This window comes from Glycine soja, chromosome 12 (assembly GCF_004193775.1).
Source record: "Glycine soja cultivar W05 chromosome 12, ASM419377v2, whole genome shotgun sequence".
Taxonomy (NCBI): Eukaryota; Viridiplantae; Streptophyta; class Magnoliopsida; order Fabales; family Fabaceae; genus Glycine; species Glycine soja.
In genome coordinates, this window is record NC_041013.1 from 9,327,908 (window position 1) to 9,399,996 (window position 72,089).

General features: G+C 32.5%; 4 protein-coding genes across 5 annotated transcripts; 3 read left to right on the forward strand and 1 right to left on the reverse strand.

Moving 5' to 3' along the window:
- Positions 1–23,216: 23,216 nt before the first annotated feature.
- Positions 23,217–27,418, forward strand: LOC114378228. Of its 2 annotated transcripts, none has more exons than XM_028336781.1 (5): positions 23,217–23,361; positions 24,245–24,701; positions 24,792–26,043; positions 26,169–26,315; positions 26,459–27,418. In XM_028336781.1, the coding sequence occupies exons 2-5, from the start codon at positions 24,651–24,653 to the stop codon at positions 27,076–27,078; spliced, it is 2,070 nt and encodes a 689-aa protein (XP_028192582.1). In that variant the 5' UTR covers positions 23,217–23,361; positions 24,245–24,650; the 3' UTR covers positions 27,079–27,418. The 2 variants fall into 2 exon arrangements, with proteins under 2 accessions (XP_028192582.1, XP_028192583.1); XM_028336782.1 differs by lacking the exon at positions 23,217–23,361 and adding an exon at positions 23,838–24,023.
- A 2,336-nt stretch (positions 27,419–29,754) lies between these two features.
- LOC114379164 (5' exonuclease Apollo) lies at positions 29,755–32,351 on the forward strand. Its single transcript, XM_028337765.1, has 4 exons — positions 29,755–30,094; positions 30,176–30,387; positions 30,498–30,605; positions 31,304–32,351. The coding sequence occupies exons 1-4, from the start codon at positions 29,821–29,823 to the stop codon at positions 32,021–32,023; spliced, it is 1,314 nt and encodes a 437-aa protein (XP_028193566.1). The 5' UTR covers positions 29,755–29,820; the 3' UTR covers positions 32,024–32,351.
- A 16,215-nt stretch (positions 32,352–48,566) lies between these two features.
- LOC114379822 (G-type lectin S-receptor-like serine/threonine-protein kinase At2g19130) lies at positions 48,567–51,578 on the forward strand. The gene has a single exon (XM_028338582.1). The coding sequence runs from the start codon at positions 48,767–48,769 to the stop codon at positions 51,254–51,256; it is 2,490 nt and encodes an 829-aa protein (XP_028194383.1). The 5' UTR covers positions 48,567–48,766; the 3' UTR covers positions 51,257–51,578.
- Positions 51,579–61,564: 9,986 nt separating this feature from the next.
- On the reverse strand, positions 61,565–63,256 carry LOC114379143. Its single transcript, XM_028337738.1, has 2 exons — positions 62,897–63,256; positions 61,565–62,759 (listed from the first exon to the last, which is right to left on the reverse strand). The coding sequence occupies exons 1-2, from the start codon at positions 63,125–63,127 to the stop codon at positions 62,226–62,228; spliced, it is 765 nt and encodes a 254-aa protein (XP_028193539.1). The 5' UTR covers positions 63,128–63,256; the 3' UTR covers positions 61,565–62,225.
- Positions 63,257–72,089: the final 8,833 nt, after the last annotated feature.

Consider the following 72,089-nt stretch of genomic DNA (forward strand, 5'->3'; position numbering starts at 1 on the left):
TTAGAATTTAGTATTTAGGGTTTAGGGGTTAGTTTTTATATTTTAGGGTTAAGGGCTTAAAAGGTAGGGTTAATTGATTAGGGTTTAGTTTTTATATTTTGGGGTAAGGGGTTTAAAAGGTAGGGTTAAGGGATTAGGGTTTAGGGTTTAAAAGGTAGGGTTAACGGATTAGTGGGTAGGGTTTAGAATTTAGTGTTTATGGTTTGGGTTTAGAATTTAGTATTTAGGGTTTAGGGTTTAGTTTTATATTTTAGGATCTAGGGTTTAGTTTTTATATTTTAGGTTGTATGGTTTAAAAGGTAGGGTTAATGGATTAGGGTTTAGGGTTTAGTTTTTATATTTTGGGGTTAAGGGTTTAAAAGGTTGGGTTTATGGTTTATGGTTAAGGGTTTAGGGGTTAGTGTTTAGAAGTTAGGGTTAACGGTTAAGGATTTATGGTTAAGGGTTTAGGGGTTAGTGTTTAGAACTTACGGTTAAGGGTTAAGGGTTTAGTGTTTAGGGTTTAGGGGTTAGTGTTTAGAACTTAGGGGTAAGGGTTAAGGGTTTTGAGGTTTAGGGTTTGGTGTCGAAGCCTTAGAGTTTAGGGTTTAGTTTTTAGAATTTTGAGTTAAGGGTTTAGGGTTTAGTGTCAAGTCTTAGGGTTTAGTGTGTACGGTCTAATCCTTAGGGTTGGATGTAGGGTGTAGTGGTTATGGTTTAGAATTTAGAGTTAAGGGTTTAGGGTCTAAGTCGTAGGGTTTACTGTCAAGTCTTAGCGTTTAGGGTTTAGGGTTGAAATAAAATTACTCCATACTCATATGCATCTAATGAAATAAAATTACTTTTCGAAGTTGAAATAAATGGAGTGGATCAAGCCAAGTTGAGTGACATTAGTTATTTTCTTTTGTCTACCTTAGTGCACATATGACATTGATGTTCATCGTTACTTAGAAACATTAGTTTTTTCCTTTTCTCTACCTTAGTTATTTTTTAACTTCATTGATTATTATAGTTTGATACGCGACATAAATTGTATCCATAAGTAAGTCTTAATAAACTGAATACCATACATTACGTGTGAAATTCAAATGAGAAATATACAACAACATATTTAAACGGAGACAAGCAAATCATTCATTTTGGTGTCTGTGATGTCGTGAGGATGTGCCATATGGTCGATCTCATCTTCGTGCTTAGCGATCATGATTTTTTCTGCCCCGATGCCTCTCCGCTTCTTCTTCGTCAGCCTCCGCAGAAAATGCGTGACGCAAATCAACACCGAATAAGTCGCCCGTATTAGGTATTTTTCCCGATACATTCCATTGTGTTCTTAATGCCGCATTAGGTGTTGGAATTGGGCCATGATATTGCTGTGAAGGGGTCATAGTGGGCCATGAAAAATGAGCTTGTGTTTCCGCAACACCACCGAACGAATGCTGGCTTGCAGAAGTATCAGTGTGATGACCCTAAAAAGGATACTGATACATCTGTGTCGGATACTGAGCAAATGTTTGTGACGTGTAATACATTTCATGGCCACGCTCCGCCATTTGTTGGGAATATTCTTCCGTTTCAACAGCCTCCCTTCGTCTGTCTATGCCCTGAGTTTCAACACTTGACTGAAGCATGTGAAACTGTTGTGCAGGAAATTGACGCTCTGATGCAGGACCATGTGACACTGGCTCAGTGACTCTCTCTTGCTCTTCGGATAAAATTATAATTTTTTCCACATAAGGCACAAGATCATCAACTGTCCATGTATTCCTCCCTTGAGGAGACACCATGTATTGTAATGTCTCCGCAACTTCAGCCTGCAATTATTAGGGTCAGAAAATTAATGGCCATCATTAATAAAATGTTCAAGTTAAATATTCAAAAAATTAAAAAAATACCAATGTAGCCGTGTTTGCATTTTGTGGGTCAACAGACATCTTTGTCTTTCGCCTATACCAGACCATGTAGTCCGAGTTAAAGCTCAATAGGCCTTCTTGTCGGGGATAAGCGTCGACCCTAAAAGCTTGGAGATTATTCCACTGATGAATCATTGGGGCGAACAATTGCCCCCAATTTTCGTCATGTTTCCCTTTTAATGTTATGCCATGAATTTTTAAGGGTTGCGAAGGAGACTCTGGAGTTGGTTGCTGCATCCCAAATTGTCTCAATACTCTGTCCGGTTGATGTCACTCAATAACTTGGAAACAAATTAGTGGCACCACCGCGTACCACGCGACACTTCCGAGTACACAAATGGGAGGCAACAATGATATAACGGTTGCTGTGTAAGGCCCCCACACAAACTGCATATAACAACATAGTTGTCAACATTTTAGTAAAATAACACATATCATTTTTTATTTTATTTTACAAATACAATACCATGTTCTTACCTCATGACGTTTCATAATATCCAACTTGCGACGAAAAACTCTCACATCATCATTGCCGATATGTTGGTTTCCACGTCGCAGCCACCTACAAAGATTAAAATTTAATATATCCTAAAACCATTTATTCTATTGAAATGAAAGACGCTTTTAAAAATGACTAATCTGTGCCCCAATGGTTTATTTTCTACTTGGGAAGGAGTCCTCTTTGGAGCCAAGGTTGGACATCGTTCCCATGCCCACATTTCTAGTAAGATGCACATACCTCCGATTGATTTAGTTTTATAATTGGTGGCACTGCACATCTCTCTGTATAGAAAACCAAGTATGGCAGCTCCCCATGCATATGTGCCACAGTCTTCAAAGTCACGTAAAAATTGAAGGTACCTTAGCGAAACTTTGTTACTGCTTTTGTCAACGAACAAGACACCTCCGATGAATCTCAGTATCCATGCACGGGCAAACCTTCGTACTTGTTCTTCGTCGTCGTCGTTATTTATTTGTGCAAAATAGTGAGCCAGCCAACTTAATTTAACCACACTACCTTTAATTTCCCCTTCTTGTGGTCTGACTCCCAATAATTCCTCACATAAATCAGCCCAATCAAGATTTGTTGGACCGATTAATGGTAAACCATCCACACGTATACCTAACAATACAGAGACGTCTTGGAGAGTAATAGTACACTCTCCGCATCTCATGTGAAACGTATGTGTTTCCGGCCTCCATCTTTCTATCAGATCACTAATTAATGAGGCATTTATTTTTAAGTATCCCATCTTCATAATCCAGTAAAAACCAGATTGTCGAAGAAAAGGAAAAATTTGCTCTGGAATTTCTTCTTCCCCTTGATACGTGGGGACAGCTCGTCTGATATGTAATTTCCGATCTTCTTCCCCATTCCAAACATGTTCTGGAACATGCTTAGGTTGCATCCATAATACATCACCATCAATGGGGCCAGACTTAATTTTAATATGTGATGGACATGACGATGAATATGTCATTACTACTACAAAATAAAATATAATACAATAAATTTACAAATCAATTTATACATTATTTGTAGATAATATAAATTAAACTACGCACATTTATAAAAACGTTATTAAATATATATTATAAAAATTTAAATAAATAACAAAATATTATTATTTCATAACAAAATATATTATACAAATAATAAAATTTAAATATATTCTACAAATAATAAAATTTAAAAATATTCTACAAATAAAAAAATTTAAATATATTCTACAAATAATTTCAAATACATGCGCACACTAATTTAAATAATTAACATAATGTATTCTACAATTAACAAATAAATAATTCAATAAAATATGGACTAACAAATAAATTAAAATACAAACAAATATTGAAATGCTAAAAATTATTTAAACAATATATATACAAAAATAATAATAATGTACAATGTATCATATATTTAATAACGTAAATTTCCTAACAAAGAATATTAACCTACAAACTAAAAATAAAACATACCATGTACTAACTTAAACTACCCTATCATATATATATATTTTAAAAAAAATTCAAACTAAAAATAACTAAATCAAATAATATAACTAATGAACTCATTTATTTAAAACTCAAAATTGTTTAGCCTAATATTATTACAAAACCTAAAAATTATTTAGCCTAATATTAACAAAGTTGAAAATTTAAGTGTGTCTAAATTGTAGGTATATATACCTAAAGCTAATATTAACTTGTTGGTTCATGTTATGTCAACTGAAATTATTTTGCTACTGCTGTTTCGTTATTTAGGCTTTGCATTTTCTTCTCATTTATTTATTTTATTTTAATTTAATTTTCTAACCGTCTTAGAGAGAAAAATCACTTTCTTCTTGCATAGTCTTTTCTACAGTAGCATTCTATTTTATCAAAATATCTGCCATGGATATGATTAAGTCGCTTTTTAGTAAGCCTTAAAAATTTATGGGTGAATTTTTTTTGTTGGCAACAACAAATGAAATTCTAGCTTACTGAATTAGATTTATACTCTGTGATTTCTAAAAGAAAAATAAAAACTTCAACTTCCTCTACTGATATAGTTAAAACTGATGCTACCAAATCTTCTACCATTAAGCATGATGTTTCGGATAAAGATATTTTATGTCATGGACGCATTTTAAGTGCTTTGGCTGATAACATATATAAAATTTTTTGCCATACTAAAACTTTTGTTGAGTTATGGGAAGCACTTGAATTGAAATATGGATCTGCTGAAAAAGGTTTAAGCCGATGCTCTTGTGAAAAAATGATTGAGTTTCAAATGATTAATGGAGAATATATTTTAGATCAAATCCATCAATTTGAAAACATTGTTTATGACATGAAATTGAAAGAAATTGTTTTGCCTGACATTATGCTTGTGGCTTTCATGATTTCAAAATTGCCTCCTTTGTGGATTGATTTTGCTCGAAGCCTGAAACATAAACATGAAGGTTTCACCTTTGATGATTTGCTTGTCTGTCTCCGCATTGAGGATAAAAATCGTTCATCTAAAAAATACTTGCAAAAATTTGATTCTCACTCTAAGGTCTATCTTGTTGAGAGCTCTAGTAAACCTTTCTCTAAGTCCTTCAAAAAGCATGGGTTTAACAAAAATAAATTTGGTAGAAAGCTTTCTTTTTCTAAATATAAGAGCAATGCTTTTAATAACAACAATAAGCCTAAGGATAAAAATTCAAGGAATGAAATTTTTTGTTTTATTTGTGGGCGAGCTAATCATTTGGCCAAGAATTGTTTTCAACGCCATCATCAACCTACATCTTTCCTTAAACCTTAGGCTAATGTTGTTACCATCAGTGCTGTCTTTGATTCCCCATCTGATAGGTACCATGTCACTAGCCTTGAGTTAAACTATATTTTTAACTCAAATGATTGGTTTATAGACTTTGGGGCTAATGTTCATGTGTGTGCTGATAAAAAATTATTTTCTTTATATCAGGAATCAAGCACACGTACTGTGAGTATGGGGAATGGGAGTATGACACATGTATTAAGAGAAGGTCAAGTGAAACTAGAGATATCTTTAGGGAATTTTCTTGTTTTAGATGGAGTCTATCATATTTCTGATATTAGGAAAAATTTAATAAGTACTTATTTATTAGTCCAACAAGGGTACAAGGTTGTTTTTGAGTCCAATAGAGTTGTTATTACGAGACATGGTATTTTTATTGATAAAGGCTACATTTGTGATGGTTTGTTTAAGTTAAGTCTTATGTCTCATTCTATTAATAAAATATCCAGCATTTCTTCTTTTGTTGCAAATGTTGAATGTTCTAATATGTGGCATGCTTGGCTTCGACATGTGAATTTGAATTCTATCAAAAGAAAGATGTCTCTTAATCTTATTCCTAAAGCTTCCATTGATTTAAAACAAAAATGTGAAACATGTATTCAAGCAAAGCAACCTAGAAAGAGTTTTACTACATGTATTGAAAGAGAAACTAACTTGTTTGAATTGGTTCATAGTGATGTATGTGATAGTAATTATGTGTTAACTCGTGGTGGTAAGAGATATTTTATTACTTTCATTGATGATTTTTCCAAATATTGTTATGTGTATTTAGTTAATCACAAAAGTGAGTTGTTTGATAAGTTCAAAGTGTATAAAACAAAAGTAGAAAATCAATTAGAAAGAAAAATTAAAATTCTACGTTTTGATAGAGGTGGAGAATACACATCTTTAGACACGAGTAATTTCTATAAAATGCATGGTATTATTCATGAAGTGACACCTCCGTATGCTCCTCAATCTAATGTTATTGCGGAAAGAAAGAATCGTACCTTGTTTGATATGGTGAATGCTATGCTTGTAATTTCTAGTTTGCCAAAAAATATGTGGGGTGAAGCTTTATATTCTGCATATCATATTCTTAATAAAGTACCATATAAAATTTTTGAAAAAACCCCTTATGAGCTATGGAGAAAAAGAGAATCAAATCAGAAATATCTTAAAGTGTGGGGATGTCTAGCAAAGATTAACATCCCTATTAATAAGAAAAGGAAAATTGGACCAAAAATTGTTGATTGTGTTTTTGTTGGATATTCTTTGCATAGTACTACTTATAGATTCTTGGTTGTTAATTCATAAGTGTCCAAAATTTCTAATGATACTATTATAAAATCTAGAGATGTCACTTTTTTTGAAAACATTTTTCCTTTGAAAAATAAATTGTCTAAATTTGTTTGTGATACTTCTTGTTCTAATTTATCTTCTTGTAGTAATGCTAATAAGGACATTGTTTTTGAACCCAAGAGGAGTAAAAGATCTAAAAAAGTTAAGGATTTTTTCGGTTCTGAATTTTGTTCTTTTCTACTTGAAGATTATCCTTAAACTTATGGTGAGGCCATGAGGTCTATTGATGCACCTTTTTGGAAAGAAGCTACTAATGATGAAATGAGTTCTCTTAAAACTAATAAAACTTGGTTTCTTACTGATCTTCCCCCTGGTTGTAAAAGTATAGGTTGTAAGTGAGTTTTCCAAAAGAAATTAAGAACTGGTGGATCTATAGAAAAATTTAAGGCAATACTTGTTGTGATTGGTTGTAAACAAATACAAGGTGTAGATTTATTTGATACGTATTCTCTTGTTTCTAAAGTTACTATTATCAGGGTTTTAATTGCACTTGCTTGTGTTTTTAATTTAGAAATTCATCAAATGGATGTAAAAAATACCCTTTAAATGGTGAATTAGAAGAAGAAATTTATATGAACCAACCTGAAGGCTTTGTAGAACCGGGTAAGGAAAAAAAGTTTGCAAACTTGTTAAATCTTTATATGGTTTGAAACAAGCTCCAAAGCAATGACACGAAAAGTTTGATCAAGTTATTTTTTCATATGGTTTTCAAATCAATAATAGTGATAAATGTGTGTATGTGAAACAATTTGATGATAGTGGATGTGTCATTTTACGTTTGTATGTGGATGACATATTGATATTTGGTAGTAATATGCATTTCATAAATTATGTGAAGTCTTTCTTGTCTAGCAATTTTGATATGAAGGACCTTAGTCTTGTAGATGTGATTTTGGGTATTAAACTTATAAAGAAAAATGATGGCATAGTTTTAACCCAATCATATTATGTTGAAAAGCTATTGAAGAAGTTTAATTATTTTGATGTGAAACCTATTTCTACTCCTTATGACTCATCCATTAAGTTATAGAAAAATTTGAGTAAAGGAATTTCTTTACGTAAATATTCTCAAATTATTGGTTCTTTGTTGCGTTTGACAAACTTCTCTAGGCCTGTCATTGCATATGCAATTGGTAGATTAGGAAGTAATCGAGGGGTTTAGTGATGTAAATGGGATTTCTGATTCTGATGAAACAAAATCGACAAGTGATTATGTCTTTACTTTAGTTGGTGGTGCAATATCATGGAAATCTTCTAAACAAACTATTATTTTCTACCATGAAAGCAGAAATTATTGCTTTAAATACTAGTACTAGTCAGAAAACAATATTGCAGATCCACTTACAAAAGGGTTGACGCGCCAACAAGTATTTGAGTTGTCGAGGGGCTTGAGACTAGAGCTCATTATTTAGTTACAACAATGGACACCCGTCTCCATGTGATTGGTGATCCCGTGAATTGAGTTCAATAGGTAACAACGAATTTGCTTGTTGACTAAAGTACACCAAAATAAAAATTTTGCGGAGTTGTTCTGTTTCTCATTCCTGCAACGAGGTGTATTATAAATTGTGTCAATATTAAGGCTGAGGTATTTATATATGTGTATTTTTGGTATAAAAAAATATCTCTTAATGAATCCGATAACAATTATTGTAGGGGTGGGGTCACAAACCACTCTTTGAGGATTCACTTAATGATTGTGGAGGTGGGGCTGCCACTGTGAGATATGGGTTAATCTCTAAGTGACACTCACAAAACAAGATACATACACAAGGCCATGTAATGTGCTACCATTGATTAGAACCTAAATGAACGCGTAGGGGTTGTATACTAAAGTTCGGTTAAAGAAGGTGTAGTTCAAGGCAATTAAGTCACTACATTTTTCTTGGGTGAAAGTTCATAAACACTAGGTATAAGGCTCAAACCTGGCTGGAAGGTTCCTTGTACCGAAATACAATATCACGTGTTCTTTCTTTTACGTTTCTATACAAATTATTTTTAAAAAATATTTTAAAATTTTAAATTACGTGGGAGAGTGTTAGTAAATATTTGTTTTATAATTTTAAGTTTATAAAAAATATGTTACTCATATTAATTCTTATTTTATAAAATAAACATTTTGTTTAAGAATCTCTAAAATTAAATTTCCTATCTTTTCTAAGATTTTGCTTTTAGTGTCTTGATCTGCGGTGCACGTTGTTGGATAGAAACAATTTGCTTTCTTTCTCTCTTAATTTTGTCTTTTTCTTATTTTTGAGAGCAATAACATTGATATTGAGAAGGTTTACAGATCCTTTTGCTGCACACGATTGGAATCAACGGGCTGTCATATTTTGGGAGAGGAACGCAATCAAATTTTATTATCACGTTTTCTCTCAAAGGATAACGTTTGTAAGCTTCAACCAGGCTAATTAAAACATGTTTTTTTCCTGTTCATCTTCTGCTTTTCAACACTATTTATCCGCGGAAGCCGATACATGTACAGTATGAATACATGGATCCTGATCTGATCCTCTCTGTCCATCCTATCTGTCCTTTGAAACGTTTCAGAATTTCCACTTACCAATCATCTCATTGTTCATGGGCTTGATAACTGATAACGACCTTTGCATGTTCTCAGATTTTTTGGAGGGTATTGTGTTGCATTCTAAAATTAATTTGTAATCAGTTAGTTACGATACTTTAGAATCTAGATACTTTGAATTGAGTTTGTTAACGTGTATATACTTATTTTTGTTTAGTATGGATGTATGGATTTGTTAGTAAGTTACTCTCAAATATAGAAACAATTTTTTTAAATATAAGAAAATTTAAATTAATTTTATTTTTATTTAATGTTATTATCTTTAAAATATTTTTTATTTAATTAAGATTATAGTTTTACTGATTTTTTTTTATTTTTAATACCAAGTTCTAATATGGATACGTTTTTGTTACTCTCTTTTATAGTTGAGATCGGAGAGAATATACACAATTGTGAATGTTTAGACGATTTTTAGTTATAATTTGTTAATGTACAAGTATTTACTAGTGTACATGTACTTACTTTTTAGTATGAGTCTATCTAGGGGTGGAACTAAAAAATCTTACGAGGACAAAAATTTAACATATAAAATGGAGGTGAAGGGGAAAGCTAGAGCATTAAACTTGGAATGCTAACGATAAAAGTTTTTTTTATATAAAATTAGAGGGATGCAATATAATAAATAGATGTTGAAAACAAAAAATTTAATGGTGAATGTAAATATATGATATTCTCATTCTTTTAATTGGGTTGTCTCATAAAAGTATATTTAATTGCCTAAGGGGAATATTTCAAGGGAGACAAACAAAATAAAAAATACATATAAATGAGGATTTTTTGTATTTTAGGGGATGCCCGCGGAGCTACTCCTAGTTTCATCCTTAGGTGTGCTAATAAATTATATTATTGACGTATTTTAAGATAAAATATAATTATAACTGTAAAAATATTCATACTAAAAAAATAAGTATATGTATATTAGTAAATTCTTTTTAAATTATACTTGATTGACTCACTAATATTAGAATTACATTCTTGCTTAGTTTGTAAATAGTTTGTTTCATTTGTGTTTTTTATGTTTGAAAAAAGTATACTAGGAAAATAAGTTTTTGTTATCCATCTCAACATGGCACAATAAAAATGTATTTTTGTTGTGTGGTTTTATTTTTGTTGTTGTTTGCTTGCTTATTAATGAATTTAACATAGAGATAACTTTTTGTTACATAGGCGTGTGTTGTTTAAATAGTTGATAAAGAAATAAAGTAACATAATAACCCTTGTATAGACATTAAAAAAAATAGATTTCATAAATTAAAAACATGACTATATATATTATCTTTTCATTACAACTTGTTACTGTCATTGTTTCACACATAATATCAATAATCTCTTTGGCAGATCTTGATTTATGTATCAAGACAAGAATTTCTTCTGCATGTCAACCAAATGTTGCATACAATTCAATTGGTTATTTTGAACAAAAGATAAAATCATCTTTCTCACATCATTGTTGTCTTTAAGCTCTATACATTCATACTGAACATAACCATCATTGATAAATCCAGATTTGACTGTATTTTGATGTGATTTTTCATATAATATTTATGTATTTTGATATATTTTATTTGACAAAACTCACGATTTAGTGTAAGTTTATGAAAGACAAGTGCTTAAGAGGTTTCATGTGAAAAAAGTTAAATATGATCAATTTTGGAGCTAATCAGAAGACCACAATCATGATACGAGGGCGATAATTTTGTACACCTATGGTAATTTTGTACACATGTGATAATTTTGTACTTCTCTGGTTTGCCTGTGTCACTTGTCACTTAAAGATTGCAAGAATCACCTACCACATTTAAATTGTGATTAACAATATTCTTTAATTAAGGAAAATATAAGAAGAAACTCCCCAAAATATTATAGATAAGGAATGATGCCTTTTTTCTTTTAGAAGGAAAATTATTCTTGAGTTTTATTCTTATCTTTTAACGAATTTGAGAAAACCTTGAGGGCTTTTGAGAATTGAAGAGCATGGACAACACCTCTAGAACGGATCATTGTTCCTACATGTTGGTATGTCTATGTTTACATTTTATAGAATTACTTGTTTTGCTCTAATCGTGAGTGGCTAATCCTCCTAACTTGGAGGTTATGATTTAACTTTCCAACTTTAGTCATTGTTTTGTTCTTAATAGAATTCCTCATTATTTTATGTTAATTAATTATGTTCCTTATTTTAATGTTTATTTGGAACAAATCATTCTAATACTCAATCAATTGTATAATAGTGATAATATGCATGTAATTGGTAGATCTATGTAGAGAATGTTTTGGACCAAATTGTTGTTGGAAATAAATTTGTATGCTCACGATCCAAGTCATCATGTAATCAATTCTAATTTTAATAATAAAGTATTATTTTATTTTCATTATCATATTTCATTATTTGATTAAATGGTCCATTTGATAATGTCCTTGATTAAAATTAAAGACTTGTTATTATAATAGAGATTATGATAATGAGAAACAAGTTTGTTCTAATTTTAATCTAAACCATTCTTGATCATAGGATTATTGTAAATAGGATATCAATAATTCGGATAGATTAATATATATGTGATAGTATTTATTGGATAAAAATTAATAGATCTCATTTATTAATTTGCATATATAGATGAGTCACATGTTGATGTGATCATTGGACTGACTCAATTGAAATTTTCTAATGGTTAAAATTTACCTTAAACTGTCAATAGAAAATTCTCAAGAAGAGGTATAATAACTTTCTTTGACTTGAGATTGTCATAGTAATTAACAAGTTATTTGCTGTATTTTGATTCCAGATGTTGGGTTACAAGTGTGAGGTGAAGTCCCACATCGGGTAGAAGTGGACAGGTTGAACACCATATAAGTGAGAAGAAGACCCATAAACCTGAGCCTTAAGGTTTTGGGTTAGAGTGTGGTGTCAGGTCTCCTTATGTGGTGGCTCGTGGTCCACAGGTGTACCCCTCGAATCTCCCCAGTAATACCATACTCTAGAGTTAACCCAGAGATGGAAGAAATTATTACACTACTCTTCTAATGGTTCTTGAAAGTAAAATGTTACTTCATGCTATCTGGATGTTAAGGAGTGTTGCTAGACGCCTACCTTGATTAGTATATTAATTTGATTAATATATTACCGGCTTAGTATTGAACCTACGGGGTCACACACAAACGAGTGTTCTAATCTCTGTTAAAGAAATTATTTTAATATTTGATGATTAATTAAATTAGAGGATTTAATATGATAAAATGATTAATTGATTTCAAAAAGTTGGAATATTATTATATTTTTGCTACCACTGAAAATATAAATAATATGAAAGATTTGGTAAAAGAAGAGAAACAAACATGTATAATTTTGTATTTGGAATTTGGGTTGAAAAGACGGCTAGATACAAGTTTGACTTGATCAATTATTATTTCAATTTTAATTGTTAAATGGTTAGCAATAAAAGGTAACAAGAAATAATATAGCTTAAAAAAGAATACTATCAATAATGATTTTGATTTGATCAGAAATTTGGTTTCCTTAACGTGCTATAAATAGAGCCTTGGACTGCACGTTAAAACTATCCCAATATCACTTCTCTTTTTTCTACTTGTCAAAGTTGTTGACGAATAGAGGTCAATCTCGATGTGGATACATGTAGAGTCTTCACACTATTGAAAAATTTTTATGCTTCAAGAGCTTATCAACATGTACACTTTTTAATATGTCATTTGTTTATAATATAATTTAAATACAAAATAGATCCTTTTATTCCACAATGTGTGTTTGTTGAACACCTTTTTTCTTACGATTGGTATAAGAGCCATGGGTCTTTTGTATTTAAATTATATTTAACAAAAATTTGAAAACGTTTCAATTTTTATTTACTTACACGTAATGCTGTCTGTTATGATTGCATGATTACATTGTCAAATCAAATTTTTTTTTTGTGCAATTTGTAATCTTGTTACGTGGATGTTGTTTTGAATCGGTGGAATGTTTGCAATTGGTTGTTAATGCGGTGCTTGATTTGCAGGAGGTGTTCCATATCATATACATTGGTATTTTTATATAAAAGAGAATAAAGATTTTTTATTTTATTTGGATTCCTTTTAAAAATTAAACTTTTCTTTCAATTTTGAGCAATTTGTTATTAATTCTTTTTATTTTTAAATTGCTGGATATTAATTTAATGGAAAGACGCTGCATTAGGATATGTGATATCAAAAAGGTATGTGCTTCAAGCACTGTATCTCGTTCAATTATTTGAGAGAAATTTTTTTTATATGCTATGTGCGTAATTATATAATTGTTATATATCTAAATGATAAATATGTTTGTCATCTGATTTATCTTACATATTAAATTGTTTAATCGTAAAGAACTACCTGATTATCGAAAGACTTATAGAAAAAAGATAAATTGAGACATATGATGTAATTTTTTTTAATGATTAATAATAAGGAACGACATGACGAACAAGAGACATATAATTAATAATTATTTTTTGTGCAATTTTTTTTCTCACATAAGATGCATGTTTTTTTAAATTAATTTTATACTGAGCGCCTAGACAACCTAGGGAAGTATTAAAATTAATTTATTGATATCAATAGGATTGGTCTAACAACCAGGAACTTATGTGATATGATATTTCTTATTTTGATTTGAAAATGTATATGATACATTGTCTTAGAATGTGTATAAGAAACGACTTGATAACTAAGTGGCTCACTCATAATTTTTTAAGAGGCTTTATGAGATCGTCGAACATCTTAAGAAAATATGCGGTGGTCAAAGTAGGACGGCTAGATTTCAGTTATCTAAGGCCCTGTTTAGATCCTCACTTACTGCAAATGAAAAGGTTGGACCCCATGTTCTTAAGATGATTGATCTCATAGAACAACTTGAGAAGTTGAGGTGCACTCTTGGGAAAGAGCTTTCTCAAGATTTGATTCTGCAATCACTTTCTGATTCATTTTCACAATTTATTGTGAATTTCAACATGAATAAGATGAGTTGTGACTAGCATGAGATGCTTAATATGCTAATTGATTATGAGAATCAAATTGCTTCTGAGAAGAAGAAAGGAACTATCATGGTAGTTGGCAAGAGCTCCAAGAAGAAAGGCAAAGTACCAAAAAGGAAGCATCTTGGACCTAAGGGTGGTATGACCAAACCCAAAAACAAAAGGAACAAGATTGACCAAACTAATGCTGAATGTTTCTTCTGTAAGGAGAAAAGTCACTGGAAGAGAAATTGCAAGAAGTATTTTGATTCTTTGAAAAATAAGAAACAAGGGTCTACAGATAACTAGATGGTTGAAGAAAGGAGAAATAAATCTACAAGTAGGGAATGGAGCAAATGTTGCCGCCTTAGCTTTAGGATCAATTTCTTTAATAATGCCTACTGGAAAAGTACTAGTATTGGAAGATTGTTATTATGTTCCAAAATTTGTTTCAAACATTATTTCAATTTCCATGTTGGACAAGCGAGGTTTTCACATTATCTTTAATAATAACATTTGCTCAATTTATTATGATGATGATTTATATGTGAATGGTTATCTCCAACGCGGCATTTATGTCTTACTCGATGTGAATCATAACTCGATTATGCATGTTTCTTCTAGTTTCAAAAGAAAAAGAGATAATCAAGTAAATAAAACATATCTTTGGCATTGTAGGCTAGGTCACATTGGCGAGAAAAGAATTAACAAGTTGCACAAGGAAGGTTACCTTGATAATTATGATTATGAATCATATGAAACTTGTGAATCTTGTCTCAAAGGAAAAATGATTAAATCTCCATTTATTGGAAGTGGAGAAAGAGCTTTTGAGTTATTGGGACTAATTCATACAGATGTTTGTGGGCCCATGAAGATTCAAGCCAAAGGAGGATATTCTTATTTTATCACCTTTACTGACGATATGTCTAGATATGGAAAGGAAAGAAACCAAGTCTTAAACACATCAAGGTCTGGGGTTGCCCTGCTTATATTAAAAGATTGCAAACAGATAAACTTGAGGCAAGGTCTGATAAGTGTAGATTCATTGGTTATCCTAAAGAAAGAATGGGATATTATTTCTACCAACCTTCTAACTATAAAGTGTTTGTGGCAAGAGGAGCAACCATTTTTGGAAAGAGAGTTTCTTGTAGAAGGAAACCATGGTAAAGAAATTGAACCTGATGAGACTTAAGTCACCAGTGATAACATAACTCAAGAACATGAGATGGAAACTGAGAGGCCTTTCTTTGATGTTTTGAAATTAGGACAAAGCTCTTTAACTCAAACGATTATGGCTCAAGAACCAGCTACTATTCAAGAATAAGTCGTTGTTCAAGAAGAAGTTAATGAACCAATCTTAGAACAATTGCAACAACCTTTGAACCCAACACAAGAACCTCTTAGAAGATCTACTTGAATGCATCGTGCACCTGATAAATTAAACTTAATGGTGCAAGATGACATGTCAAATGAGATTTATCATAATGATGATGACCCTAAGAGCTATGAAGAGGCCATGAGAAGCTCGGATTGCAACAAATGGCAAAAAGTCATGGAATCTGAAATAGAATCAATGAAGATCAACAAAGTATGGACTTTAGTTGAAGCTTCAAAGGATATAAAACCAATTGGTTGTAAATGGGTTTACAAGAAAAAGATTGGAGCAAATGGAAAGGTCAAGACCTATAAAGCTCGCCTTGTTGCTAAAGGATATCGTCAATAGGAAGGAATAAATTATGATGAAACATTTTTCTTGTGGCAATGCTCAAATCAATTCGGATTCTACTTGCCATAACAACATACTGTGATTATGAGATATGGCAAATGGATGTGAAAATATTTTTCCTTAATGATGAGTTGAAAGAGGAAGTGTACATGACACAACCTGAAGGATTCACATCATTGGCTGGTTGTAATGAAGTTTCAAGTTGCAACGATCTATATATGAATTGAAACAAGCTTCTAGAAGTTGGAACATTCATTTTAATAAGACAATCAAAAAGTTCGAGTTTGTTAAATGTGAGGAAGAGCCATGTGTTTACAAAAAGGTCATTGGGAGTGCAATTATTTTCTTAGTGTTATATGTAGATGACATATTACTAATTGGAAATGACATACCAACAATGCAAGGCACAAAGGTTTGGCTATCAGAACAATTCTCCATGAAGGATTTGGGAGAAGGAGTCTATATTCTAGGTATAAAGATTTATAGAGATAGATCTAAAAGGTTGTTTGGGCTCTCCCAATCTATGTACATTGATACTATCTTAAAGAGATATAACACGGATAATTCCAAACGAGGCTATTTGCATGTAGGTGTTGGAATTACTCTTAGTAGGGAGAATTGTCCAACAACTCATGAAGAAAGAGAATGCATGAGTAGAGTACCATATGCTAGTACAGTGGGAGCTATCATGTACACCATGACTTGTACACGTCCCGATGTCGCTTATGCACTAGGTGTAACTAGTTGATATCAAGCAAACCCTAGTGAGGAACATTGGAAAATGGTTAAGATCGTACTTAAGTACTTAAGAAGAACTAAAGAATTTAGGATCATAAGGACATTCAAATAATACCCCTCAAGAGTTGATATCATGTCACCATCATAATACACATCATCAAGGACCCCATCTTTTAAGCAGTATGATGAATATGAGAACATTGGAATGAGCTGCCTTAAACCACCACTAAAATTTATATTACATGTGCCGCAACCTAGCATCACGATGGGACGACGATAAAAAATAAAATAATTTTGTCTTCTATGAAGAAAATGAGTGGGAGTTGCCACCAACGTTTATTTAAGGAAAAAGTTAGAAAAAAACCAAAAAGAAAGGGTCTGCAAATTTTGAAAAAAAGGGGTTCGGGAGTTATTTACGCATAGGGAAGGTGCTAGGATCCCACGCGCCCGTCATGAAGAACGACAGCCTTTAATCGAGTGTGCAATAGAAATAACGTGACTTCAAAATTAATTATTTTCCCAAGAGTGGTGAATTGCTTTTCTTTAATTATATTATTTTATATTTTTTTTCAAATCGACAAGGGTGTTGCCCTTGCTCCTACGTATCCCTAGGTGCAATGAGGAAATCAGACCTACGTAGTTCTTTAAGTAAGAATGTTTGTGTGTTTAACTTATTTTATGTTTTTGAAATATTTATTTTAATTGCAAACAAAGAGTCATTAAGGCCTTGGACCTTGAAACGACTTTTGAAATTTTGAAAAGCGGAGGAAGTCGTTAAGGCGTTAGACCTTCAAACGATCTCAAGTGATTTTTGATGAAAAGAAGTTTGGTTGTGAATTGATTTTTTTGATTTGGTTTTGTTTATTGGTTGGATATCCTTCGTATCCACCTATTACGAATAGGAAGAATATCCTAAAGCGCACGAGGCAAGTCTAGGACCCAACGTCGTGCACTACGAAAACAAAATGTCCTAGGAGAATTACCAGGCAAGTCTGAGACTTAGCGTGACTATCCCTGACAATGATGCCAGAAACTTGAGAAGGAAATACGAAAATTGTGATAGTAAAGTAAAAGAAATAGTAAAAATATGGAGAATAGAGGAATCATGGCGGCAACGGAAAATACGTAAATTACGGAATCACGGAAAATATGAAAATAAAAAAATTTAGTGCGTTGGAAATACGTAAATTACGGAAACGACTTAAATTAATAAAAAAAGAACATAGGATTGGATTTTATTGTTCATACCCTTAGTATCCTAATAAGATTAACATATATAAATCGTTTTCTAACATTACTGATTCATAAATGAGTAAAAAAGATTAACACATATATAATATCAAGAAGGATACATAAGGGTACAAAGATTACACCCGGTCATTAAGAAAAACTAACTGATCATTGCACAAAGCACAAGACTAACAAGAGAAATGACAAAGGAAGTGAGTGATTCACGATCATAACTTTCCGACGCCTCGGCTCCACTTTTCCTTTTCTCCTTCTTCTTCTGTGTTTTCTCTGGTGTCTTCAAAGCTTTGGACCCCTTTTCCCCTTCCCCTGCCTGGCTATTTATAGAAAAAACCATTTAGTGCAGGGGAAACTCGCCCAGGCGACCTGCTTGCTTAGGGCTAAAGGTATCAGCTCGCCCAGGCGAGTGGCTTCCTTAGGGCTGAAGTTTTCTTTTAGCCCAAGCGAGCTAGATGCTAGCCTGGGTGAATTTAGTTTCAAATTTTTTCATGAAAAGACCATTTTACCCTTCCTTGTGGCTTTGTTTCTGGATTTAACAAGTAACCATCAAAACGCTGAGTGACCCCTTGGCCTTGCGTTGTAACCGGTGTCAAATGCCATAAATCGATTGGTAATGATAAAAACATTATACCCGAATGATAAAAGCATTATACCCGGATGAAATTAGGGTCTGACAATGTGATGTATTGTTCTCTCATAAGTTAATTATCACAACCCATGTACTATGTTTGACCAAAGCAAGGTTAAGGTTGCACCAATTAAATAAATGATTTAGGAGGCATCAAGCTTTAGAAGGTGTTGCTCACTTGGCAGTGATCATTACTATGGTTGTTCTATGTATCAAAAGAAGCAACGGACCAAATTTGCCTTAAATATCAATGACCCCCATAACATCAATCTACACACATAAACTATTCATATGTCAGTCAATGATTACAATATAAATTATAAAATGTTAATTTTATTTTATTTAATTAAAATCCTTTTTATAAATAAAAAACAACACAACGAAAACATGCTTTTGCTATGTTATGAAAAATGAAAACATGTTTCTGCTATGTTATGTACAATGTAAACATTCCATTGTACATAACACAATGAAAACATACTTTTGTATTTCATAAACACGACGCAAAAATATTTCCGTTGTATTGTTTGAGGGTGAAAAATAGTACAACAAGATTATGATTTCACTGTACTAATTGCACTATAAAATGATTTCAAGGAAAAGGACATTTTCAGAATAATATAAAATGTCACTTATGTGAGTAGTGAGAATAGTAAAATTGGTAGTGAAAATAACAACTGCCTTAACTCTCTCATAGAGGGAATACCAAGCCACCCAAAGATTTAGTCTTGCAAAAAGTATCCCAACTCAATGTATGCCACTTCTTAGGCTTGTGAATCCTGCACCTTCCAAGCAATTTGGTAAAGACCAAATTACCCTTAATGAGAGCACCTCCCTTCCCCAACCCCAACACCTCCTTGGCTCCTTCACCCATCTCATTTTGTCTAACCTAACACCTCTTGAACCTCAGAAGCGCAACGACAACCTTGCAAAGTCTTTCTTCACCCTCCTTTCTTTGTACCTTGTGAAGCCCCTACACCTTCCTCATTGAACCCTGAAAGTACCATCACTAAGCTTCTCACATTGGCTATTATGGAATAGGAAAAATATATGCCATAAGTGTATATGTATTTTGGAATAGAAAAAATTCCTTTTTAGAATAGTTATTCCAAAATAGAAAAAATCTTATTCCAGAATAACTATTTTGGAATACATATACACTTCTAGAATAGTTATTCCGAAATAAAAAAAAATCCTTTATGGAATAGGAAAAATCCAATTTCAAAATAGCTATTCTAGAATATCTATATAATTCTGGAACGACCATTCCATAATACAAAGAGATGGTAATGTGGCTTCTCTTGCACTTCGACGATGTTTTTGACAGAGTGGTAAAGAAATCAATGGCGGATACATCACTCGATGACAGAAGAAACAAATGCTTCTCCACTCGAGGTACTACCATTTTCAAATTTGTTTCCTCCCACTTGTATTTGATTCTCTCCATTGTAGTTGTGTGCATTTGTAATGTGAAAATTTCCTTTTTTGTTATTAGCTCTAAGGATCCCAGTCCTCACGACAATGACAGGTATTCAGATCGCATGCTACTTGAAGTTGAGGTGAAAGACTTTAGAAAGGTTAGTTTGGGGATGTTTTAAATTTGTGAGGTGTAGGATTCAAAATGAAAAGTGCAGGATTCAAATGTCCACTTCTTAGCATCCACTTGCTTACCTCAAAGGAAATATCACTACCTTTCCTAAAGTAATTCTCTCACCAAAGGATAAGCTTTTAGCTTTCCAAACTATCATTCTATTATCAAGGAATCTTTGTTAGTTTGTTGAGCATGATAAGTGAGTGTTATAAACTATTTGATAATAAGATTGTCTTCAATTCTTATAAATATAAAAAAATTTAATATTCTATTATAGGCCTAGTCAATAATGTGTTTGGTGGTGAGACACCACTCAAGATATTTTCCTATATAACTGGTTCTTCGAAATCATTTGTGAACTAATTTGCTATCTAATTCTCTACTTAACATTTTTTGAAAAAATAAATAGATTTGCCTAATTGAACCCAACTGAAAATGGGTTAAACAATCCAATCTTCAATGATCAATAAAATTTTGACATTTGTCTTATATTTTAACTTCTATCAAAGTGCTATGATTATCACATTTAATACATAATCTTTAATTTATCTTTCATATCATTTATGCATAAAATTAAAACTTCATAATTTTTAATTAAAAGTTAATAATTAAAATTATACTAAATTACATAAATATATGTAAACAAATTATAAAATATTAAAATCTTAATAATTAGTATTTTTAATTAATCATAAAAATCTATATTCTTGATTCACTTTAGTTAAATAGTTTTCATTTATTTTAACTTTAAAAATTCAATTTTTTTAACTAATTGAAATATATAAAAATTAACTTGAGGTAAATAATTCTCATTTTACATATAGATAATAACAACAATCGAATTGTAAAGTGAAATGGAAAATGAGAAATTAGGGGTGTGTAAAAACTAGTTTGGTAAAAAAATTGAATTGAATTGATTTCAAACTGTTTTAACCGGTTCATTTTTATATCCAAATAGTTAAACTGATTTAGAAACTGATTCAATCCTAAATTGATTTTAAAAAATTGTTAATTCTAAAATGAACCAGTTTTTAATTAGTTTCAAACTAGTTCTAAGAGTTGAACCAGAAATTTATTTTTAACTATTTTTTCAAATAAAAAATTATTTAAATATAAACCAGTTCGATTAACTGAACTGAGTTTGTAAAAATAATTTAGTTAATCGAATTGGTTTTATAAAAATACTAATTATTGAAATTTTTATAGATTTTTATAATTAATTTAAAATACTAATTATTGAAATGTTAATATTTTATAATTTTATTACATATAATGATGTATTTTAGTATAATTTTGATTATTAACTTTTAATTAAAATATTATAAATTTTTAATTTTATAAATAAATAAATGATACGAAGGAAAAATAAAAGATTGTGATGTATCCATATTTAATTGATATGAAGATGTACTGGTTAATGAAGATGAGATGAGATTATTTAACCCATATTTAATTGATGTCAATTATACAAACCCAAAAATAAATATATATTGGTTTTGTAACATAAACCTCGCACGATTTTATTATGCATAAACAATAATTTCGGATGTGATGACAATATAGCTTTCGCATAAGAAAACAAATGTGGATGATCCGATCATAAATGTATTACTAATAATCAACGTCATGATGCCCAGTTGCACACCCCCTCTTTCTTTTTTGCAACCACAAAAGATATCTCGCTCCATCAATTACCAGATTCTGCTTGTTTGTATTTGCATCTTCTTTCGTTTTCCAACCTCTGCTAAATGTCGTTGTTATATTGCCATATTCAAAGCAATTATCTCTCTATTTTATTTTTCATAAAAGTTAATTATCTACCAACTTTGAACCCAATAACATGAGTAATTTTGTTCTGTTCAGATGCGGAATTTGACATTGAGAAGTACGTCTGTTGAGTGAAAAGATAATACTATATAAAAAAGAAAGGGTAAATGATAATGTATTTTTAATTTAATGAAAGTGAAGATTATTATTGTTATTTTTTATTATATGAAATAATGTAATAATAAAGAACCAATAAATACGAAATTTTGTTGACGTATTGAAAATTGAAAAGTAAAATTAAGTTATAAGCCAAACTTCTATTTTAACTAGAGTATGGAAAAGGCTTAGAAGTTACGAAGATAACATCAAATACTTTTGTTTAAATAAAAAAATTTACAAGCTAATAAAATAAATAACCGAAAGGTTGATGAAATTGTCTAAGACCTTAATGTGTTTATTGTAAGAATGATTTATTTAGTGGAAAAAATATATTAAATTTCAGTGACTAAAAAATACTTGTGTTTTCTTAAGAAAAAAATAATAAAATAAATTATATATTAATTGAAATGTCTTGTGGTACACATTTAAATTTTAATTTTTTATACAATTAATTTTTTAACTAAATAAACTTTAGGAATAGCTTCACTATAGTCTATGTATTTAACTTAACCTTAATGTAAATTATGTGATATAGCCGACAAATTACATAGAATAATGATACTGCAAGTAACAAAGGTCTATACATTTTATTACAAATTATGTATTATAAATTTATTTGTTGCTTATATAAGATTCAATTAATTAATTTATCATGATTATGAAAATTTGTTAATTTAGTTGAGACTATAAAATTTATCTTAAATGAATGTTTTTTATATATAAAACTATCCTACGAATAAAATTAACAAATATTAGAGACTTATGCTTATCTAACTGTTATACCATTTTAGGGATGACTTTAATTAAAAATATTTTTATAAATTTTTTTAATGAATGTAAATATTTTAAATTGTACCTTCTTTTTTGCTATATTTTTATATTGGACATTATAAAAAAGGATCAAGTCATACTTTTAATTTAGATCTTATGATAATTTTTTTATAATAATTATCTTAAAAATTATAATATTAAAAACATGACTTTTTTTGTAGTTTTTTTATTAATAAGAGATGACTTCTTATTTATGGTGAATGTAAAGACTTTTATGCAATCAGTACATGCTTAATTGCATATTAAACTTATCTAGATAACCTATAAATATAATCATTGAGACATTAACTGAGCCGGGCTTTAAAAGTTAAAACACGTTGTTATTTTTTACCCCAATCCTGATTTGTTTAGCAGTCTAGGGTTAGCGATAGCTGTTGGTTAGTAGTACTACTGAACGCTGTTTATTCAGAAGCTATTATTATTATTATTATTATTATATATAGAAAAAAATGAATGGAAGGTGCTTCTTTGGTGCCTTGGTGGCGTAGCCTAGCAGGACAGGGAAACGGAAGAAGAAGAAGAAGCTCTTTCTCTATACAACAGTGCTCCTTCTTTCATTCCTTCAAAGAGGTCACTTTTCTCTTCTCTTTCTCCTTCTATCTTTCTCCTCAACCAATATATATCATATACCCATGTTATTTGCTTCTTGATGTAGCCGCTGCTATTGCAAAATCCCATGATTTATAAAAAAAATAATTCAATTTTCTTTTATTGCATTGGATTCAAAGATGCGATTTTGTTTGACCCCATTGGTGCGTTTTTCGGATTAAATTAATGGGCATGGTCAAAGTTCATGCATGATTCCTTCCTGTTTGATTTTTTTTTTATTTTATTTGGGGGGGTTTTATATTCATATATTTTATTTCTCAGAATTGATTTGTTAGGAATTTTGGAAAAAGTCCAAGATGGTGAAAGCAATCTTAGAAAATTAGGCTAATTTAGAGTTTAGAAAAGAAGGCAGAAACCGTTTTGAAGCATTATTGTGTAGATGGGGTCTATTGTGTGTGTGTATATATATATATATATATATATATATTTTGTTGAGAATAGTAATTCTCTACGGGAGGTAATTCTGCTTGCCACTATGGGCGACAAAGTTTTCCCTTCCAGGATTTAATACAGTTGCATATCTGGGATTCGAACACGAGACCACTAGTTAAGCTAAAACAACCCGTGCTGGTTGATCTATGTGCTCGGTGGTTGGGTCTACTTTATTTGTTCCTGTGGGCTAGGTAAAGAATAAAAAGGACATACTATATTGCGGAGTATATGTGAATGGTTTCTATTGTTCAAGTTAGAACTGCGGTTATGTGTGCATAATTTTCCATGTACCTATCGAGTGAATTTACTTTTTATTTATTTGGGTTTTTGAATTGTTGATATGGTTCTTGTAGTTTTACTATACTCTGGATGTTACATGTCAGATCAACTTTTATCCTCTTTTACTTACCAGGACTGCATCTCTTATGCGTATCTGTCTCTGGATTCTGCTGGTTGCAAAGGAATTTCTTTCACTCTGGCCGCTATAACAAAGTCAAACTATTCTCGCACCTCTAGGAGGGTGTGGGGTGACGAAGAGGGAGTGATTTGGCTTTGTGTTTTGCGTAGATCAAAGTCATCAGATATATGGAGATTGTGCCGTGTTTCAGTGGGCTTGTCGCTTGATTATGGCTAAGGGTGGCTTTTTCCTGTGTTGCCAGAAGCTCTTTCTAGTTTGCCACTGAATCTGAGCAAATTTGGTGTCTTTGGTTAGGCTTCTGGAAAATTGATGCACAGTATAGATTGTAATTGATATTTGTTTTTCTGTCTTAAAGAAAGTTGTGTTTAGATGTAGCTGTCTACGTCATTGCATTGCAGCAATGTTTAGGTTTTCTTGTTTCCATGCTAATGTCCAAGGCAACAAGGCAAAGGTAAGTAGAAGATGTTTTAATTGATTAGTATTACTTGTCAGTATGATATCACATGACCTATTTTGACTTTGTGCTTTCCTCTTCAATCAGAAAACAGTTCAACCCTCTTCTGAAGCAATGGTGAAGGGTTTGCAAGATGTTACGGAAAATCATGGCTGTAAAGATTCATCTAATCTTCCATGTGCATATTCATCCCCTTCGAAAGAACAAGCACACAAGCAAATAAATGTCATGGAGAATCATAGCAATTGGGATTCTGTTGGGCGCAGTTGTAGGTCAGAGGATCTGAATAGCAAGTTTTCCTTTGAAAACGACAACAATGTTCACCAAACTAGGCATATTAAGAAGAGCCAGTCTCTTCAAAGTGGGCTTGATCAAGGCATCAGGGAAGCTGATGAAGATCTTGGGTTGTCGTGTGATGGTGCCAAAAGCCAGAATGAGTCAACAATTTCTATTAGCAGAAGGTATCATGATGCAAACCCCATTGATCAGTATGGAAATAATCCAAACGTTGAGTTTCAAGTCAGTTCAGGTCTTGCGAATGATGGCTCACTTTTTTCAATAGGAGACCCAATGCCTTCAGATAAAGATGCCCATGAAATTTCTGATACTCCGTTATCTGTTGAATTTGCTGGTGACATTCCTGACCAGACTTTTGTTCCTGGTAGCCTATTTCTAAGGAAGTCACGTTCTTTACCCAATATCAGAGCTTCTATACTTTCTTCTGAAAGAGATGCTTTTAAACATGCATTGTCAAGATCTTCCGATGATCTTCACGCTTTACGCATGTGGCAGAAAGAGGAATTCATCAATGAGTTTGATGATCAAATAAGGGCAGATCAAGAAAGAGAGAATGACATGGGAAAACCTGAAGATGGTCGTATGGACAGTTTCTTTGATGATGGTTTTGATTCTTATCTGCTTTCTGGTTCAGCAAAAGACTGGGTAATGCCAATTACAGATGATACAAGTAATGTCAAAACCCTTCAAGGAGATTCTTTAGTTGACTGTGCGGGTGAATTTCCTAAGAAGGATTTTAAGATTAAGCGCATTGAGGATTGGGTAATTGGTTTGCAGCATTGTGGGCCACCTCTAGAGGAAACAAATGAAGATTTGCCTGAAGTTATTGAACCTTTAATTGATGTTAACACAGTAAATGGCGTGACTGCTGCCAGTGTGAATCATAAGGTCACTCCAGGAATGGAAGCAGCTAAAAGATATATATCTTCTCTGAGTGCTAATGCCACTGCTGCTCAGCTGGGAAATCATGGGTTGGTTGTGATCCCCTTTTTGAGTGCATTTGTGAGTTTAAAAGTGCTCAATTTGGCTGGAAATGCTATCGGTTAGTATTATAATTTATTTATTTATTTTTATTTTTTATCTGTGATGGTCTTCCCTTCTTGCCGTTAAACTGACTGACTGGACTTAATTCAGTTATCTTATTTTGTTCTGAATTCTCTTTTTCAGTGAGGATAACTGCTGGTGCTCTTCCTCGCGGACTTCACGCATTGAATTTGTCGAGAAACAAGATCTCCACTATAGAAGGATTACGTGAACTTACTCGGCTTCGTGTCCTAGACCTCAGTTACAACCGTATATTAAGAATTGGACATGGTAAAACAAATCTGGATTGCATCTCGAGTTTCTTATTTGTAATATTTTTTGTGGAAATAATTTTTTGATGCCATTATCTGTTGACATCCAAATGTTTATTGCTGATATTATCTCCACTTTTTTTCTTTTCCTCATTTGCACAGGTCTTGCATCCTGCTCATCTTTGAAGGAGCTGTACCTGGCTGGAAACAAGATCAGTGAAGTAGAGGGTCTGCACCGCCTCTTGAAACTAAGTATTCTGGATCTCCGTTTTAACAAAATTTCAACAGCCAAATGTCTAGGCCAACTTGCAGCCAACTATAATACTTTGCAAGCTATCAACTTGGATGGGAACCCGGCCCAGAAAAATGTTGGAGATGAACAGATGAAGAAATATCTGCAAGGCCTTCTTCCCCATCTTGTCTACTACAATCGGCAGCCTATGAAAGTGAACTCTTTGAAGGATGGAGCAGAACGTTCGGTTCGGTTAGGAATGAATTCCCATCAGTTTGATCGCAGCCTTAGAGCGGATCGCAAGACCACAAGGAAGGGCAGCCAAGGTGTTGCAGCCACAAGGAGGCCATCAACTGCTTCTACTCATGCTCGCAGAAGTGTGGACTCACCAAAACTGTCCAAGGGCAAGCAGACTCTCCTGCCACCAACTAGAACCAAAGTATCAACCCAAAGTCGGTATCATTTTGATTCTCCCAGCAAAGTATTGAACTTGGTGTCAGAGCGCTCCATGCGCAAGAGTCGCAGTGAGGGAAATTTTGGAGTTCTGTGAGAGGCTGTTCCATACCAAATTGATTTGTTCACCACCTGGTTTTTGGAGTGTGCATCTATTTACTTTGTCGTTTCGTATTTGTGTTTTGTTTTCTGTTATCACAGTTTATCCCCTCTCTTTTCATTAAGTTTGGTGCACTAGATATTGATACATTGATTTGTGGGTTGTAATGCCCAATAAGCTGCTTTCTGCCACAGTATTTCTATTCCATTATAGGTTGTTGTTCAGTACTTTCAGAACATCATTTTCAATTTGTCTGAAGAGCAAGTATGGTGCAATTACAATAACTTTATTATGTGGGATTGTCGTGCTGACCCCTAATGAAATTTGGATTAAACAACTCTATCCTATGTGGACAAGTGTAATTAAGACAAGTAACTTGGACCCACTTATTTACTCCATCTTGATAATACATACACATGACTACATGAGGTCAACATTAAAAATTTAGTGCAGATTATCAAGGTGATGTTGTCACTGATGTTAGTTCAATTTTGAATATACATTTTTGGCATTTCCACTAGGAGTATGTTAGACTATCCATTATTTATTATGTTCAATCATAAAATTTGGGTCAAATATTTAGTTACCTTCCACTAATCCGTTTGCAGGTGACTTTCCTTTTTTGTGTTAGTTACATATATGTATGCATACATGCTTTTGACTTTTGAGCCATAGTAATATTAACTAGTTGTGATGATTTTTTTTCTGATACAACAAATCCATCAAAACCTGTGTTTGATAAGATTACCCTTTAGCAAAATCCATCAGTTTGATTCATGTACACCCTAGTCGGAACTATATGCTACTGTTTTCTCCCTGTGATAGCCCAATGGTGGAAGTGGAACCTATTAAAAGGATTATAATCCGCAATGTGTAACCTAATGGCGGTGAGAGGGTTGTCGCTTGTATATTGATAAATTTGTGAACAGCCATTGTCCATGGAGGGAATCATCAACAACTGAAGAAATTCTGAAAACTTGTCCTTGGGAATTTTCATATTCCAGTGAAGTATGTCTCTTGGAACATAATCTAGAGAGAAAACCAAGAGTAACACTTCCAACGATTTCCCTTTGTAGGAAAAAGACTGCAGCATGCGGTAGAGTTATCTATAATGATGCTGTGTGTCAACAAATGCGGTAGAGTTATCTTCAATAGCAGCTGGTGGTAGTTATTCATGCATTACCTGAAGCCTGAATGATTCTGGTTGTTGCCCTGTTCACCCATTAAGAATCCGTTCACACTCCCAAGATAAATTAGGTTAAACAAGAAATTGATCGAACTGTCATCATAATGTGCAATAACATTAACATAGGCTGCATACTCCTCAGTATCATGAAATCATAGAATGCTGTGGTTATATCATAATTTGATTACCTCTGAGTACACAAGTAACTTCAGCTTTTAACTTCAAAAAATTGTGGTTGAACCTATAAAAAAATGTGTCATTAATAAGGATTAGATAGATCTAACAGGAGTTAGTATTTAATTATAGTTCATATTTGAAAGGGAGAGAGATGCACATACTTAGTGTCTGATAGTGTCTCAAATAAAATTATCTTTGAAGAAAGATATTAATAAGAAACTACATAATAGGATAGTGCATGTTTAGACTTCTAAGTATAATTTATGTACAACAAAAAAAGACTTCTAAATATAATTTATGATAAATGCTTAGCACATAACAAGGGATAACGTTATTAATTGTAAACAAAAGTCGAATAGTAACAAAATATTTTATAAATTTCTCTAGCAAGTTCTTAACAATTCTACTTCCAATAAAGTGATTTTTTTAGTTGAAAATAAAAATTTCTTGTACCAAACACCAATATAATATTAAAATTTATGAACTTAATCAGAATAAACTTATAATGTGAAAGTTTTTTATATTTTTATCTAATGATGAATTGCCATATAGTTGACTTTTGTAAAAAAATTTAAAGTTCATAATTTATATGATTTTTAACTGATTCACGGTGCATCAAAATTAAATTTAAAGTTAATATTACGTTAAGAAATCAAGTTAAGCCAATTTTGTTCCATAAATTTACGAGTCTCGATTTATTCAAATTTAAGTCCAAATTAATAACCATATTAAACTTTGAGTTGGCTACAAATCAATCTAAACCGGGCTCAACACATTCTATATGAACATTAGACTTGAATCCTCTCTCGCAGACCTCTCCAATTTCTCTATGATTTATTTCGATGAACATTCCTACTTTCAAGAGTTATATTAATTTCACACACTTTTTACAAATAAAAAAATATGTACAAATGAAACATCTTTATATGTAAATTGTAATGAAAAATTGATAATCATTATTTATTTACGTCTTACTTCTCCAAGTATTATTTAAACAAAATGGGATATGTTACTCAATGAATATAACTTGATCGGTAACATCTACTAAATTTATGAATGAAGAAACAAGTTTGATCATCACAAAATATATTCTTGAGAACAAATAATAAATTTTAAGCGTAATTTAATTTTGATTGAAGATTAGTTTATAATAGGTTCAAAACCCTAAAACTTGTTGAAATAACATGAAGTATTATTAGGAAGGCTAAGATCCTAATTAATGTGGTAGAAAAAAAACAAACATGTTCTCGAATTTCAAATTCACCGCCAAAACCAAAAAAAAATAAAATTCCCGCGGTAGAAGCAACACAGCAAACCAAGTCACCACTAAACCAAAATCCAAACCCTCTCTCTCACTCTCACTAGTTTCAACCAAAATGGAGAAGCGATTAATCTCCGTAGACCGTTGGGCAGAGGGAAGCGAAGCGTACTTCCTCACCCACCTCCACTCCGACCACACCCACGGCCTCACCCCCTCCTGGCACCACGCCCCCCTCTTCTGCTCCGCCGTCACCGCCAAACTCCTCCCCTTCAAGTTCCCCGGTTTCGACCTCTCCCTCCTCCGCATCCTCCACCCCGGCACCACCCACACCGTCACCCTCCCCTCCCTCACCCTCCACGTCACCGTCATGGACGCCTGTCACTGCCCCGGTCGGTAACCCTATCACCCTCCCCCTTCCTCCCCCAATTCTTCTTCACACACTTTCTAATTCTCCCTTTTTCTTCCAACAGGTTCCATCATGCTCCTTTTCCGCGGCGACTTCGGCTGCATCCTCTACACCGGCGACTTCAGGTGGGAAGCCACGTGCGAGCGAGCAACCAAGTCCCGGCACGTGCTTCGCGACGCGCTCCGGCACGTTCCCGCTGTTGACGTTGTTCACCTTGACAATACCTACTCCAATCCTATCTACGATTTTCCGCCTCGCCATGTCGCGGCTCAGCAGGTTAACCTATCCTAAATGCTCGTTTTCATCAACGTGAAATTCCTGCTTCTTATGTATCCATTTTTTGTTTTTTCTTTTTTTTTCTTGATTCGGTTGGTGTCTGATTTCAGATTATCGATATCATCGCGTCGCATCCCGATCACGAGGTCATTATCGGGATTAACACATTGGGGAAGGAAGATCTGCTGGTTGAGATTTCACGCGCGCTTCAAATCATGGTCTCTTCCTAACCCTTCATCTTGTGTGCTTGTTGTTCTTCTTTTAGGTATAGCGTGTTTGAGTGTATGTAAAATTGATTTTCAAGTAATGCGAACAAGGTTTTAAATAGTAGTTGCGGTCGTTTTGCGGTTATGATTGTGCTTTTGTCCTAATCTTTTATTGTGTGGAAAATTGTTCTCATACTGCTGATGAGGCTGCAATTGCATTGCAATGCGGATGTTGCAACCCCAAAAATCTTGATGTTGTGGCTGTATTGCAGTTGTTAATATTTTTTAAAAACCTTGATATATATAATTTGGTAAAAATAATATTTATGTGGTTAACTCCAGTTGATGTGCTTATTTGTATTAGCATCATATGATTTATACCTTAATCGATCTACTTATCAATATCTTGCTAGAATTGAAGTATGGTTTTAAATTGTGGTTGCGGTAACTGAAAAAACCTGTACATTGTGGGAAAATGTGGCTGATGTGGCCACAATTGCAATGATTCAAAATACCTTTACGTTGCGGATTGTAATTTAAAACCATGAATTAAAGCATATGATCATAACATGTTTGTTTGCTTTAATTGCCCTGTTTATCCGTGTTACTATGTTAATCTCATAGGAAATCATGCATTCCGTTTTGGTTGTTATAGTTTGCTGTTTTGCTTTTTCACTCTTTTCACCTTTTTATATTTTTTGCAATTGAAGATTTGGGTGTGGCCACAGCGGTTGCGGACTATGCATCTTCTTGGTTACGATGATATTTTTACAACGAACACGTCTCTTACTAGAGTTAGAGCAGTTCCTGTATATAGCTTCAGCATCAATACTGTAGAGGAACTAAATTATGTGTGCCCAACTATAGGAATTATGCCATCGGGTCTTCCATGGATAAAGAAATCCCATCAAAAGAATGAGCTTCAAACCGGTTCCTTTTTGACATCTCGTTACAAGAGAGGCAAATTGAGTGCAAATACTGAGACCCAGATTGATAAGCAAATTGTAAAAACAGGATCACCTGAGAAAATTCACAAGTACATTTACACAGTTCCTTACTCTGATCACTCCAATTATGAGGAGATTGAGGATTTTGTAAAGCTTGTCAAACCAACCACCCTCAAGGGTATTGTGTCTTCCTCCTCATGCTATATTGAACCCATGTACTATTTTGGTCGACTTTGTCCTGGTAATCAGCAAACAGATCAGGTGCATGAGGGTTGCAAAGGGAAAGAAAATGGTAAAAGAGAAAGAGAAGAAGCAGTCAGATCCAAAACTTTGTTTGAAGGTGATAATTTTGAGACAGGTAGAGACAGAGGGAAGGCTTTGAAGGGTAGGTTTTCTGGTGTTCATGTGAGTAGGTTGAGTATATTGAGAAAAAAGCGCCGTGGTGCAAAAATTCAGGAACATGATGACAGTTCTGAATCTTGATCAAGGATGATGCGTGCTCATGAAGTTATTATGCACTACTTTTGAAGTCTATGGTGCAAGGTATGGTCTACTTAATTGCACTTTAAGTCTGTTTTTAGATAGGTTAGATGAACATCAAATTACACATTGATGAGCCTTTCTGCTCCACTTGGAATCAATGCGCATTTCGAAACGCTAAGTTGTTTTGTGGCAGATAAATTGTAACTTGAATTTGCAGTACATTTGTTGGTAACTTCGTATGGTCTGATTCGGACGAGCTTGGAGGCTTTCCAGAGTATGTAAAATGAAAATATAATATGCTGCATATTGACGAATCTGTTTAGTTAAACTAATTTTCCCTAACACTTTGTTGCTCAACCTACAAATTTGTAATTTTAATAAAAAAAATTATAATTAAACATTGATTATATATATTTATATAGAAAGAGAGAGAGAGAGAGAGAGGACTAATCGCACTAATTTGATAAGATATGACTATTACATTCGATGTTCATTTGGAAGTCTTTTTTGCTTTGTAATGATAATAAGTATACGATCTTAAAGTAAGTCTTCAATCTTAACAGTAAGTTTCTTGTTTCTTTGGAAAACTTTTACCTTTATTTAGTCAAGTGTCTCGATATCCATTTCAACTAAATTTCATCATTCAAGTGTCTTGGCCAACTTGCACCAAATAATAGTTTTTGAATAGTTATTTTATTTTAAAATATGTAATTTGTTGATAAATATGTCTTTAAAAGATGAAAATACAAAATTTAGTCATCGAAAGTATTAATAGATTAGTCTGTGTGCTACAGAGGAATGAATTTATTATTGAAATGATTGTTAACAAGACTGTGTTGATTAGATCGGATAAAAATGTTAATAAGATATTTTTTGAATGTAAATATCGGTAATTTTTTATTAGAGAAAAATGTCAGTAATTTTTTTTGGATTTAAACATTGGTACGTTTCTATTGGACTATGGACTAATATGCTAGATTTGAAATTTTGTTTCATTTAAGGGTAAAATATAATTTTAGGATAAATCTTTATTATTTTTTATTGTTACGAACATAATATTACAATAATTACTTAAAAAAATATATTGGCAAACATAATTTAAAACAAATATAATAATAATACGATAATATTGATTATTAATCATAATTTGTCTATCATATTAGAAATTATTTAAAATAAACATTGCACTAATTTACCAAAATAAACATTGTAACAATGTATTAATCGTTATAAATTTTTTCAAATTATAATAATTAGTCACAATCTAATATTTCACTTCTTCGAATCTTGATTATTTTATTAATTGTGCGATGAATGTTAACGATTAGATGTATTTGTCGTATTTTTTACATTTTTGAGGGTTAAATTTTGTATTCTCATCTTTTAGGGATGTATTTGTTAACAAATTATACATTTAGAGACAAAAGTAATTATTTACCCAATTCTAGAAAAATGAGAAGTCAATAAAATATATGACAAATATGTCTCATCCTCTTTGTTTTTCTCCTTTCCTTCTCTTCTCTTCACCTATAGCACACATGTGAGTTTGAGGGCCAAGTGTGAGAGAGTCAGAGAGAAGTGAGGTTTGAGAGTTTGTGAGTTGGAGGAAGATGGTGGTGGTGGCTGGCAATGATATGAGTAGTAGCTGGTGGCGGTGCGACTGATGACGTTAGTGATGGGTGGTGGTTGGATTGGTGGTGATCCTTGAGAAAAGAGAATAAGAGGAGACAATCATGGAAACAAGGGTTTGCGGAAAGAGCTCCTGACAAATATGTTCCTATGTTGACAATTAGAGATGACAACGTTAATAATAATTTCAGTGACAAATTCCTTCCTCTGAGTCACGTAGACTATTCTATTAACAGTGACGGACGAAAGTTAATAGCAGGATATATTTGTCGCACTTTTTATACTTTCGAAGAATAAATTTTATATTTTCATCTTTGAAAGATATATATATATATATCAGCAAATTAGATATTTAAGAACGAAAATAATTATTTATCCATTGCCATCTATCAGCTTGGATGGGAATCCAATCCAGAACCGTGTTGGAGATGAACAATTGAAGAAATATCTGTAATCCATTCTTTCCCATCTTGTTGTCTACTATAATTTGCAGTTTATAAAAACATCAACAGTGTTTGATCATTATGCCTGTAACTCAATATTTTGACTAAGTCCATAATTAGTCCGGTTTTTAAAATACTGATTGGTACCAATAACTTCATGTCTTTAACCTATGTTATTTGAGTTAGACTATTCATGTCATGTTTTGTTATCACTTGACACCATTCTATCTTGTGTTGATTCCAAATTAGAAGCATCATCATCAAGTGAACTAGTGTCCAAATCAGCATTAGCCATTTGGTCGATTGTTTTACGAATCTTGCAACCCACACACAATAACTTGATTGTGTTCAAACCCATCACCCAATAGTTTTCAAACCCACTTCGAAAATTTTAACTGGACAAATTACCACAGGTGAGGCATAAGAAGAAGAGTTATATTATTCATACAACAATTTATGTAACATTTTATAGAACTTTATTTTCTCTGTGTTGTTATCTCTTTATTGCATTGTTAATTACATATCATGTTTATTTCCCTCTTTTGTGTTTAGTAAAATTAGGGTATAAGCTAGTGGAAGATTTTAAATTATAAGTTACAAGTTAAAAAGTTGAAAGCAAGGTAACTAATTGAATTAAAAGTGTTTGATAAATTATGAGTTTAATGATTGTGCGTTAAATTGTAGTTTGTAATTGATGATAATTTAAAATTACATTAAATTGTTAGTGCATGTACTATTTTATCTTTGGTTATTTAATTTCCAAATTGAAAAAAGTATAAAGATTTTAAATAAATTAGTGAGAATAAAATGAAAAAAATAATAGTTTGTAAGTTAACTTATTTTCTTAAGCTAGTTGATGTAATATATGAAAATAAATTAAAAATTATTAAAATAAGCCTGTGTACTAAACAAATTCTAGTTAAACTAGCATATAATTAAGCTAATGATTTAACTTATGAAATATTAGAGCAACTTACCAAACATACTTTTGGAGTAGTATTGTATGAACTAGAAAGGGCACGGCTGCTTTGCATGCTCCAAAAACCATACAATCAGTGGCGAAGCTTGAGTAAATATCTTGAGGAGGCCAAACTGGTCAAACAATATACTTAAAATCAATTTGAAGTCATATAACATTTGTGATTCAAATACATGTTATACAAATTGGTTTTATAGTATTGTCATTACAAAAGTAAGTACAAAATGAAACACAAATATTACATCTATTTAAACTATTGCTTTTCATTCTTGAAGTAAGTCACCAAAATAATCAATTCAGAGCTAAAAAATTTAACTATTTCTTTTTTAATATAAAATCTAACTAATCATTTTGCCAAAATAAAGAGGGAAAACCCAACCAAAGTCATAGGTATGTATGAACAACAAGACTTTCAATAAATATTTTCTTTTAATTTGAGAAATCTTAGAAACTTAATTTGAAACTTGTAAAAAAGAATATATTTTTCCCACACCTCAACAATACATGCAATTCCTCGAATATCTCTAAGTGTCTAGCAAAGAAGAAGCTTTAATCAAATAGTAATCATGCATATTTTTTACTCATGGAAGCTGGACATAACATTAGAAACTCAAAGATTTTAATTTAAAATAGAAAATAAGAAGAAAAAAAAAGAATTAGAGAGAAAGAGATGAACAAAACATAATACAGGGGCAAAAGGAGAACTGGAGAAGTCATGTGATATGAGTATATGCCATATGCAGTCCGCATCCAGTCATATACGAATGAATGTAAAAGGTTTGTGGTGAGAAAACAAAAAACAGTGAAAGAGATGGAAAAATGAAAATAAAAACTTGCTTGGATATTTATTCTAGAAATATTAAGTTAAGTGGGCTTATGGACTTACGGTTAGCTTGGGCTTACAATGTCATCAATCATTAGTATATTACATAAAAAGGTGGGTTTTCTTAATATACATCACTTTTCTAATTTAATTCTTAATCTATATTATTTTAGACTTTATACTTTGATTGAATATGGATAAAATGAACGTGAATACACGTTCTTTCTCTTTTTTGTTTTTTTTTTAATTTTAAATATTATAAAATATAAATATTATATTATATAATTTTTTTAATTAGTTTTAAAATTACTTATTTGTTAAATTAAATTTTATAATTGTTTTTCTTAAAGAAAAATATACAGATAAAGAAAAATAAAAAAATTGAATAAAATTAGAGTATAATTTTTTAGTTACGTTGTATGTAATTTTGTAGTTAAAATTATGTGTTATTGATATTTTTTTTGTTATCGAAATAGAAGAAGACATGTATCCTACATAACAAATTACAAATTTCAGATTATCATTAATTTTGTCATATTTGCGTTTTAATTATATTTTTTAATATGTTTTATTATTTTCGACTATCATTTCAATTACTATACTTTTTCGTCTATTGTATAAAATAGATGTATCAATTATTTTTTCACTATGTTTTTTAATTTGTTTTAATACTATTAACTAATTTTTTTATTTTTTAATTAACGAACATAAAAAAATATCAACAACACATAAATTTAACTATAAAATTATATACAAGCTAACTAAAAGATTGTACTCTAATTTTATCCAATTATTCAAGGAAAAAAAACTTAAAAAGGTGGCCACGTCTCCCCCGCTCCAATAAAGATCCGCTGCTGCATGCAGTGAAGTGAAAAAAAGGGCTTGAAGTACTATCCAGCTAACACGTGGCAGATAATTTTTATAATATTATAGATGATATTTCTCTAACAAGAATACTAGGCACATTACACCGATACACATGATTAAACGAATATTGAACTTGAAGACTGGTAGCTGGTCATCACCAAATTGGCTTGTATGTTAGAATCTTATAGTGCACCCTGAATTATACTTACAAAATCACCTAGTATAAGAAGATACATTATGCAGAATGAAATAAAAAATACCATATATCAAGACTAAGTGCAAACACAATTAATTAATACCTGGGAATGGAAAAAAATCTCAAAGGGGAAAATATAACTAAATGTGCACATACATAATTATTATGCTTCTTTTATTTATATATATATATATATATATATATATATATATATATATATATATATATATATATATATTTATTTATTTATTTCGTATATATACTCCCACATTTCTTGCAGGACAACAAAAAGAAATTTGAAAAAAAAGAATAATAAGAATGAAAAGAAAAAAAAGTCAATAATCTAAACAGTCTGTGAGAAAATTAGACAAAAAATAATAGTTGATATTAAGTGCAACAATGCATATAAGAAGAAATTATGAATGTTTTAGAATATTATTTTTTCCATCAATCGTTAAAATTTGTTACTTTAACCATATGGTCAATTCAACAAACTTATACATATCGATCACTTATTGAAAGAACGAGAAAACAATTGAAAGCGCCATTTGAATCATTAATTCTGAAAAGTTTATAGTGATTTTGATTTGGAATAAGAACTTTTAGCATGATTGTGCAATCAATTTAGGGTGTTGCTTGGTGCACCCAATATTTTTGCTGGGGCACCTAACAACTGTGGTGAAAAGACATAAATGCCCTTTACCTAATAATATAAAGGCGCTCCGTTTCGGCTGTACAGGCCATTTGCTTCTTCCTCTCTTTATTTCCTGCGCCGTTTGCTTCTTCCTCTCTTCATTTCCCACTCCGTTTCCTTCTTCCTCTCTTCATTTCCTGTGCCGTTTCTTTCTTCTTCCTACATTTGCTTTTGCTTCTTCGTGTCACCCGTCGTTGGTTCTTCTTCTTCCTGTGCTCCTCTTCCGGTGAGCGTTCGTGTTCCTCTGTGGTAGTGAGCGTTGGTGTTGGTGGTTTTTCTTCCGGTGAGCGTCTCCTCTTTCTGTCGCTTCGAGGTTAGTGATCCTCCCGCTTCTTCCTTAAATTTATTTGTTCTATGTTTTTGTTTTTTGGTGTTTGCTGCTGTTTTTGGTGTATTTCGAATGTTTGCCGGAAAAAATGGTATTTTGCTGGAAAAATGAGCATTGGTGTTGGTTTTTCCTCGTGTCTCCATTTGGTTGTTCCTCTTTCTGCCGCTCCGAGGTTAGTCATCCTCCCACTTCTTGCTGTCATTTATTTGGTGTATGTTTTTGTTTTTTGGTGTTTGGTGTTGTTTTTGGTGTGTTTGGAATGAATGTTTGCCGGAAAAAGTGGCATTTTGCTGGAAAAATGACAATTGGTGTTTGCTGGTGTTGTTTTTTGCTGAAGTTTTGTTAAATGTAATTTTTTGTAAAAAGTTTGCCATACGGATAACTTTTTTTTATTTGTTTTTGTAACCCATACGGATCAATGGGTCAATTTTTTTAAAGACCTTTTGAAAATCATACGGATGAGTGATCTGTATGTTATTTGTTGTGTAAATGTTTTTTTAAGTCATTGATCTGTATGGTTGTTTTCGAAAAAAAATTTAAGCCAATGATCTGTATGGGTGTTTGAAAATTTTTGAATTTTTACACCCATATGGATCAGTGATCTGTATGGGTGTTTTTGAATTTTTTTTTAACCATACGTGATCCGTATGGGTTGTTTATGAAATTTTTTTTAACCATACGGATCATTGATCGGTATGCGTTTTTTTAAAAAATTTAACTTTAACCCATACGGATCACTGTTCCGTGTGGGTATTTTTTAAAAAAATTGTTTAAGCCATACGGATAAGTGATCCGTATGGTATTTTTTGAAATTGTTTTTTTTTTGCCATAGGGATCACTGATCCGTATCGTTGTTTGAAAAAAAATTTTATCCATATGAAATGGTGATCCGTATGGGTGGTTTGAAAATTTGTTTTTGTAGCCATATGGATCGATGATCCGTATCGATATTTTGTAAATTTTTTTAGCCTCACGGATTTGTGATCCTTATGGTTGGTTTTGAAAATTTTGTTATAATTATTGTATTAAAAATTGTTAGTGTTGTTGATTATTTGGCTTTTTATTTTATTTAAGTATGTTTGTTATTTCAACATTACATTAGAAACTAGGCCATTGAATATAAAAAATAGGAAAATTATTATGCAGATAATGATTAGAACTAGAGGTCTTGGTCTCACTTTAGGCCGCACAATAGGAAAAGTGTTGGGGAGGAGAGACAAGAGTGACGATGATGCCTCGCAGTGGCGAAGGCCTACTGCATCAGCCCGTAGACAGTGACAACAACTGGTTGTTTTGGAGGACCCTCCTACGGCCGAGGAGGAATTGGTCGACGTCCAGGCAGAAGCACCTATTCATGAAGGTGCTACTGATGTTGAAGGTTTTCCAGGCGGATCCCATGACACATTTGTTCTGAGTGATTTTGAAAATCACATTGCTTTGAGAGTGTAGAATGGAGAGGTATGTAATATTTAAAAAACATAAAGAACGTAGTTAAGTAGTCAGTTATTTGTTTACGTGATTCCTGATGTTCTTTGCAGGAACGTCCTGAGTTGAAGTTATCTTCCCATGGAAGGAAGGTGACTAAGATTGGGAGGCCTGCCCCAGAGATTGAAGGCCTTGTGATGGCCAGTTGACTGAGCTCTTTGATTGATTGTTCTCTAGATACATTAGATCGAGGACTAATGTCTACTTTTGTGGAACGCTGACATAAGGAAACCAGCAGTTTCCATTTTCCTGTCGGAGAGGTGAGTATCACCTTGGATGACGTTGCGGCATTGTTACATTTACCTATTGTCGGAGCTTTCCACAGCTTCGAGCAACTTAATGTCGACGTCGTTGTGGACTTGTTGGTGGAGTTACTCGAGGTCAGTGCTGGAGATGCCAGAGCTGAGACCATTCAGTGTCGTGGGTTTTACGTGCGTCTTTCTTGGATGCGCGACGTGTATGAGTTGAAGATTGAGGCATGTGAGTGGATTGTAGCAGCGCAAGCGTATTTGTTGCATCTCCTTGGTTGCACACTTTTTGCTAACAAGAGTGCCACACATGTTAACGTTGTATTCTTGGATGCATTGCGTGACCTGACGCAGAGTGCAGGTTACGCTTAGGGTGTTGTTGCACTTGTGCACATGTACGATCATTTAAATGACGCGTCCAAGAGCACGGCGAAGCAGCTTGCAGGATATATCACTCTGTTACAGGTTAGTTAAGATGCCAGACAAATTTTTGTCATTGAATTTTAGTATTATATGTTTTTGTGTATTTTAATAAAGATGTTTGCAAAATATATGTAGTGTTGGATCTACGAGCATTTTCTGTCCGTTGCTGCCAGTGTTCCTGCCGAGGATTACGACCAGAGGAGACCACGTGCATGTTGTTGGACCTCTGGCAAGGCACTTCAAATTTTGAGGTATTGGAGGCGCCTAGATAGACTGACCCTTGACGCAGTGTGTTGGATTGCGTACGGTGACCATAGAGCATTTAGAGAATTTGAGGTCACTTCATTATTTTCCGGCCATATCAGATGGGGTCCATACATGGTCATTCATCGGTCGGAGAAGGTTATTTGGCAGTTCGGCTACATCCAGATTATTCTGCCACACCCTGCCGTTCCTTCGCTATCATATGATGAAATTTGATGATAGATGGATGCGGTTTGGTGAGTACGTTGCACATGTAGGTCAATTATGTACAGTGCCTAGCCACTATTCGGCAGATTACCTGGATTGGTTTTACAGGATCTCCCACCCATTCATGACTCCTGCACAGTCAGGGGATCCTTCGAGAGTATTGCTAGTTCAGGAAGAAGAACAATTTGTTGAACCACATATGTATGATCAACCGATGGCGGCAACAGCACCTAATGAGGCAGACATTGATCAGCATGATCTTCGACATGCAATGGTAATATTTTGTGTATTTGTTTGTTTTTTTTGGTATTTTTACTATTTGGTTAGTAACTATTGTCATTTTTGTTTCATTTCACTTGCTAGGATGACTTTGCAGTAATTGCTGATAGGTTGGACATGCTACTGAACCTGAGAATTTTGACCGAAGGAATAGGAGCCTACGTTGTTGTTGACGAATGTGTTGGCATCGCAAGACGCTACACTGGCGATCCACCTGTAGCCTACAGGTCCAGGCGAAGGCGGCATACGAACGAACATTGATGTTTTAATTTTGGTTTCTAAATTTTTGCTACGTTGTTGTGACAAATGCTTTGTAATTATGCTTTATGTTGGATATTTTGTTTGTTTTGGATATTTAATTTATTACATACTTTCTTTTGTGGACAAAGGCCACTATTTATTGAAATATAATCGTTATGTGTTAACAAATAAACTAAATGCACCAATGAAAATAAATTATGCATGTATGATACATCGCCAAAAAATGTGAACTCTTTCCAGTGGTATGGAGCTACCGAAATATTTAAACAACTCACATGCACATGGAAGTCCATGGGTGCTCCTCATCACACATCCACATCATGCAGGGTTTTTGCCTGCATATGATGCACATTCATACTCAGTAGCAATTTCATTTAGAGAGTACCTTGATACCATGCCAAGTAGTTTTTTGTACACGATTACTTTAAACACATGCCCAATGACGTGCGTGCTTGTCTCAAAAGATGCTTTAATCTGCGTGTGTTGAAGTGTCATCATATTATTCATTGTCTCCCAAACACTGTATATGTCACCAACAGAGTTTTGTAGGAGTCTCTTTAGTGACCAATGACCACTCTCAACCCTACAGATGAGATATACAAAAACATGTAAACAATAGCATCATTGTCATTTAAATCAACAATTCAACAAATGAAAACAAACAAAAATCAATATTCGTACCCATTAGTCGTTGTGTTTCCTAGATGCATCACTTTGTTTGTCCATGCTTTGACAAATCTTTCTTTGTGTGGAACCATCCATGTTTGACAGACATAGTCCACAAACATAGGTCACGGAGAGCAAGCCATTTCAAAGTTTCTAAGGTACTCATCAAAAGAAATTTCATTGGGACAGTCAGCCAAAGTCCCCTAAGCCTCCATCACATAATCCCATGCATTCTTTTGAGCAACCAGGGTTTTGCACTTTCCCTTCACATTTTTGTCAATGTGGAACTGACAGAGCAAGTTCGTAGAATTTGGGAATACAGTTTTCACAACATTCATCAAAGACAAATCCCTGCCAGTGACAATAACCCCGAGGAGTGCATTAGCTCTCATGAAAAGACCCTAAAACCGCTCTAGAGCCCAAACAACATTATTAAGCCGTTCACCTTCCAAGTGAGCAAAGCCAGCGGAGAATGTCATTCCTGTTGGTGTAACACCAACAATATCAAGCAATGACAGTTTGTACCTATTTGTTTTGTAGGTACTGTCGATCAAGAAAACCAAATTACAAGAATTGGTTAATTTTACTGCATCAGGATGACTCCAAAACAAGTTACGTACAACATTATCATCCTTCACCCTATGCCAGTGAACATACTGATCTCGATCAAGCAGTATCATCAATTGTTGCATTTTGGTGTTACTGCCTCTTATGGAGAACGGTAAACATGTCTCGCATTATAAATTTGTTTTTATTGTTGTATAATTATTGTCGTTGTGGTCCTTCAACGTCAACAAAATATTTCTTGGCTTTACCATCGACTTCGTCATATCAGTGACAATATTTTTCTCATCCTTTGTAAGTCGACCTTCATATGGATGCCCAACAAATGACTTTGTCATTTCATGATTGTGAATGTCACAAATTAACTTCACCATCCAGCCCTATCCTCCCGAAACTGGCTTCGCACGTAACTTAAATGGGCATCCACATTTTCTACTACCAGTGCATGTTCTTACCAAATTATGTTTCTTTGGCCTGTACTCCCCACTCCTTTCCCAAGCTATCAACAAAAATGAGGTTCTTCCTCGAACACCGGTATTGGTGTTTGACCTCATTATAACGGCAACAAATCCAATGTCATGAGCCAACGATCGGACCCATTGTAAAACTTCATCACGACTACCAAACAACTACATCACAATTTGAATTTGCCATGACTAAACACATATGAAATTTAATTACTGTACCAACAACAACAAATGGAACAAATACCTCAAAAGTATTAAACGCATAAGAGCAATCAACTTTAACGCCAACATATTAATCATTTTCGACATTCATTTCAACTTCTTCAGACATCATACCCTCATACATTCATCCATCTTAATAAAACATTTACCAAATTCAATAACAAAAGATTCAAATTCAATTCAAACAAATATAGCCATTTACGCAATAAATATTTTACAAATTCAATTAACAAATATAAATCTAATCAATACATAATCATTCTAATATAAATTTATTTAATTATTACTCATTACTATATCAATTTTTAAGCAATGCATTGCAACAATTAGTAAAAGCTTAAATAAACTTAATTATTAAAAACTAACTTCACAATTACAAAAATAAAATTTGTATGCCCATACAGATTGGCAATCCGTATGGGCATACAAATTGATGATCCGTATGCCCCATATAGATTGCCAATCCATATGCTTTTGCACATACTTCTTCTTCTACGACAACGAAAATGGACCAAAATCCACCGTATAATCCTAACGATCAAACGTACACCACCGGAGAAGAAAAATGCTTCCAATCTACCGTTAACGAAAGCCACAGACACTCACTTACGAAAATTTTTCAAAACAAAAAAAGGCGGTGCAAAAATAAAAAAAAAACATGATAGGTATTTTTCACCGAAAATACCATAAGAATATTTTTGGAATTTATCAAATTTGCTGGGTGCCTCTAGCAAATCCCATCAATTTATTTTCCACTCTGACAAAGCAATCAATGTTAGCTTTGTGTTATGAATATAAATATACTTCTGTTGGGTCATTCTCCTAAAAAAGAGAAAACCTCGGAACTATTACCAATTCAATGGACAACAACAACGGTCATGAGAGAATGACAACCATTTTCTTGTTGATGACTTTGAAAAATTGAAACTACCTAGACCTAGGAAGAAAACCAACATCAGGACAAGGCCGAAATCCAAACATTTTAGAAAAATAATTCAATTTAACGTCCATTTGAAATGTATATTCTTGTGGAGTAAGACAGAAATAGAAATAAAAGAGAACCAAAAAATGTGACACGGAAAAAAATATTAAGAGCATACAAAGGTAAAAAATATAAAATAAAAGGTTTGAAAATGTTAAAAGATATGTTCACTGTTAATCTTATTTAAGCTTTGGAAGTTTCGTGATGTGCGTGTCATGCTTACGTTTCGCATGGCATAGATATGATTCCTTTGTAAAAAAAAAAACAGGCAAATTTGTCAACTTAGACCAGGAAAAAGACAAAACGAGAACATATGCATTTGGAAGGAAGAAAGACTTTAAATAAAATCGTACAATTATTGATCATTATGTGAAGTGGGATAATGCTAAGTGCTAACTCACAAATAAAATCAATAAATGAATAAATAAAAATATACCATTTGACTTTTTAACAGATTGGGCGGCTGTATTTGTGTTGTGGCACCTTCAACAAATAAATAGCCAAAAAAACACTTGCAAATTAGTTATTTTTTCCGTACGTTTTATTTCATTTTTAACAAATGAAATACATCACTTATACTCATTTGCCAAGTTCAGTCACGTCTACGTTGTCATAGTGCAAAAAATTCATACAAATATAATAAAAATAAGAAAGAAAAGAACAAATTCAACGACTGTCAAATCTAATTATCGTGTATTGATAATTGTGAAATTTAAATTAATTTAATAGTTAATCTTGATTAAAAATGATTGTAATTTCTTTATTTTATTATTGTTTTTAATAAAATAATAAAGAAATTAATATCTTTGTAGTTTTTTATTAGCAGGAGTTAAAAGAAGAAGATTTTAAGTGCTTTGAAGAAAAATTGATACAAAAACTTAAAGAAAAAACATTGAAGAAAAAGTTGAAGATTAGAACAGCTCGTTTAGTGCGCAAGACAGGTCCAACACGTCTCCTTGCTTAACAACCAACTCACACGCGAAAAGCTTGTGCGAAAGAGCACTTAGAGTGAAAGCCCATGCTAAGGGCGAGACCGTGTGGAAATTAAGTTATCTTAGACTTATAAAAGGAGGAGAAAACAAAGGAAAAAAATATGCATCGGGATACCAATCTCTACACACCTAAAGACCGAGACATCAACACTCAGACCTCTCTCAAATGAATACATCCTAAGCTTGGATATCTCAAATAGGGGAAACCCTCTATCTATGTCTATTATCCCTTTATCTTCCTCTATCTATCTCTCTACTTTTATCCACATCAACCCTTAAAGTGTAAAACCTCTCATAACAATAAGAGACTAAACCCTATTATTGAGAGCTTGACAGACCAACACCCTTGTAATATATTTGTTCTTATTATCTATTGAATGCAAATTCTATTTCTATTGCTTCTTTTGTGCTCTTCATCTTTATTGTATAGTCTGATCATCCATGCATTAGTTTTAGGGATTATACATTGGAAAATGATAATTTCTAAAGAATTGAAAAACGACATCTAAACAATTGATTACATCTTCATGCTTAATGCGATTTACTATTCAATCTTTGCAAAGTGATTTGGGACAAAGAATAGATAAATTAGACACTTCATCATGAGGGATCAATGTTGAGTGTATTAGTAAATGTGAGTGAAAATTGGGAAAACTTTAAATAGAGAAAAAATATTAATATTGCGTCAAAGTTAGTTATACATGCTAGGCTCTAACATATTTTAAATTTTGAATTCATCATCTTATCGTTATCTTTATCTTCTACTTTTCTTATCTTATCTTCTACATTTCTCATCTTTTACTTTAATCTCTTATCTCTTTAATTTTTATCTTCTCTTAATCTTCTATTTTAAATTTCTTATCCCTCCTCGCTATTACTTTCTTTAAATTTCATTTGGGGACCACAACCCCTTCTTATAGCATGTTAACCTAACAAAGTTCCTATTATCCCCTAATGAGTGAACACTGACATATGCTCATTTAAGTCCATATCATCTGATTTAATTGTTTAACATGCTCACTTAATTTGATCACATAAAACAAAATTCACTAATGATAAATGGGTAATATAATTATCTTGTAGTATTAGTCCACAGTAATTATTGAAATAGAAAATTTCAATACTTTTTTCATTTTTCATGACATCATCTATCACCTTTAACCCTTTTTTCTCACTCCCTTTAATTATTTTTCATGTCGAGATATTCACCTTATTTTTAAGATATAGTTTTAGTATTTATACATATTTTTTTTTATCATGACATTGGAATATTCATCTATGAAATTAATAACTAATCTTCGTGAGTGAAAAAAATGAATATTCTTTCCCTAATATGATATATTCTATATCCAATGTCAGGATTCAAATCATGAACAATTGGATTAAGGGATACAAAGTCGCTACCAATTATGCTAATCAATGTTGGTATATTATATTGTGGAAGCAATGCCTTCAAAGGTTATTTTGATGATGCCAAAGAATTCAAGAATCAAGAGAAAGATTCAAGAGAAGTTTCAAGTTTTCAAGAATCAAGAATAATCAAGAACAAGATTCAAGATTCAAGAATCAAGAATCAAGAGAAGACTTAATCAAGATAAGTATGAAAAGGTTTTTTCAAAAACTGAGTAGCACATGGATTTTTCTCAAAACATGTTTATCAAAGAGTTTTTACTCTCTGGTAATCGATTACCAGACTGTTGTAATCGATTACCAGTAGCAAAATGGATTTGAAAAAGTTTTCAAATGAATTTACAACGTTCCAATTGATTTCAAAAAAGCTGTAATCGATTATAATGTTTTGGTAATCGATTACCAGTACCTTTGAACGTTGAAATTCAAATTCAAATGTAAAGAGTCACATCCTTTCACTAAAAGCTTTGTGTAATCGATTACACTGATTTGGTAATCGATTACCAGTGATTGTTTCTGAAAAAATCAAAAGATGTAACTCTTCGAATGGTTTTTGACTTTTTCAAATTGGTTTTTAAGTTTTTCTAAAAGTCGTAACTCTTCTAATGGTTGTCTTGACCAGACATGAAGAGTCTATAAAAGTAAGGTTTTGTTTTGCATTTCAAGCATCTTGAACATTCATTCAATCAATCTTAAACACTTTTCAATCAATCTTTTACAAGCCTTGAATCTCTTTGAACTTCTTCTTCTTCTTTGTACCAAAAGCTTTCCAAAGTTTTCTGGTTTTCTAAACCTTGAAAACTTGTGCTATTTATCTTTTCATTCTCTTCTCCCTTTGCCAAAAAGAATTCGCCAAGGACTAACCGCCTGAATTCTTTTTGTGTCTCTCTTCTCCCTTTTCCAAAAGAACAAAGGACTAACCGCCTGAATTCTTTTGTGTCTCCATTCTCCCTTGTCAAAGAATTCAAAACGACACAGTCTGAGAAATTCTTTTGATTCTTCCCTTTCCCTTATACAAAAGTATTCAAAGGACTAACCGCCTGAGAATTCTTTTGTATCCCCATTTACAAAGTATCAAAGGTTTAACCGCTTGAGATCTTTGTCTTAACACATTGGAGGGTACATCTTTTGTGGTACAAGTAGAGGGTACATCTACTTGGGTTTGACTGAGAACAAGAGAGGGTACATTTCTTGTGGATCAGTTCTAGTGGAGGGTACATTCACTAGGGTTTCAAAGAGAACAAGGGAGGGTACATCCCTTGTGGATCTTTGCTTGTAAAAGGATTTTTACAAGGTTGAAAGAAATCTCAAGGACTGCAGGTCGCTTGGGGACTGGATATAGACACGGGTTGGTGCCGAACCAGTATAAAAACTCTTGTGTGTTTGTCTCCTTCTTCCCTACTCTTTTACTTTCCGTTGTGCATTTAATTTCTGCTTTTATTTTCTGTTAAGTTTCTCTTCTACTCCATATTCTCTTAACAAAATAAGTAAAAGCCTTAGAAGAGTAATTTTTGACTAGTAAATGTTTAGGAATAATTAATTCAACCCCCCTTTCTTAATTATTCTGAGGCCACTCGATCCAACATATACATATTATTTAGGTTTAAATATATTTTTATAATATAACTCATTTTAATTTTACTACATGTAATATTTTTATGTTTGATTTTGATACTCATCGTTATGCGAGATCTGTTAAGTGATGACATAACATTCCGTTAACATGTTACAGTATCATTTAATTTGATGATATGATCTATTAGGCTGACATGTCATCATTAAACGAATATTAACTGATGATAAATATTAAAATCAAATATAAAAAAATTCATATAATAAAGTTTTAAAAAATAAAGCTTACATAGAAAAATCAAAATAAATTATATTAAAAATATAAAAAAGTATTTAAGACTATTTCCCTATTATTTAAGCCATATCAATACCGTGAATGTAAGATCTTCATTAATATATGCATGACAGATGACACTCGATGTACTAATAATAGTCAAGACGAAACTTCAAAGGACTCCCAATATTGGTCTACAAAAAACAAAATTCACGGCATAACCTGTGCTACAAATGCTACAAGAAGTATTTGTTGACTTTTCTGCAAACAAGACAAAACAGAAGCTATTAACTTCTCAGTTCAGACACGACCAAGACCAGGTCATTCCTTGGACCCGTTCCTCATCTTATTCCTTCCCTTCACACCCTACCCGACCAACACCAAGCACACAATAATAATATCTACCTTAATGAGCTTCTCTGCAATTTGCACTGTGGTACCAACCAACACCATTCACAACATCACACCATGAGGAACAACAAGCCACAGTTATGGCTTTCTCTTTCTCTCATCATCACATGCTTCTCGTTCCACACTTCCCTTGCTGCTTTGACCACCATCTCAGCAAACCAATCTCTCTCTGGGGATGAAACTCTTGTCTCCCAACATGGAAACTTCGAATTGGGTTTCTTCAACACAGGTAACAACTCCAATAAATTCTTCATAGGCATGTGGTACAAAAAGATATCTCAAAGAACCTATGTTTGGGTAGCAAATAGAGACCAACCAGTTTCTGATAAGAATTCTGCCAAGTTAACAATATTGGAGGGTAATTTAGTGCTTTTAGACCAATCCCAAAATCTAGTTTGGTCAACCAATTTGAGTTCTCCTAGCTCAGGTTCTGCTGTAGCTGTGCTTCTAGATACTGGGAATCTTATATTAAGCAATAGGGCTAATGCATCAGTATCTGATGCTATGTGGCAGAGTTTTGATCACCCCACAGATACATGGCTTCCTGGTGGTAAGATAAAATTAGATAAAAAAACAAAGAAGCCACAATATCTAACGTCATGGAAGAATAGGGAAGATCCTGCACCGGGTTTGTTCTCTCTTGAACTAGACCCTGCAGGAAGCAATGCATATTTGATTCTTTGGAACAAATCTGAACAGTATTGGACAAGTGGTGCTTGGAATGGACAAATTTTCAGCTTGGTTCCTGAGATGAGGCTGAACTACATCTACAATTTCACCTTTCAGTCCAATGAGAACGAGAGCTACTTCACCTACTCCATGTATAACTCCTCTATTATCTCGCGTTTCGTGATGGATGGCTCGGGGCAGATCAAGCAACTTTCGTGGCTGGAGAATGCTCAGCAATGGAATTTGTTTTGGTCTCAGCCTAGGCAACAATGTGAGGTCTATGCCTTCTGTGGTGGATTTGGGAGCTGCACTGAGAATGCCATGCCATATTGTAATTGTTTGAATGGTTATGAGCCAAAGTCACAATCTGATTGGAATCTTACGGATTACTCAGGAGGGTGTGTGAAGAAGACCAAGTTTCAATGTGAGAATCCAAATTCCTCTGACAAGGAAAAGGACAGGTTCCTTCCAATTCTCAACATGAAGTTGCCCAATCATTCGCAATCCATAGGAGCCGGGACTGTTGGGGAATGTGAAGCAAAGTGCTTAAGTAACTGTTCTTGTACTGCATATGCTCATGACAATAGTGGTTGTTCAATTTGGCATGGTGATCTCTTGAATCTGCAGCAGCTTACTCAAGATGATAATAGTGGCCAGACTTTGTTCCTCAGGCTTGCAGCCTCTGAGTTTGATGATTCTAATAGCAATAAGGGGACAGTCATTGGTGCTGTTGCTGGAGCTGTTGGTGGTGTAGTGGTTCTTCTAATACTTTTTGTGTTTGTGATGCTGCGGCGCAGAAAGAGGCATGTTGGGACCAGAACATCGGTGGAGGGCTCATTGATGGCATTTGGCTACAGGGATTTGCAAAATGCCACAAAGAATTTCTCGGAGAAACTTGGAGGAGGGGGCTTTGGTTCTGTCTTCAAAGGAACATTGCCTGATTCGAGTGTCGTGGCAGTGAAGAAGCTTGAAAGCATTAGCCAAGGTGAGAAGCAGTTCAGGACAGAAGTGAGTACAATTGGGACAGTCCAGCATGTCAACCTTGTAAGGCTTCGCGGATTCTGTTCTGAAGGTACTAAGAAACTGCTGGTTTATGATTACATGCCAAATGGTTCATTGGAGTCCAAAATGTTTCATGAAGATAGCTCCAAGGTGTTGTTGGATTGGAAAGTGAGATACCAAATTGCTCTTGGAACAGCAAGGGGATTGACTTATCTCCATGAGAAGTGTAGAGATTGCATCATACACTGTGATGTGAAGCCAGAAAACATTCTGCTAGATGCTGATTTTATTCCAAAGGTGGCAGATTTTGGTCTTGCAAAGCTTGTTGGAAGGGACTTCAGCAGGGTCCTCACTACCATGAGAGGGACAAGAGGCTATCTTGCTCCTGAGTGGATTTCAGGTGTGGCTATCACTGCCAAAGCTGATGTCTACAGCTATGGAATGATGCTTTTTGAGTTTGTGTCGGGTAGGAGGAACTCCGAGGCATCGGAAGATGGCCAAGTGAGATTCTTTCCTACCATTGCTGCAAACATGATGCACCAAGGAGGGAATGTGCTAAGCCTTTTGGACCCTAGGTTGGAGGAAAATGCTGACATTGAAGAGGTCACTAGAGTCATCAAAGTAGCTTCATGGTGTGTCCAAGATGATGAATCTCATAGGCCTTCCATGGGTCAGGTGGTTCAAATCCTTGAAGGGTTCTTGGATGTGACTTTGCCTCCAATTCCAAGGACCCTCCAAGCCTTTGTTGACAACCATGAGAACGTTGTTTTCTTCACCGACTCCAGCTCCACACAGACTTCACAGGTAAAGAGTAATGCCTCAGCTGCTTCCTCTCAAGCCAAAAGCAACATCTCATCATCCAATAGTAGCACCTAGTCCTCAAGACAGAATCAAGAAGGCATGTTTGGTGCTTTCTCTCAGTCTCTTAAGATACAATAAGTAGTGCCATATTTTGATTTTGAGGCTTTTAGTTCTAATGTTAAGGTTTGCATAGGAGGAACTCCTGTTAAGATGTTTGTATATTCAACCAAAATAATTTCATCTGATTCTGATATAGCTATTCTTGTATTTATTTGTATGAGCCAGTTGGGGTTTGGGGGATGAGACAAAGCAGAATTGTATCAGATACATGGTGCATCTAAGTTAGCTGCATTAATTAATAAATTAATAAATGTCGCTAATTGATAGTTTATTGATATATTAATTAATTATAAACTGTTGTGATTAATGATGTGGCAACATCTTATTGACCTAGTTCACCCAATTGAGATATATTTAATTTATGCAAGAACTTCCCTGGGAAGGGGACGTTGGAGCTGCTATACATTGCTTCCAATTTCTCTTCAATATTATCAATTTAACAGTTTAAGTGCAAGATTCCGTGTACAACTTTTGTAGTATAGTAGTTGCAGATTATTATTTTCACAAAAAGGATATTCTTAAATCTTTTCTACGTTTAACAGGGAATAAATTTCTCCAAATGATTTAGCAGAATGCTTTAACTTTATGTTCACAGACTTGTAGAACTGGACAAGTGTCCTCTTCTTTATTCAAGATTATTGGAAGTTACTTTTTCCTCAAAAATGATCGAGACTTTCCAAAAGCATATGATAAAAGAAAGGCATGAAAACAATGATCAATAATTTAACAAATTTGTTACTTTTTTTGTTTACTTTTTGATAAAATTGGTACTCTGTTTAACATGAGCCGCAGGTTACTTAGGATACTGGTATCTCCACCTACCAATCATATATTTTCAGATTCTTATCTACTCGAACGAATTAACTATTGAATATGCATGCTCAAGATTCCAATTTCCCTCTACAAATCATGTATTTTTTGTAACTCCATTTTTTTTTAGTTTATGGCAACTGCAATAGTCACTGTATCAGGCTCAATTGCCTGCAATATCCCACAATATCAAGAATTGCGACCAAACCGATATCACAATTTAAAACATTGGGTATAACTTTTAGCTTCTGGTTAAACATGAAAAATTACATCAGTAACATGCAATTATTTTGTTGGTCTAGATTATAGATATCTTTCATGGAAGACAATCTTGTTTGAGGTAGGTAGGATTATTATGAATGATAAAGTTCTTTCTCTAAGTATTTTAAGCAACTATATGCTCAGAAAACTTGAGACCTCTCATTAAGCTAAAACAATCCTATTTAGATGATTTACGCACTTGATAGTTCAATAACATGCAATTGAGGAGATATAAAGTTGATTAGGTGGTTAAGAAAGCAGAAAATGAGAAAAATATTGTGGATTCAATCCTTCTTAGTAATAAAAACTAATAAACTAACGATTAACATTTGTCGATAAAAATAACATATAAATAAACACGCTATAAGGCCATCCCTAATCAATAATCAGAAACTAATTCATTAAAAATTAGAGATTATTTGAATGAATTTATGTGTGAAAGTCTATTTTACATATACACTATTAAAAATTTGTCCTAATTATAATTATCCTAGCTCAACTTAATTGTGACTAATATCTTACCCATGAAAAAAAAATATATTAAAGTTTTATATTAATTAAAAATAATAAAAATATATAATATATAAATAAAGAATAATTTTTATTCTTAAAAATCAATTTTATAAAATTTATACTCATATTATCACGTACCCCTAGAATCAAATCTATACATATTAATATGCTTAAGAACATACTATAGGCCATGCGACACTTGTCAGGAAATACCCAACCCTTTCAATTGTGTACGGATGAATCTGAATCTTCCATATATGGGATTGTCTGCAATGGCAAATCGTTTGGAACACTGTATTTGGGGCAAGTTAACGTGTTGTAGCTGCCACAAACACGCGTCATGAAGTGGTTATGCTAAAGGGAAAGCGTACTCCACTCACGAGCAGGACGAGGTTTTTATCCATCTTATTATTATTATATGGATCTTGTATAAAGCATTGCTCTGCATTGCTTTAATTACCTGCCTGCCTTTGCCTTTCTTTTCTCCTTTTCATAAGATACAAACTTCAGAGATTGCAATTGCAAGTCACTTTCGCTTTTATTCCATTTTTGTTCCTTTTCCTAAAAGATGAAGAAACAAATTATGTTTTGCCAAAACCAAACTCTGGGAAAGTCATCTGGATGTTTCTAACATGCATTATTGAGACAATAATTTAATGCACGAAACCTAGTGCAAGCAATCTAAAGCGGAGTTTAGTTGCCTAATCCCACGTTTAAATTTTGAAAAATATTTCTTGAACCTTAAATTATTTACAACTTGAGAGATAAAAAAAAGAAATAAAAAATAAATGATTGATTTAGTTGATGATATAGTGTGATAAGAAAAGAGAGATGAAGAGAAAAAAAGATAGTTGTTGATTGAGTATTAGAAATTTTTGGTTGCACTGCTAGAAACGTAACGATCTACATCGGTGAAAAAGCTATTTTTACGTCGGGCCAGTCACCGTCTTTGCTATAGGTGTCGTTATTTCCCGACAACGATTACGACGATGCCACCATATCCGTCGTTGTAATTAAAAAATGCAACGTCATACCCAGTTTAGGACAGTCGTGGTAAACATGAAAGCGACGACGGGTATTCATTAATATCCGTCGTTGTCTTAAGCTGTCAACGTCACGGTTGACATAAACACCGTCGTTGTATTCAGCATAACGACGTCGTTTATCCATAAACGTCGTCGTTGTAGGTTATGCATCAACGTCGTGCGTCCATAAAGGTCGTCGTGGTAACAATGACTTCAACGTCGGCCATTCAGATAGCCTGTCGTTGTTGTCGTCATTTTAAACGACGTTGTGTATGTCCCACCGTCGTTGAGTTTGTTGGTGTCAACGTCGATCGGACTTGGACCGTCGTTGTAATGCGTATATCATATGTTCACGACAGCTGTACATTTGACCGTCGTTGTCTGGTAACGACGGTTCTTTTATTGACCGTCATGGTATTGGTCAATTAGTAGATAACGACAGGTCTATATTGACCGTTGTTGTATTGGTCTACTTAGCAGATGACGACAGGTCTTTTATTGACCGTCGTTGAATTGCAAACCCTGCATAATAAAATTTGGGTTAACCTGTTTAAGCGGAAAACATAATTAAAATTTAAACAGACAAGCATAGTTTAACCCTGCATAATTAACATTTAGAAGGATCTATGCTTCTTACAAGATGATGTCAATTCAATTCACTGTTGTGCCTAACCATTTCAATTCAATGACTTTGTGTCTGCAGAAAACCAGAATGGGCAAACAAATTCTACAGCATTTATCTACAAGTTTAAATAAAAAGAAAAACCAGCAGCAACAAGTTAACAGAAGGTTACAATGTACATCACCAAATGCTAAAAAATGAACATTTCAGCAAACTCAAAAGATTCCTCATGGTATCTAATATGAAAGACAAGAGGATGAAGTTTTGAAAGAGAATTGATGAGCGAAGAGCAAAAGTCAGAGTGATTATTAACACAATCTCACTGGAATTAGATTATTACATCAAGACAAAGAACCTCAAGGCCTGACTCCAGGACTGTTGGCCCTTCAAGGGAAGAGGGAACCCTATTTTCCAACCCCAATACTCAGCTATATTCCTGAACTGTATACAAAACAGAATCCCTTCCCCCACTCACTCCCTCTAAAACCTATGCACACTACTGCTGCCTCACCGTATGAAATTGTCTTTTTTCTTAACTACATTGATCAGTTCCACAGAGTTTCTTTCTCACATTTACCTTCCCAATAATAAGCTTCCAAACAAGTTTTCATTAAGAATATCTACTGGATAATAAGCATGAACATAAAAACAATGAATGTCACCCTTACATATTATATAGTACAGCATATAAAAAACAAAGAAAGATGGTGATCACCGAAACTTTTTATTCATTTTTGGCAATTTTACTTATCATGAAAAACAAAAAAAATTGGATTAAGCATAGCTATGCAAAACCATGAAAGAATACACCTACCAATCTTAAAGATATGAGGAGAACATAGAAGGATATTGGAATTTGGATAGGAAATAAAATTTATAGACATGAATTTTATTGGACAAGAATTGATTAAGCATATAAGGATATCATACAAGAATGACAATAGAAGACAACAATAACAAGATAGGAAATTCAATTCAATCTATCACAAACAAGATGCTACATGAATAACTTATATGAGTATTTAGTACAATAACCAACGTACCTCATCCTATGAAATCCCTTCACAACGCTGAGCATAGGACAATCTGAAATAAGAAAATTTAAATATATGCATGGACATATACTAATAAGCAAATGAACTCCACAAGTGAAATGCAGATCATATCAGATGTCAATGACTAGCTAGGTTAAACCTCAGGTTGGTAGCGGGACGGACTTCACGGCGGTGTTAGGTTTTTCGAGGGTTGTAATGCGCTAGGTTTTTCGAGTTGTAATTCAGGCAAACAAGGGCGCTAGTGCTTTGTAACGAGAATATATAAACTCAAAAATCTACGACGGTGATTCGTAACACCGACTTTGTATTTTTATTTCTACGACGGTCCAGCCATCATGACCGTCTTTGATGACTTCAACAACGACGGGCTTAAATACAAACGTCGTTGAACATGAAACGCTGCACATGAAAACTTTAATAATTACGGAATTACCACTGTGTTGACAACAACGACGGGTTCTTCAGGACCGTCTTAAAGACTGTGTCGTAGAAAGGCCTTTTTGTAGTAGTGTTGTTAAAATATAATCATTCTTAAATCTCAAGGTGTGTTTGGTTACAAGTTAGAAATGTACGTATAAGGTATCAACTCCATGTCTAATGAAGAAGTGCATGTTTGGTAATTGGTAACATGGTGAGTTTCATATATCGTGATTTTCTGAAACAACGAATAACTATTTTTGTATTTATTTCACCATGATTATATATGAAAGGTGAATTCTTATCATCAATCCAAATATACTTAAAGTAACTTTTTTGTAATTTCAATCATTCACGTGATGAATCTGAATTCTGAAACAATTCAAATCCATGTTGGTTCGAATTATTGGTCTGATTAGAATGAAGAACCTTAAATCCAATAAGTTAGGATTGAATTTAGAATTTTGATTTTATGGACCTAAATCAATCCGATCCATCCAATTAAAAACATCAAAGTCTTTGCAATTTCAGTTCCGTTTCAGGCTTTTGGTTGTCACGACTCATGACTAATTTAATTGTTATTAATAATTTAGCATTAATATCTTTCTTTTTCTTTCAATTTTTTATTATTTTAATGATAAATCTAATGACCCAATTTGAACTGATTCGAACATGATGGGACGGATTCAGTATGGATTGGAGACTCAAACAAGAAAAAATCTGAATTAATCCAAATATTAAAATTGATTGGTTCAAATCAAAGTATCCGCGACTACGACTAATTTAATTTTATGTACTTATCATACAGCATAAAACTAAACACATGTTCAATGATGAGTTATAAATTTAACTTGATGATTAAAAAGATAAATTGAAGGAAAAAGAGGGAGTAATTGGTTCTAATCATCCACTAATATTCTAAAAACATTAACAACTAATATTATCTGATAATAAAATACATGCTGAATGATGTGTATTAACTCACAAAATCAAATTCATCTAATAATGACAAAGGATGTATTACTAATAATTTTTTTCCACCTTATCGTGGTATTAGGTAGATTGTAGACATCTAAAATTGAATCCAAAAGTAGAAAGAGCTAAATCTATATTCTTTGTGAGGTAAAAAAAAGCTTTTGCTGATGAGGAATTAATTGCCTTATTTAACGCTATTCTTTAAGGGTTGATTCAGTTTTAGCAGAGAAAAAGACTTGAATCCATAAAAATGGATTGATTCACTGTTTGTCCCAGCTCATCAAATGCGTTGTCGTCGCTATGGAGGATAGCACAACGCTAGATGGTGTCTGTAATTAATAGCTGGTCCTCATGGAATATAAAGGCTACTCAATGTGAAATAATTCCCTCTTATCCTAGCTAAATGACTGGTACAAACCGTTAATATTAGAAACCATTAAAAGGAAGTTTAATTAGATTGATTCAGAAAGTTGTTAGATTCTAAAACATGGAACCCAAGATTTAAATAAAAGATGAACGAGTTTCATTAGTTTTATGAGTTTAAAATTAAACATTTAAATTAAATTGAATTAAGGCTAAAATATTGTTGTGATTATAATAAATATTTGAATTTTGTGTTTATTTTTGAATAATTTTTTTTTTGTTTTTCTTCGTGATAAAATATTAATTTTATTTTTGATTCTTGAAACTTTTTTTTTTGGTTTTAGTAAATTAGTAAATTTTGTATTTAGTTTTTGATAATTTTTTTATTTGTTATTAGTTTGAAAAAGACTAATAATAAGTAAAGTTTTTTTATCAGAAAATAAATACAAAATTTATTAGTTTATCAGATATTAAAAAAATTGTTAATGATAAAAACAAAATTATTATTTTATTAAAAAATTAATATAAAAATGTTATAAAAAATATAGAATTTAAATATTTATTAAAAATTATATATATATATATATATATATATATATATATATATATATATATATATATATATATATATATATATATATATATATCTTAAATTAATTCAATTGATGATTTATTTACATAGTTATTTTTTTTCTAAAGCAATCATGTTTGAGATAATATTAGATATTAAATGAAAACATCTTTTCGGACAATAAATTGAATCTTAGTTCACTGTATTAGGAGAGATTATTCTCTTTTACTAGATCTCATCCTTATTGGTGATTATGTTTTATAATTACTCAAGTCTCAACATAACATTTCTCCCCATTTTCCTTCCGAAAATTTTAGAAAATTTCAAGGGTAAAAAACGGTCTGATTGCAGAAAATAATCATCCATATATGCCACCTGAATCATTACCTTATGAAAAAAAAGTTTGTAATAATCCTCCCTTTAATTTTCACCTTGATGATTTGTAGTCTAATTTTGCCTTTAGTAAGGAAAAGTAGGCACTCCATGCACTTCATAAAAGGCTTTTTCAGCTATGATTTTTTTCTTCTTTTATATGTTAGTATAGCTTTGATCTAATATTTCCTAAAAAAAAATTTATCTTATAAAAATTGAATTATTAGTAAAAAATTATTGTTAATGTATATAATATAATGCTTTTTGTTAATAAATAATTTTGTTAGTACGTATAAAAGTTAAAACATATTATCAATATCCAAATATTAATATGGCAGAATTTCATTGTTAAGATAGACCTATTATATATATTAACATCTTAATTTTTGTTGTGTATAACTTATATTAAGAAAAATAATCTTAACATCTAACATTTTTTCCATTAATATACTAACATTTTTTTCTTAATATACTATTAATTCGATCTTCTGATTTCTCCTTTATATGTATTTATTCAGGTACACTGTGGGATACATTATATCTTTCCTTTTTAAACTACCCCAAAAAGTTGACTATTTGTTTTTCAAAATAAATTAATTCAAGTACCAAACTAACCCAATTTGTTAAGTTATAGTGGGAAAAACATTTATTAATTATTTCAATCACTTGCATGATGGATAAGTTCGAGTACAAGTCCAAGAAATTAAGAAACATAAAGCCAATGTTCCATGATTGCAAAGAAAGCCAGCTTTTATCTCAATCATACTATTGACCTCGACATATCTTCACGTGTAAGGGAGGTAAGGGCGGCATAAGTGAGGGGCGGCTCAAAGTATTTGGATGATAAAAGTTAGAGAGTTAATTAAGTTTTTAGGTTCTTAATTTTTTATATTATAAACTTTTGTTTTATAAAATATTTTTTTTGGTAATTTTTAGTTTTTTTATTAATTTCTTGTTATCATTTTTAGTTTTTTTTTAATTTCTTGTTTATTTTTAATCTCTCATTTATTTTTATTTCTCAAAAGTAATATCAAATATAAAATAATTAAGAGATTAAAAATTGACAAAATAAGAATTAATTTTAAGCAATAAAAATAAATAAATAACTAAAAATAGATAATTTTTTTTAAAAAAACTAAAATTACTGGCCGAAAACTAACAAAAGACTAAAAGTTGTATAAAAAATTTTAAGGGACTAAAAATTGGAATCTAGAAAATTTGAGGGACTAAAAAAATATAATTATCCCAAAGATAAATTATAAAATGGAATATTTATTAAAAGTTACAAAATTATAAAAAAAGTTATAAAATGAGTCTTAGTAATATTTTTTATAATACCTTTCCTTTTTTATTTTGAGTTAAAATTCATTCCCTTAATTTTATTTTGAGTTGTAATCTATTTTCTTATTTATTAAAAGTTATAAAATTATTCTTAAGTAATGTTTTTTTTTTATAGTAGCTTATCCTTTTTCAGAACACTGGCCAGTTTAAATTTTGGAGTACTATTTTGAATTTTTTTTATTAAGACATGAAATTTATTTCATTAGATTCATCAACATAAAAATTATAAAAATTAATTAATAATCAAAATAAAATGACCATAATATGATGAAAATTACTTGAAAAGTGAGGCTCACGAATTTGATTATTTGTGGAACCAAGGGAGATAAAATATCGAGAAGATCTTTACCAATGACCCTCCAACAAACTACATAAGTGAACTTGATATCAATTTCAACCCAAAACATTAAGTTATCAAGTTTGCGGGTCTTTTTCACTTGTATGTTGTTCAACTTGTTCATTTATATCCAATGCGATACTTCACCTTTACACTTGAACTTCAATAATCTCTCCTTCAAGTTTACTCTTTTGCATATGATAGTTCTCCCCTAAAGAAAAATAATTATTTATCCACGAGTATTCAATGGTGGCTTAGAACTTAACCATGGTTGGCTCACTAACATGTTCTAAATACTTACACTTACACTACTGTAGTCACATGTAGGACACGCTGTGTAGTCTTCATGTTATCAGGAAGACTTTCAATCCCCATATATATAAGGACTCACTGTCAGGAAACTTTCGATATAAGAAATCTCATGTCTGGGTCCACTGTTAATTTCGTTAATTATACTTATCTAAGTTGATCACTTAGTCGAACCATCAATTCTAATACCAATTGTTAGGAAATCAAGACATATAAAATACCAAAGAGATCTTCACCAATGAACCTCAAGCAGACCACATAAGTGTTCTTGACACCCCTTCAATCTAAAATCTTAAGACATCAAGTTTAAACTTATATGTTGCTCAACTTGTCCACTTCTATCTAATGTGAGTATTCAGCTTTACAATTTTATGTCTTGAATCAATAAAAATATATTCAAAATGATGTTCGAAATCCTAAAGAACCATTTTATAACTTTTAAAAAATAAAGGACTAAATTTCAAACTAAAATAAATTTAAGGGATCATGTGAGTAATTTAATAATAATAAAAAACATGATTTACCTAAGCGGGGTTAGGCATTAGGTTTAATTTTGTTAATATACAAACGGCTTGAATGGTATAGGGTATTTTGGTGTTAGTACATTATTTGGATCATGATATATAGTACCTCGTAGTGCATTACATTATTATTTATTTTATGAATGAGCGATGTATCTTTATTCAGTATTTCTGTTGCAATTATTTATTTTTACTAAAGTGATTATTGTGTATGCTTATCTCTTTTTCTTTTAAACCAAAAAAATTACACATATTTTTATAATTACATTAAATAATATTTTAAAAGTTAAATTATTTTTACGTTTACCGCTAAGTAGTTTAATGTGACAACATGAGACGATACATGCCACACATGGTAGAAGCTAAGTGGGTCTCTTAAGTTCATATTGAGCTTGAAATTAAACTTTCTAGCAAGTGTATTATTTAGCGTGAACATGTTAATCTATTTAAACTCTTAAACTTTCTAAGCTATATACAAGGGGTGGTATATTACCCTGTTTGCAAGTAGGTCTTTAAATAGATTTTCTGGCCAAGCTCAACTCTCTCACTTCTCTATCTTTTCTTTGTGTCTCTCTAAGTAATTACACTACTCGTGGGGTGTACTGTATATACCAATCACTTTCTAACGTTAATATAGCTTGAGCTATATACACAGTAAATCATTTACTACGTAGTACACACTATGCATCATTTAAAACATAACCTAAAATTAGCTAGAACTGCATTTAATTTGCCTGAAAAGATCTACTTATTCATCATGTCAAAACCATATTTTAAAAATTGATCGGCGAAGATATTTTTATTAATCCACAGATGATCATGATTAATACACATGTATTATTTCCAATGAAAATTCTGTAACAAGTTAAACTTTCAATACAACAACCAACCCCTTCCTATCGAATTTCAATAACTACTACTACTATTCCTACCTTCCTATTTGTTAGATATGTAATGTCATGTCAGAAAGCCAAACAATAGCTTTTGCAAAGCGAAATAAATGAGGATCTGTTCCTTCTGTCTTTCCCACCCCCACAATCCTTCCCTAAATGTTAACAAGCAGAACAACTGCAAGAGTACACTCATATCACTGTCCATTGTGTTGTGCCTAAGAAAGCTTTGATTCAGGAAGCACCAGAAAGAGCAGCAGAGAATGGAGAAGCACCAAGAACGAAAAAGACAATTCTCACGTAAAAAATTAATGCTCCATTATGGTAGTTACTAGTTCCCGTGGAGCATGCTTCCCATAATGACCTCTACCTTCGGAGAAATTACTTGACGTTTTTTTATAAGAAACAAATTCTAATGTAAAATACACAAACATTTGTTTCTTATAAAAAAAAATCAAAAGTAATATTTCATAGTCCTAGATGGACAGATTATCATAGTCTTTCTCAATTTTCACAAGACACACAATTGACGAGCTTTATAATTAACTTTTTCTTATGAAGTGTAAATCTCGATTATGTGTCACGTGAAGATTAATGGGAACCATAGTCATGTAATAGTTTCGAAGCATGTGATAATTTCTAGTATCCTTGCCTTGTAGACTTTGTCTCAGTCTTGGACAGCTAGGAAACCTCTTTTGGCAGGGAGAACTTGAGTCCCAAACAGCGAAAAAGTAGAGCAATGTTGAGGTCAAAATAATACCAAAAAGCTTCCCCCAAAACACCGTAAATGCTAAGCTTATGAGAATCAAGTATATTCCAAAGCACTCGAACTTCGTTTGCTTCTCTAGTGGGCCTCCTCCATGACCACCCTCTTTCCTTTTTTCCTTGGTGGAGTAGTAACTTGACACGTTCTTTGGTTGTGATGATGTGCGTGAGCTCGAAGAAGGTGAAGCTAAACCGTGTGAAGAAGATGAAGTTGACAAAGGCGATTGAAGGGTTTTGGTTTCTCCATACGTCAAATACTTTGGACCAAAAGAATCATGGATGTAACGATTTTTATGGTGATCTCTTCTATTCTGCAAGCCAAAAACATTCAAGTTAAAATAGGAAAAAAAATACTTTAATTTAATTAATTTTTGCCCCTGATGAGACCGGATTGAGTCAACCTTCATAAAGTGTAATAGAATAGTATAAATGAATTTAAGAGACTCACCAATATGGTTTCGTAGAACACAGCTTTGATCACCCGAGAAATCCTTCGTTTTTGTGAAACATGGGGAAAATATACGGACTTGGTTTCGGAGTTCTTCATCACGTTGTGGTTCTCTGAAGTGGGTATGCGTGGAAAACGACAAGTAGGAGCAACTTCGGATTTTATCATGCAATCTATGTCAACCACAGGACGAAAACAGAGGAGGAACTTGTTCTTTGAGAAGCTCCTCATGATGATTTTGCTGAATATGAAGATACTTTTGTGCTCAACTCCAAAGCTAGCAAGGGAATTACTAGATCACAAGGGCTAACTCTTTTTTTTTTTGGGGGTTTTTGGTTGGTTCTATAGCAAGACAAAGCAGTGGCTATAGGGCATTATATATAACGTTGGCATGGTCTTGGACATGGGTTTGGTTTGGTTCTCTATTAACATGATGTGACCGTTCATTATTATTAATTTTTTATTTTGTTTGAGTGAAAGGGTAGAAAGTGGGGGTAGAAAAAGGAGGAGCCACTTTGCGGGTCCGTGTGAGGGACATGTTGAAGGATGTGACATTAAAAATACAAGTATTTTTCTTTTGAGAAAGAGAGATGGGGACAAAGGAAGAGAGGCTCTTTCATTGATATTAATTATTTTTTCCAATAGCATAAAGGAGACATATATAAAAAGAGAGAGTATTTAATCTTTATGGATTGTGAGTCAGGTGACGATGGGAATATATGAATATATGAACTGTGGTCTAAACGGAGGGTTTTGCTTGGTCGTGGATTAAATTTTATGGTACGAAGGATTTTGCCCGTATTTAAGATGGTTTAATTTGGATTCGGATTGAGATCATGATATACAGAAACAGTTTATTTTTCATTTAGGATAAGCAATTATTTATAGCTTTTGTGTTGATTTCCATTATGCGATGTGATTTAAAAGGGCAACATGTCTATTTTAATGCATTTCCAAACACACTTTATAGATCCTAGAACCCCCGTGTTATCCAATTACTAATTTGGAGTTTATCGCTTGATTAAGCCTTTCTTTACATCAATTTGTTAAATAATATAAATTTGATTTTGTTAAAATTCTATTTAATAGAGAAATTATATTTTACAATCTTTCTTAGTACCAAATATCGAATAAGGAAAGTATGATTTTAACTGGGACAAATTTAAACACAAGTTCAAGTGTTTTAGGCTCATTAAAATTCTGGTACATTGAATAGTTTCTATCCACACGTACACTATACTCTCCGACGGTCTCGTTATAATTATTATGTAAGAAAAAAAATATAAAAATAATTATGATTTTTGTTTTTCAATAATAATATAAGATTATTATGATTTTTTTATAAATAAATTAATAATAATATAAGATTAATTTTATAAAATTATTATTTTTTTATCTATTCATTATTTTTTCTTAATATCTGAAAAATAACCTAAAATGATTATTATTTTAGTACGGATGTATTATATTTGTCGACTGGTAAATTAATTGTTATAGTTTTAAACTCCAAGTTTATGCTCCAATTAACTGATACGTATCGATTGCAAAATTAATTTAAAATGAGATACTAACAATTTGGACAACGCAGTGGAACAAAATGAGATTCAAATCAAAATTATCCGCCAACTTAAAGTAGGGTGATAATTTAGTTTCTTTATTAACCATCTAATTCATTTAAATATAAATTTAATCAATTTATTTAATGTACCTACACTAGTATATATAGGTAATTTTTCTCATTGTTTACTTCTTCTCTTAGGTCTTCCTTATTAATAATTCAGTGTTCGACAGTCTGAAGGGTGGAGTACCTACAAAAGATACTTTGTCGCTCAAGTCAGAACTCTGACGTATTAACAATGTCTTGTCTTGATATTCTCATAACTATTTTTACATATCTTAGTGGATCTTGGACCTATGAATCTTTGCGTGTCATTACCATTCTAGGTAATGAGCTTCTAATCACCGTTTAAGAGTTCTAAAGCATGATTTGTTGAGATAACTCATATTATCAAGCTTGTTTTAATAATGGTGGTAAAGGTATCTAGGTAAGAAGAGTATTTGGATACTCGGCCAAGCCTAGTACCCGACTACCTTAGAAGGAAGGCTATGTTGTAAGTGCTCAATTATTCAACCTTGTTGAGTACCTAAACACTTTTGTAGGAATGGCATCTTAAGTATGACAAGGAGTTGTAAGTACTCATGTATTCGGCCTAGTCAAGCACCTGATTACTTTTGCAGGAAGAACATCTTAAGCTTGCCAAAAGGTTATGAGTACTCAGATATCTGATCTAGCCAAGTACCTGAGTAACTTTGTAGAAAAGCCTCTTAAACATGCAAAAAAGTTTAAGTATTCAAGTATTGAGTCTAGCCGAGTACCTAAGTACATTTGTCGGAGGGACATCTTAAACATGCCAAAAAGTTGTGAGTATTCAGGTATTGAACTTATTTGATTACCTGAATACTTTAGCAGAAAAGGGTTATACTTCAATCTCTTAAAGGTGTTAAAGGACCGAATACCCGTATAGTATATTTGATTATAAAAATAAAAATTGATGAATTACTTGGATTAGATCACTATGTCTATTTGTTATTGGACATCCAAACACATTTATAATCTATTAGATTAAGTAGATCAACTATAGTACACATTTATAATCCATTAAATTAAGTAGGTCAACCAAAATTTCTTGGTTGGATATAAGTCTAAGGACGAGTCATGAATGTTTTTTTTTTCTTTTAAGGACAAGAGTCATGAATGTTGTAGTAACAAGTGCGTGAGTACAAAAATATTTGAATATTTTTTTAAAATAAAACCTAATACACTTTAAATATATGAGTTATACATATACCTATAAAAATGATTAATATATGGGTTGCATGATTTTTTTATTTAAATGAGTCATAGATAGACTAAAACTTTTAATGTATTGCAATTATTCATAAATGGATTAATGATTTGTTTTTACTCATCTATTAGAATTCAATTTAAAATTTATTCAATCCATCAATTTGACAATATGCATAACTTTGTTTTACACGTTTATATTTGATAGAATATTAGGTACTTACTTTAAAAAATTGATTGGATGGACATCATCATGGATTGATTGGATTTTTTGAAGTAGATCGAATCATAAAGAGTGTAACTCATTAATTGTTGTTGAATTGTATATTAGATATACCGAGCCTTTTTAAACTCAATGAATCCAAATAAACACAAACTACCTTAATGTTATTTTCTCACCCTTTTCTATCATATTGCTATTTTATTTAATTTAATTTTATAAAATTTTAAAACACATGTAAATATACATGCGTAATATGATATTTTTATATACACATATTAACTTAACAATTTGAATTGATCGAGCTAATATTTAGAGACATTTTTTTTCTAATTTAAAAAACATTAAAGTAAATTTTATCCTTCCTAATATTTTTTTTCCATATAATGATATAATTAAGTAATAATGATATCGTGACAGACTTATGTAATTAATTCTAATACATCGTATAATTCATCCACCGATAAATTAATTGATAGTTTTAAACTCCAAGTTTTAATTGTAAAAGTAATTTTTTTATCTGTGTGAATTTATGAAGATAATATCAATAAATTTATAATAATTTATACAGTTTAATTAACTGAGCTAGATCCTGCAAAAGTAATTTAAAATACGGTGGTAATTTTTTTTATTTTATTTTTATAATTTGGGCAGTTAAATGCTTCAAGCAAAGGGCAATGGAATAAAGACAGATTCAAATCAAAATCACGCGCCAACTTTATTATTATGCATGTAGGTTCATTTGACATGTTTACTTGATAGAATATTATGTACAAGCTTTATACTAGTGAATGCTAACTAGAAAAATGATTGAATACGCATGTACATGGAATAAAAAAAAACTAGACAAAGACGGTGAATATGACACTACCTATTTTACCCTACTTTTACCAACAAAATTAAGTATAACCTATAGTATTTTACTCCTGAATTAATTAATTAAAGGAATGTCTATAGAAGTTTTTATTTTCTTTTCAAAATTAAACATTCCTCGCTTAGTCGCTTCGCTTCCTTCATAGCCTCCCAATCATATTAATAGTTATTCCACCCCATTCGGTGCTATACAACCTGAAAAGTTCTGAATATGCTTGATACGGAATTAGTTAAGTCTAAAATAAAAAAAATTCAAAACAATTTCGAACATTAGTTAAGTCTAAAATACTTTAAATAATATTAATCGGCTGAATTAGTTGAGTGTAGATGCGAAATTTTTGTTCCCTTCCCATTATGAATGGCATATATAAGATACATTGTATAGTTAACCTTTGACGATGAAAGCACAAAGTAAAGTTTCACTTATTCCTATAACTGTTTCTTCCTTAGCTCTTTGTTGTTTCTTTTCCCCCACATGATTCACGAGTCGTGCATGGCTCATTGTATCATATTTTATCTTGGAAAAATTCTGTACGAGAGAGAGTGCTTTTGGAATGATTTCATAAAATATTTGACGGTGGTATTCTTCATGCCAGGGTGTTTTTGTTCTTTAAACTTTTTCTCCTTCGTGCTTCAATTAACACCGTGAAGTGAAATTGTAAAGCACATGTTTAATAAGTAAAATATATGCTCAATGGAAACCACTTTTTTTTCTTTAAAAAAATTGCACCTTTTATTTTATAAGCTTTAGCAGAAGTAAATTTATTTTTGTAAAAGCTTACGAACTAAGACCTCTTCGGAAATACTATTTCATTCATTAAGTTAACTTTTATTCTCAAGTCCCGTTGCTTTAATTTGCTAGCACTATGACTGCCATGAATTGTCAATATTCAATGAAACTAAAATACTATTGAGAGAGGGGGACCATAAATTTATTAAAGTAGTCTTTTTTTGTGGGGACTTTCTTGAAGAGGCTTTGGTAATATTAATCAGAAAAATATATGATAAACGTTTGCTGAAAATGTTCATCCAACGCCCATCGGTAAGTTAAATATCATTAACCATTTCAATAATCGATCTCATGAATCTTTTTTCTTTTGAGGCAAATTTAACTATCCTTATTTTTGCTGAAATATACTTTTAACTACTAGTGAGGTATAAAGTTAACTACTAACATGTTTGATTGCACGCAAAGAAGCACGGATTTGAACACAACATTGAACACGATGCGGCATAAACACAGGGATATGCTTATAATAAAAAATATGAATCATTACGGACACACACACATAAAGTAAAATATGAAATATGATCAATATCATTAAATATGATTAAACTTTACAATAAAATTTATATATATTAATATGATAATAAATCTAAGAAAAAGTACTAACTACTAGGAGGCATCAAGAGATATGTCTATAAAAAAATAGTAAGACTAAGAGGCATCAAGTCTAACAAAATTTAAATACTTGTCTATCAAAGTCCTTGGTCATCTTCATTGAAAAAAATAATTTCTAAAACTGGTTCATCAAGAGATAAATTGATTATTTCAAGGATTCCATCGTCATCAAGTGAAAACCTATCTCCTGCAATATCCCACATTCTAGTTTCTTCTTCATTGTAGTTTGAGGAATGCCTTGAAATGAGGCAAAGATTGCTATGAACATATACAAGATCCTATGCTCTTTTAGGTGTCATCTTATTTCTTTTCAAACTATGTATGAAATTGCAAGTGCTCCAATTCCTTTCACAACAAGACGATGAAGATGGTTGCCCAAGTATCTTAAGGATAATCTTTTGAAATTGGTGCTAGACAATGAAGAGGCGTGCTACTCTTAGTTCAGTGGTTCATTAATATTCTATGCACTATGTCATAAAAGGATGATTCTTCATTTTTTGTCTTTCTTTCATGTTGGTATATGACTTGTTTCACCCTTTCAATCACTGAATCCTACATTTCAAATACCAAGTGAAGACAAGCTATATCAATATTTGTCTTTCTAAGAACATCATAAATAAGAGCAGTGAAAGAAAACATGTAATCAATCTTGTCCCACCAAATCTCATCCAACACAGTTTCTTTCAATTTTTTTTGCCTTTCCAACATCATTGTCCTTGTAAGTAGATCATTCATGACTAATAACCATCTTTTCGAGTCCTTCTTTCAAACTTCTAAATCTCTTGAGCATCACAATAGTTGAAGCAAATCTTGTAGGAACAGTAGAAAACAACTTTAATGAGTTGAAGTTGTTGTACATTGATAATCTCATAGAGTGTCCCATGATAAAAATTTTAATCAAATTAGCATCATTTGTAATTTGTGTGATCCAACAACATTGTTTATAAGTAACATTTCTTTTCTCAACATCCTTGGCTACACAAATATTTTTCAATGCAAGGTTTAAGGTGTGCACAATACAAGAAGTCCAATAAATGGCAAGAAACTCATTATCTATGATCATACTTATTGCCTTACATATAATAGCATTATCAATCACAATTTGTACCACATTTGATGACCCAACCTCCATAATTGCATCTTTGATGTGTTGAGCAATGAAATCTTTGTCCTTTATATCACTAGAGAAATTTACTGCCTTTAAGAAGATTGGTCCATTCTCAGTGGCAACCATGAAGTTGATAAAAAGTCTTCTTTGAGGATCACTCCACCCATCACTAACAATGGTCACACCTTTTTGGTTCCATGAATTTCTTATTTGTTGCAAGAGGTTTTACAAATGGCTTCTCTCTATTGTAAGCAAGGTAGTTCTCAACTTATGCTAAGTTGGAGGCTTATATCCACTGAGATTAGGAGTATTGGCAACATAAGAAAATGACTCCCAATAATAAGGATTCTTTGCTAAATGAAATGGTAGCCCTGAAGAGAAAAATATCCTTGCAATTCTAGCATCAAGACCATCTCTGCCTTGCAAATTGAAACCTTTTTCTAAAGCACCTAGGACTTTTGGAGGAGCATAATCTTGTGCCTATTTGCTTTCACCAAGTAGAGAGACTTTTTTTTCCCTTTGAATTATGTATCTTCAAAGTTGCTTTATTGTCCATTTTTTTTAATTTAGTAAGTTTTGGAGGAGTCACCTTTGAACAAGGTCTAATTCCTTCTCCTGAGATTTTCAACAGGTAAGCCCTTACTCGGGCGTAAGACCCAGTGAATGAGATTTCACATAAATTGCATTTGATCATGGCATTTTCCCGTTAGGAGTCATTCTTAACTTCGTGTCATATCTCCATAGGGGTTTGATTTGATCCTCTTGCTCCATAGCTTCATTAGAACTACTCATCTGTGTAAATGTATCAATACAGAGTTTTGATGATGTCAAAGTAAAGTCAAACAAGCTTACTTCAACAAACATTCAAAGGTTTAGCATTGCTTCAAGATTAATTCAAGATCAAGCAAACAAGATCAAGAAAAAGATAAGGCCTCAAACAATCTCATTGGTTGATTTATTTTTTGCCTTAAAATAAAGTGTTTCCAAGAGATCAAGGCTCTGGTAATCGATTACCAGAAGACAAGTTTGCAAGTAATCTTTTAAAAAGGGTTATAGATTTGAATTTTGAATCATGTAATCGATTACCAGATGTTTGTAATCGATTACCAACAACGACACTTCAGAAAACACTTTGAAAAGTCATGACCCTTCAAAATATAATTGTGTAATCGATTACCAGAAACCTATAATTGATTACGAGTGAAGAATTTTAGAAAAAGCTTTTTAAAAAGACACATCTCTTCAAACCATTTTTGAAAAGACATGATGAGCCTATATATATGTGTGTCTAACTTCAAAAAGCAAGAGAGAGATATATTCTAAGAGAACTTAATTGCCAAATGCTCTTTTAACAACTCTTGGGAAAACACTTGCAAATCTATTGATAATCCATCTAGGAACTTCAAGTTGTATTATCATCTCTAAAAGAGAGAAATTCCTCTAGGATCTTCAATTTGTATCATCTACTCTAAAGGAGAGAAATCTTTTTGTTCATCCCAGAAAGTCAGTTGTAATCAAGAGACTGGTTGTTTATTGGATTGTGAGAATTGTAATCAAGAGAAGGGTTGTCTCTTGGAGAATATTGAACACAAGGGTGAGAGATCCCTAGGTGTGTTCAAAGTCTGTAAAGAATTTATAGAGATAGTGGAAAATCACAAGTGAGTTGTTTGAGGACTCGACGTAGGCACGAGAAGTGGCTGAACCAGTATAAATCGAGTTTGCAATTCTCTCTTCCCTTATCTTATTTATTTTATTGCAATCAATTTTGTCTTGCACATTTAAAGAACATTATTAAATTGATTGTTGTTTCTTCTTCTACATTTGAGTCTATCTTTTAAAAGGGGGTTGAAAGTTTGTTAGCGAGAAATTTTGTAAGACTTAATTCACCCCCCCTCTTAAGTTATTGATGTCACTTGTCCAACAAGTGGTATCAGAGCAAGATTTTTGTCTAAAGTTAAAAAATTTCAAGAATAATTATGGCTCATCTAACTTTCCATTTCCTGAGGTAAATTTTATTAATAGGCCCTTTATTTTTAATGGTGAGAGTTATCACTATTGGAAAACCCGAATGTAGATCTTTATAGAAGCCATAGATTTAAATACATAGGAAACCATTGAAATTGGTCCCTTCATTCTTACAATGGTAGTGGGAAATGTAACTATAGAAAAACCTAGAGAAGAATGAGATGATGATGAAAGAAGAAAGGTTCAATATAATTTAAAAGCCAAGAATATAATTACTTCTGCATTGGGCATGGATGAGTATTTTAGAGTTTCAAATTGTAAAAATGGAAAAGAAATGTGGGATACATTACAAGTAACCCATGAAGGCACAACTGATGTTAAGAGATCTAGAATAAACACTCTCACACATGAATATGAATTGTTTAGAATGAATCAAAATGAAACCATACAAGAGATGCAAAAGAGATTTACACATATAGTTAATCATCTTGCATCATTGGGAAAAATATTTCCTAATGAAGATCTCATTAACAAAGTGTTGAGATGTTTAAGCAGGCAATGACAACCAAAAGTAATAACAATTGCAGAATCAATAGATCTCACTAACATGTCTCTTGCAAATCTTTTTGGAAAGCTTCAGGAACACAAAATGGAACTTATGAGACTAAACCAACATGAAGAAAATGACAAGAAAAAGAAAGGGATTGCACTTAAAGCCTCATCTTCTATTCAAGAAGAAAGTGACAAAGAGGACTAGAATGAAATAGAAGAAGATGATGA

Bases quoted from the DNA above. Each gene is read 5' to 3' on its own strand.
- LOC114378228 (XM_028336781.1), top strand. From the start codon at position 24,651: ATGTTTAGGTTTTCTTGTTTCCATGCTAATGTCCAAGGCAACAAGGCA. The intron at 26,044-26,168 runs GTTAGTATTATA...TCTCTTTTTCAG, and splicing joins TTTGGCTGGAAATGCTATCG to TGAGGATAACTGCTGGTGCT. The intron at 26,316-26,458 runs GTAAAACAAATC...TCATTTGCACAG, and splicing joins TATATTAAGAATTGGACATG to GTCTTGCATCCTGCTCATCT.
- LOC114379164 (XM_028337765.1), top strand. From the start codon at position 29,821: ATGGAGAAGCGATTAATCTCCGTAGACCGTTGGGCAGAGGGAAGCGAA. The intron at 30,388-30,497 runs GTTAACCTATCC...GTCTGATTTCAG, and splicing joins GCCATGTCGCGGCTCAGCAG to ATTATCGATATCATCGCGTC. The intron at 30,606-31,303 runs GTCTCTTCCTAA...TTGCAATTGAAG, and splicing joins CACGCGCGCTTCAAATCATG to ATTTGGGTGTGGCCACAGCG.
- LOC114379822 (XM_028338582.1), top strand. From the start codon at position 48,767: ATGAGGAACAACAAGCCACAGTTATGGCTTTCTCTTTCTCTCATCATC.
- LOC114379143 (XM_028337738.1), bottom strand. From the start codon at position 63,127: ATGAGGAGCTTCTCAAAGAACAAGTTCCTCCTCTGTTTTCGTCCTGTG. The intron at 62,760-62,896 runs GTGAGTCTCTTA...TTTGGCTTGCAG, and splicing joins TGTTCTACGAAACCATATTG to AATAGAAGAGATCACCATAA.